Source organism: Cydia fagiglandana, chromosome 11, assembly GCF_963556715.1.
Source record: "Cydia fagiglandana chromosome 11, ilCydFagi1.1, whole genome shotgun sequence".
Lineage (NCBI taxonomy): Eukaryota > Metazoa > Arthropoda > Insecta > Lepidoptera > Tortricidae > Cydia > Cydia fagiglandana.
The window spans coordinates 20,244,412-20,316,500 of record NC_085942.1 but is presented as its reverse complement, the minus strand read 5'-3'; the positions used below and the strand labels follow the sequence as shown (position 1 = coordinate 20,316,500).

General features: G+C 37.9%; 3 protein-coding genes across 6 annotated transcripts; 1 reads left to right on the top strand and 2 right to left on the bottom strand.

Annotated features, from left to right (window-relative positions):
• Positions 1-5,814: 5,814 nt before the first annotated feature.
• LOC134669160 (membrane protein BRI3) lies at positions 5,815-14,054 on the bottom strand. Its single transcript, XM_063526709.1, has 4 exons — positions 13,879-14,054; positions 10,219-10,226; positions 9,719-9,895; positions 5,815-9,071 (listed from the first exon to the last, which is right to left on the bottom strand). Exons 1-4 carry the CDS (start codon positions 13,937-13,939, stop codon positions 8,907-8,909), a joined length of 411 nt encoding a protein of 136 aa, XP_063382779.1. The 5' UTR covers positions 13,940-14,054; the 3' UTR covers positions 5,815-8,906.
• Positions 14,055-21,706: 7,652 nt separating this feature from the next.
• LOC134669157 (protein N-terminal asparagine amidohydrolase) lies at positions 21,707-70,936 on the bottom strand. Of its 4 annotated transcripts, XM_063526705.1 has the most exons (9): positions 70,881-70,936; positions 53,341-53,388; positions 30,243-30,436; positions 29,367-29,432; positions 28,816-28,998; positions 27,110-27,267; positions 26,694-26,753; positions 25,316-25,477; positions 21,707-24,440 (listed from the first exon to the last, which is right to left on the bottom strand). In XM_063526705.1, exons 3-9 carry the CDS (start codon positions 30,427-30,429, stop codon positions 24,315-24,317), a joined length of 942 nt encoding a protein of 313 aa, XP_063382775.1. In that variant the 5' UTR covers positions 30,430-30,436; positions 53,341-53,388; positions 70,881-70,936; the 3' UTR covers positions 21,707-24,314. The 4 variants fall into 4 exon arrangements, with proteins under 4 accessions (XP_063382775.1, XP_063382776.1, XP_063382777.1 ...); XM_063526706.1 differs by lacking the exons at positions 53,341-53,388; positions 70,881-70,936 and adding an exon at positions 39,419-39,564; XM_063526707.1 differs by lacking the exons at positions 53,341-53,388; positions 70,881-70,936 and adding an exon at positions 39,412-39,557 and having other exon boundaries at positions 30,243-30,430.
• Positions 35,929-37,116, top strand: LOC134668695 (uncharacterized). The gene has a single exon (XM_063526136.1). It carries the CDS (start codon positions 35,929-35,931, stop codon positions 37,114-37,116), a length of 1,188 nt encoding a protein of 395 aa, XP_063382206.1.
• Positions 70,937-72,089: the final 1,153 nt, after the last annotated feature.

Here is a 72,089-nt window from a genome sequence, read left to right as displayed (position 1 = left end):
CACGGTAACATTAGATAACTTACCTTGACATACTGTTTAGAAAAAGGATAGTCGATTTCGCTATCTTTTATTTCGTCGGGTAGCTACAGAAATCTCTGTTTTGACATTTTGCTGTGACATCAGTTATCCGCAACCACGGCCAGTGAAACCCGCGCCGAAACGTGATATAAAGGTAAACAAATTAAATTCGTAATAGACCCCTATTCATGTTTTGATATGTACCTGTTATAGCGGCGCTTCTGTGCTAAGCCTGAAAAAAAAGAAGATATCGTCGTACAAAATTATAGCCTATTACGAGTATATTTGTAATATATTCGCGGCTCATAACGTCCGTATGCATACATGATGGCCACGGGACCATTAACTTCCGTTTAGGGGTTTAACTAGGGATGTGCCAACAATATCATCGCTTGATCACATGCACGAGATACTCGCTGTACCTAGATTTAGTTTGCCCTCCATAGGTTGAAAGATCAGATCGAGTTCAATATTTACATCAAATTTATTATGTACTTTAATTAGTACTTTATTACTTTGTCACTCGTAAAGGATTACTCACGCTAGACCGGGCCGTGCCCGGGCCGGGGTGTCCGACATGTCATATTCTATGATGGCTGATTGATGATCACGTGGTGCTTTCCATAAAAAAACGGTGTGCCTGAAGCTCCGGCCCAGCCCCGGCCCGGTCTAGCGTGAGTCATCCTTAAAATCCTTTCGGGCACATCTGGGGAATATCCCTGTAACGTACTGGGAACACCCAGTTAAAGCCCATCCCTAGGTTTAACGAGGCATCCAAACCGTGATCTTTATCTGCCCCGCCCGTGACTTTGCCCGCGTCAGATTAACTCGAGCCCTAGCTCTGGTCGCTCACCACTTAAGCCGTGATACTTAAGCCTTGCTAAGCGAGCACTTGCTTTTGTGATGGATGAAAAGAAATGTTTTAAAATAACGAGTTCTTTTTACAATAAAAATAACGATGCCATTATACTTTTTGAATATCAGTTAGAGACAGAGAAAAATAAATTATTTCTCTCTAAACTCTTTCTTGTCTTGCTAAAAATCGTAATTTGACCTAGTGACCTAGTATTCATGACGCTGAAATATTTTTTATTCAAGACTTTGTAAATTCAAATGCCATTCAGAGTTACCTTAGTCCGACTCTAAGTAGGTACTTACCTCAAAGGAACTTTGATTTATATAAAGTTTAGGATTTTTAATATACCTACCATCATGCAGCGATTTCATGTGCACGCGCTCAAAAACGGCAGTTAACTCTATCCAATTTATATTTAGTTTATATTTAAGTTTAGTTTTTAACTAGTATTATGTCTCTTTACATTCTCAGTGACACTTTGAAGTACATTAAAACATGTAAACACATTGAACTAAACCAAAGCAAAAAAGAGAACATTTCTGCTTTGCTGCGAAAATCTTTTGAAACAGGTACTTACCTACTTCCATATTATATTTGTTTACTTAACTAGGTACACACAGTTTAGAGATTCTCAAACGAATAGCATAAAATTATGCAAATTTGATGGCGAAGTATGCTTTTGCTAAGCAGCCCATGCCGTGTACACTTGTACAGTCACCTGCAATAATTAATGTTACTTTTCGAAGGCCCCAAAAATATGTGACACACAGAATGTACCTACATATATTATACTTAGGTACCTACTCATTTTTTTATGTTAGTAAAATGGCACTAACTTTTACAGTTTTACGGGTAGTGGGATCCGCTACCTTTGACGCGTAAAAATAAATAAATAAAATAAAAAGCCTTTATTAATTTTCTACGATATTACAGACTATTACAGTGTGTTGTAAATATTTAAAAAAATCCTTAAGTTTTGTTCGTAAAAACCCCTCTTTGGGTGAAGGCCTCCTCCAGTTTTCGTCAAGTTTTTCTATCCTTGATGCCAGCTGTAGCCAATATTTCATCGGTCCACCTTTCTTTGGGCTTTCCCGTTTTCCTGGTCCCGGTGGGACCACGCCATAGCGTGGTTATTTTGCCCATGTTTCCTTGTGTGAGCGTGCTACGTGACGCGTAATGAACATCTAAATATTTACTGTCACTGTACTATCGGTTTTTTCTGATGTAAAGTTCTTTTTTCATAAAATAATGTAATTCGCATACCTTCGAGTATTATTGTGCATTTCGTGCAAGAGTTTATTGCAGCAACGGGGCTTAATTAACATTTCACAATTTAATGAATAAATTAACTATCTCGAGCTTTTCCTCGCGGGTTGCAGGTATTCCTGAAACTTATAGAATTACCCAGGGACTCGTAAACTCGATTAACGGGGTAAAGTGCAGGAACTCTGAACAAAAACTGTGCATTCTAAGGTTCCGTAGACAAAATACTAAAAACGGAACCAGGAGTTATGTCATGTGCCATATATGTCCAATTGTCCATATGTGTGTATGTCACAGTCGATTTTTCGTAAACTATAAGATGGACTCATTTATTTTTGGTTTATCTACTATAAAAGTATAGGTAGGTACTATAAAAGTTGTAATATTACTTTGCAGCTTAATAAATACTTTCCACAAAACATTTCATGAGGTACATGACCGCCCGGGCTGGCCCTAGGATTACTAGATGACCAGCATGTGGAGGTCACATGTCCCTTGCCCTTGTAAGAATAAATGAGATCATATTGCTATCACGTTTTACATTTCTGAATAAGCCTCCAGTTGACTGTAATAAGTCACAGGATAAGTTCACACGAGTTTTGACGTGAAGTACGTAAAGTTCAAAAGGTAACACGGGCCGCCTACGCCCTGTCTGTCTCACTAAAAATATGCGTCATTTGTCCTGACTCGCCTGAATCTCGTAAAGTGTTTGGATTATTTATTGCCCACCGTTATAATTCAGGCAATATGGACTCGGCGACCTCGGCGTGAGCTAGCAAGGTGGAAACTAGTTTTTTATGACGTTTTAGTAGACAAAAATGAGCATACGAATCGCCCAACGAATGAACGGTAAGAAATTTCACTCTCGCCCAATGGACAGATTGGACAGGGACACTGCAACACCAGAGGAGTTGCAAGTGCGTTGCCGGTCTTTAACATGGGACAGCGCCGGAACTACTTACCGCAAGCGACAGCTCATTCCACAGTTAAGCTACCTATTTCAAAAGTTCAGTTTACGAGTATGTGGTGTAACTCAGTCTCGAAATTGAACTTAAAATGCTTGCAACTTTCAAAACAAGGTTTAGGCAAGGTACTTATATCATATTTCAATGACAACTATTTTTAAGTATTTAGATTGACTCTCTTCGCACTTCGTCTTAAGTTTGCAGCGACTTTGCAGTTGGCAGTAACTATGCATGCATCCATCCGTCCCATAGAAGCGCCATACTTTACCCGATGTACGAGTACCCAGTACTTAGCATGGAAACTTGTATTAACAATGGACAAAATTTAAAAAGGACAAGACGTGAGTAGTTGACATCTTGCATCGAGTAGCTGAATGCGGTAGGGGGTCGAAACACCCTATACAAAGTATTATTAGAGTTATACTAATTGCCGCAGCGAAGGTGTTAGGTATTAGTTACTGCCTACTGCTACTTGACGATAGATGTTGCGACGACCGAAAAGTCTAATGCTCAACAACTTTTAACTAATTTAAATATTATAACCGGATTAACCGGAACTTTATTTTCAACTCCTGCTTCTATTTTCGTGAGCCTCTAACGTTCTTTCGTGAAAATCTAGTATCAAGTAGCGGCGGTACTGATAAACCGCTTCTGAGTGCTAGATGTCGACTACGAAAGTAATAGTCGTTTTGGTACCAAAACTGATGTATGGAGTGAGCCCTCTATACGCTATTCGCTACAAGGAATAACGAATAAAAATTGTTTCCGATAGAAATGATGACCGGCTAAATGACGATTGATTACTCTAATCTGTCAATTCATAATAGGATTTGTTCACATTACATAGAGAAAAATGTACACGTCTCACGTTTTTCTCTACACCTTCTATACGAATCAGACGAAGGCTAATGAAGCCTAACTACTCGGAGTAATTAACAATGGAGCCGCCATTAACAGGCGTTCCCCTCTGTCGAAAATAGGCGGCCAATGGTCAACCACATGTCAACCATATGTATGGACTGACGTTTATCTGACAAGACGTACCTATACATTTGATGTGCCCCTCCCCCGCAAAAAACGGCAGACTATTTTGTACCGAAAATTTTAGACATGGCGTCTACTAGCTACGAGTATCGATTTGACAAGGCCGTATGTTTAGCGATCTTCGAGCAACATCGGCTTCCGACACGAATTAGCGATAGTTAAATATTTGACCTTTGCAATTTGTCAATGTCGTTTTATAGTTAGCAATAACAAGACAAAACAGAATCGGCCTCCAAGTAGGTACCTAGGGTACCTACATAACAACACCATTTTAACACTCGAGAACTTCCCTGAAATTGCGCTACTAAAGTTGTGACGAATTTCCACTTACCTTTGTAAGCGGTTGTAGCCTCAGGAGCAGCGTGCGAGCCTCTACAATCTGATCTTGAATTGATATTGATTTAATACTGTTAATTGCATTGCAGTGCATCTCCGTCGTACCTACTTAATGGTGAGAGCGAGATGTCACTGCTCGTAGTTTCAAATCATGATTAGAATTATAAAGGTTGAATTGTAGTAAATTTAATTTAGACCAGTTACCTACCTTACATCAAAACTGTAACGAACAGGTTAATAATTAATTTAGTTAACGAAACTAGAATATTTCTGTAATATTAGTTAATACCTAGGATATCAAATTATGATCTAGGTACCTATGAGTTAGATTTCAGCCAAATGTTGATACACTGAACTGTACAAATTTTAGGTCTGTTTTAGGTACCTATGTTAGATTTTACATATATTTGTATGTATTGTATGTTCATGCGTGATTGCCCTTAATTGATTAGGAACCTATCACTAATGACATTCACGCATTCTCATGGACCATGAAAATGATGAAATCTTTAATTTTCTGCGTGATTTGCTTCTCTGACACAGACTACTTGTTCAAGCTATGAAACGTAGACCCAGACGTAGATATGAAATATTGTGGTTAAATGGGCAAGGGGTAGTAAAGTGGACTTCACATTGATTATATTAAAAACTCACGTATTTTAAGTCGAAAAACGCTCGCCATGTTTCACTCCGTACCGAGGAGTGTCATCAGGAGCTTGCGTTTCCGGTGACGGTCCGGCGCAGACTGTTTAGTATGTATGTTTGTTTGTTGTTGACTATTTAATATGTCTGTGTCTCATGGAAGTTTTGTTATTAACATTGGACCTCACATTTTAAACAATAAGGGTTGTATTATAACAGAGTTTATCTACACACATATTATATCATAAGTTTGGGAACGAATCAAATTATTTTTACCAAATATTTTGATTTGTTATTGTTGTGTAATCAATAATGAATGTAATAATATCGACATGGACGATCTCTGAAAAACAAAGGAGTTTGATTTGATCTCATTTCTATTATCAGTTGAGATGACGTCACATTGAAGAATAAATGACAATTTCAAACAAATGCCGCGATGGAGGTCGTAAGTTAGTTACGTTACGACTCGTAACATGCGGTTCTTGAACACATCATAGAAAACTTATAATAAATAGTAAATAGTAAATAGAGCAGGGTATACATATAACTGTCCTTAGGCATTCAATTAAAACTCTCATGTGATGTTCGCTTTCAGCTCGTTCCAAAACCCTCACTCGTGGAACGCAAATTGTGTAGCAATCACAAACTACTATGTATTATTACTTCTAACCAATTAAACAAGTATAATAATATTGCATTTCAACTTTTATTGTATAAATCTTTACAAATTCAATAGTCTTATACTATATGTTTCATATAATAGATACCAGTACATACTTAAACTAGTGCCTACTTACTTATGTTCCTACCTAGGGCTTTCATATACTACTTCTAAAATAAAAATGATACAAACAGACGTAGACTAAATTTAAAAAAAGCAATAAATCATATTTTAAGGAAATTGTATAGTAATGGATCAAGTTAACAGAAAGAATTACTAAAATCAATCGTTTCTAAAACCTCAGACACCTGTACGGATATGATGGTCGTTTTTGTCTACGTGACAGCGTGATAAAACAGTGTCCGTCACTTTGTATCCTACGGTGTTAAAAAGTGACAGTTATTTTATCACGTGGATAAAGATGGATAAAACCATCCATAATACGCCGGCTGCCATTACAAAAACTGCAGAACTTACAAATTGCCTTTAAGGTATCAGGATTGACTCTTGACTCCCTGTCGCCAGCGAATATTGGCAGTTTTCATGACAGCGTCGCCGCCCTGGCGGCTATAGGACACACTAGTTATTGGACAGTAGACATTTTATCAAACAGCATGAAAACATAAGTTTTTCCATAATAAGTTTAATTAGTTACCTACCTCACCATACATTTCGCGCAAAGCGAATTGGGGAGTTTAAACTTTAAGCTGTCAAAAGAAGATGCCATTATATAAAAAAATTATGTTATAGAATTTCAAAAATGTCACATTAATACCAACAAATAATTGACGTTGAAGGGCTTAAAATACATACGAGTATATGGCAATACCGTTTGGTGGATAATGTAGAAGGCATACGTCCTTATGGCAAATTAAGTGCAATATAATACAAAACTCCACGAATCCTAACAAACCCCTTAAAACCATAAACTTACTCTATTTTTAACGCAACGCAGAGACAGAGGACTGCAGGTAATCCCTAAATACGAAGTCAATGTGCCTTTAGTGAGGTACTTACAGTCTCATATTGTTGTTTGTTGAACGTTTGGCCAAGTCTGTAGGGGTCACACTGCCTTTACCACGGCACATGGACATTACCAGTGCCCTGTTTATCAAAAGCTTGTAACTTGTAATACGAGCGGAAGTCCCTTTTTGACTGTTTTGTTAGAAAGGGACTTCCATTTGTATTACAAGTTACAAGCTTTTGATAAACAGGGCACAGTTCTTACTCTTTTCCTGTCTCTATAAAATGGCAAAATGTTTACAGGTGATACTGGCCATTTAATTCTCATACAATTTTATGATTTTTTTCTAATTATAAATCAAATTCTGGTAAAACTCGAATCAAATATACTTTTGAACATTAAAGCAATAATAATTCAGGAAATTTAGATAGTAGCAAACCAATATTAATACTTACTAGTAGAAAATATTGCTCAAAATTTTAAAATCTAAATAATCGACAGTATTATTCAATTACTTATAACTAAACAAAATACGTTGAAATATTTATATAAACAGGCTAAGCTGAACCTTTAAGATTAATGTCCTAGCTTTACATGCTACCAGACCTCCCTACTGTTATCTCTATTAACCCTTTGAACGGCGCCTGTCGTGTGCAGCGCGTCATCGTGAACCTTGTGGGAGTGCACGAAGGTTGATATTGGTCTGCAGCCGCGCGTGTCTAATGACGTCTTTAGCGGTCAAATGGTTAAAAATGACTCAAAGATGACCTGTGCTGGTACAGTATCGAGCACTCAGACATTTATCTTAAAGTTTAATTTAGATTTAGGACTTTGTTTTCTAAAAAGAAAAGATCAAAAGTTTTAAAACACAAACCCTGTTAAAGCGGTTTTTAGTCATGGCTAAATTTAGCCAACTGCAGCAGCTGCAGAAAGCAGCTAAGTTTACGTTTGTCTAAATGTCGCTTTAACTTTAACTTCAATCTCCCTAAACCATCGGTATCACAATATCAATTGCTTAGTTATTCATGTTTTTCATGTTCATTCATGAGTTCATGAAGTTCATGATCAGCTGTTTCAAGGTCACAGACTTGTTGACAGTTCTAGGTTTTTTTATTCTATGCAAGTGGGTTGTACCTATTTACTCACTTATAGTTATAATTAGTCTTTCATTTATAATTTGCAGAAATCTTAACTGAAATCTTTATGTATTTTAGATTGCATAATGTTGGAAAAATATTTATTTTTATGTCAATATATTTTTGCAAAACTATTTACTTAAGTGGAATGCAACATGTCTAGGTTACCTTTTATGCAAAGAAACTAATTTCAAATATAAAAAATGTAAAATCAATTAAGTTTCCACAGTTAGTTAAACAAAAAAATTGGAAAATAACTTTTTAACCCGAGGGTCACTGGACGGATCATGTTTGGTGATCTAGACACGCGGCAGCATGTCAAGCCAAGTTCAAGCAAAGGAACTGGCTAGCCAGCGCCGAGTTATACATTTCAGGACTAATTACTTATTTTTACATCACCCATGATCGATCGATCTCTTTGAACTCTTTCAATACGCTTTATTTCGTATTTATTTAACTTAAAAAAATTCAAATATAATATCGGGTATGAAAGAGTTTCTCTTTTCGTACATCACAAACGATTCAAACTCAATGTTTAAACACGCAAAGCTCAACAGAGATGGCGCTGCAGTGCAGTATAATGGGTCCAAGTGAGAGTTAAGGTAAACTTCATAAATTCAATAAACTGAGCCCAATTTCTTTAAGAATCTTCAAGTTGACCGTAAACCTAGTACACGCAATTATTTGTTCCTTTTTGAGTATATATTTTATCATTATTGAAATTCGTAAGATACTTTTATAAAATAAAAAATAAAGATAAACCACAGACTACAGGACATTTTGTCACTTTTAACCCACAGCGCCATCTATGGCGAGCATTAAGCAGTTTTTATCCTCATTCGCCAATAATCTATTCTCAAACCAGGAAGCCTAGTGACAATCGGTTATACAAAACGCCAATCGCTTAAACAATGTATGAGAATTATCATGTGACTTTCCGACCGTTATCATTCCTATACTGTTTTACTTTTCGATTGACGTCAATAAACCATTGTCACATTGTCTAGGTATTACAGAATTATCCGAACATAGCCCCGCAGTTGGAGCACCGTCGGTTCTTGAGAGCGAGACAGCAGAGTATCCCTAGGGGGAAGAAGAAGATGGCGCACAGGATGCCGAGGCACGTGAAGTCGTCCTCCAGGATGCCCACGCGGCAGGCCGGGCACGCGTTCACGGCGATTATCTGGAATATATTACATTACTCATTCAAAACGTGTTTTACGAATATTTTACAATAACAGATAAAAGGCTCATTGATTGTATCAGTTGTGTAAAGAGGATAAAATCTTGCCCCTGAGTCTGGCAGCCGAAGAAAATAGTAACGCATGACTTCATGTTTTATGGATTATTAAATGACGACTTATGAGTGATCGCTTAGAGCAGCGGTCGGCAACCGGCGGCCCGCGAACATCTCACTTGCGGCCCGCGAGCCTCTCTGGCTATTTTGTATGTATAGTATTGACAAATGACACTCTGATAAAGTCATAAATATTAACAAAGTGCGGTCCGCGACCACTTCGTCGACTGCTATGTGGCCCTTGGCTGCTAAAAGGTTGCCGACCGCTGGCTTAGAGTGACCGTTATTTACATCATTCATAAGTTCATAACTTGAACATAGAAATTTAAAACATGCTATTCAAAATGAAAATATTTTGTCCTGCAAGTGTTAGTTTCGTGGAACTTATGTACAAACTATTACCAATTTGATATTTAGCAATCGCGCAGTGCTCAGTGAAAGGACACATCATGAGTTAAACGGGCTAATTTCTTGTGCTAAGTCCTCGATGAAGCGGTAAGCGGAGAAGGAATGTATAAAAGTGAAGTATATACCTGTGGCGGGATGATGACAGTGGTGGCGCCGTAGTTGGGCAGGTAGGCGGTGTTGGGCGGCGCGGGCCCGTACGGCGTGTAGCCGGGCGGCGGCGGGGGAGGGGGGTATGGCGCGCCGGCAGGGGGGGCACCTGAAGGAGTAACCAGTATTCGTTTATAAAAGCTACAGGGATATAGCTAAATAATGCCTGTGATAGTCAGATTAATCTGACAGATGCCCACAGACACATGTACCGTCTTATTCCCATCATACATCGACAGATTTGCCCGCCAGACAGATATGACAGATATCTGTACGTATTCCTAAGTAATGATTTGGTAAATTAGACAATCACTATTAATGCCTCATGTGTTAAATGCAAAGGAAATAAACATACACACTATTAATAGAATAAAATAATTCAACATATTACACAACAACAATATAATAATTTTAACAACAAAAATTTATTACATTAAAACAATCATAAGTACAGTCAGCAGCAGAAGTCGCTATACACTCCAGGTGCTCAAAGAGAGGTAAACGTTTAAACTGTCAAAAAGTTGTTGACTGTCATGGTAGCATTGACCTGTGAGCGCTCGATATGTCACAAATATCTTAACAGTCGCTATTCATTAATTTCTACACTTACAACAAATCATTGATACCTTAGCTGTCAAAAAACCACTGGTATCTAAGCGGTCAACGTGTCAAATATATCTGAACAATATGGAAAAATAGCCGTTTAAAGCATACATGTATGGTCGTATATTGAATGAATAATAGCTATGCTAATTTCAGGTAAAGCGTTTTGACAATCATCGAAAGCAGTACAGTCTTGTCATTACATACATCTATCTCACGTTTTGCCCTTCAACCATTGACAGGGGCCTGTCAGTCAATTTACTGCAAACTATTTCTTTTATTGAATAGAATCATCAAAACGAATGAGTGACACATAGCGAAAGCTAACTGAAGCCGAATTTAGAGCCAATTGTCAAGGCACGTTGTGGTCTTGTTACTAAGGCGTTTGCTTTTCAAAGCAGAGACCGCGGGTTTAAATCTTAGTCGGACGCACCTAGAGATTACACCTTTTTTTTTTGGTTTCATTTCTATTATTAATTTGTAGTTTTATATTAATTTCGCATAAGTTTATATGTTTTTTGAAGATATGTCACATCACCAACCCCGAAAACGCGGAAAAATAATTGGAAGTTTCATACATTTTGCTGGTCTGATGTTGAAATTTTCTATGGGAGAGTAAAATTTTTTCCGGGGTTTCGGGGTTGGTCCCATAGTAAAAGTTGCTCAGTATGACCTAAACATTAATGGGTCTCTTTCTTGGCCTTTCGTTCTGATACATACTGTATATAATCTCTGATACCGTATACTCTATCCTCTCTGCTATGGTGTAAAAACAAAATTCGTCATTCCTATGGTCAACAGTTAGCATATTACGTAGGTATATGTATGGCAGTGATGGTTTTATCGCATAGGTACATCTATAGAAGAGGAGGCATGCACCGTTCTTGCGGATCATGAGTCCAACCAACAAAATAAAGAGAGGAGTCATAGTTGGATATGCTTAACACCTTTACTGCCCGTGCTCCTCACGTGGGGCCACGGCTAGCCTCTATTACAAAGCCATAAGGTTTACATGTCAGATTGGGACAGTGAACGTGTTAAGTTTCAATTTTATTATTTTCTCCTTCGTTCTTTGATCGATTCGGAGCATCGTATTTTACTACTATATAGGATATTTTAGTACAATAAGCGGGCTAAATAAATATATTAACATATAATATGCTCTCGGTTTGGAAGAACGGCCGCCTATGACAGTTAAAATAAAAAACCGATCATTCTCGTAGAACCTATACTTATTTATTGTCTAAGTTTGACACTTGACGATAAAATACTTCTTTAAGAAAGGAGGTGTCAATTCGTAGTTGCTACAGTATTTTTTAAAAGATTAACAGATAAAATGTTGATGCTTAGTTACCATTGAAATAACAATTAACTGCTTAGCAACTGGTGGCACCCTGGCTGCTGACGTACGTGATTGGCAGTGCGTGTAGGTATTAATGACAGCAGCTTGAATTTGAGTGCTTAGTTACCACTGACTTTGTAACCGTTATTGTCATTGTAATTAAATAAGGGTGTATGTGTTAAAGAAAAACTCAGAAGTTAAGATATATGTGACGAACTGAAAGCCTACGCTAAAATGGCAACTTAGATGTCCTTATTTTTGTGACGATTGAAGTGTATATGTTTTCTTGGACACCTTGCCCGCTCAGGTATATCTGCTGCTGACTGTACATAGGCAAAGGGTTAGGTAATACATATGTGGGTAGGGTAGAAAAGTGGTTTCAATCGATGTGTGGAAGGGCGGCACCGTCGTCGAACCCAAGCCACCTAGCGGTCGACTTAAAACGGTGGCGTGTGCCTCGGATACACATGCTGGTGGCGCGTATAACGATATAATAATTTGATTAAGAACATTGTTAATGTCAGGTTTTGAATTTATAAGTGTCATAACATTGTTAGTTGTTGAATCAACAAGCAATTAGAATGTATACTCATCAGCAGTATTGATAAGGTTGATTTCTAATTGCATTGTTATATAATTACTTCTTATTGACATAAACAACCCTTGGACCAACATGATGTGCCAAATCTTTTCAGTTTTGTACATTTTCTGAAGTGGAATCCTACGAAATGTTACATGTAATAACCTTCCCTACCCTTACCCCTACCCTTGTCATTATAATAATTATATGTTACTATATTAACATGTACATTCTGGAATTGTCTCAAGGTTTGAATAGCAATTGCCACATCAATCAATACCTGGCATAACTAATGTATCACACAACAAATGACTCATGGAGATAAAGACAATATGTGACAGAAAATAATTGATAAAAATAAATACTGAAATGTCATTATTAAAGATAGCTGTGAAGTGGATTCACAATTTTAAAGAGTGAGTCATGGATTCATGATCATAATTAAATAATCTATCGCATAAAATTTATGTCAATGTATATAACAGCTTTTCAGTCAATGATTACTTAATAATCATTGACATAAAAGCTGTTATTATTTCATAGTCTTCATCAGAAACTGCGCATTGTGAGGCCCTTGTTTCAAAATTACTATTCATTTATATTGACACTAAGTACAGTTGTTATTTATTGACCGGGAACTGTACAGAAAATTGTCAGTGTCAGGTGACAATTGTCAGCATGGTTAAATAGGCGCCTGATGTTGTCTAAGGGGGTCCGCTAGCTGGCACGGTAGCATGGAACAAATGCATGAAATACTATAAAAATATCTAAATTGCTATGGTACTTAGATGTTCCAACAATATTTAAAGAGTTCCTTTCTTCAAATAGGTGCAGATATCTTCAAAATACATAAACAGAGGCACAGAAATATTAAGAAAAAACTCCTTTTTATGTCAGTTAAAAAGTAAATAATAATGAATAGTTAAATAAGTGTACTTACCATGAACTAAGTTTTGTGCAGTACACTAAAAAGGATTGACATTCCTTCAACAACTGGTTTTACCAGTAATTACTTTTGTGGTATAAGAATATTACTTGGAGACACTTTAACAGTTACAACTAATTAGAATACTAATAACACAGATTCATTTGAAATGATTACAGTGGTTTATTTGATTTATTTGCCCCCTTGCCTATATTATATTTTATATTATATAAATTTTAATGGTATGTATGATCTAGTAAATTTATCAGATTTTACTAAAGAAACACAATAAAGATGATATTTTTGTTCATCAACAAATTTTAAATGACAAGATTCCATTCCAATGTTAATAGTTTCCTCATTCAGTAAGGAAACAAAACCACAATTATTATTGTTCTATATTAAATTGTTAATTGACACCGGTTTCGATAAGAGCGTCCATCACGCTGGCAAATACATCGATATACTAATTGTGTATACCTACAAACATTTACGGCAATCTCATTTATAATTAATGTTTTTGCTAAGGATTTTACCATATAAAGACATCAAAGAGGTCAAAAGAATTTAGGCTACGTATATATAAACCTAATTTCTCAATCATTGCGCAGTTTGGGGACATATAAAGGCTTATCTCATATGAATCACTAATCGAAAAATTATAGGGCTTCATAAACTTTACGCTTACCTGGCACCGCAGCAGAGTACGGTGGAGGCTGGTCAGTCACAGTAACTGTCGGCTTTTCCATTATTCCTTCTGCTTAGAAACTGAAACACTTGCACGTAAAGTTTTGCAATAACTTTCTTTGTAGAACTCTACAAGAGACGAGACCCGCTCGCAAGACAATCAGCTGTCAAGTGGCTGTCAAACAGCAACAACAAAAAAGTTATTTTGTGTTGCCAGATAAAAAATCGGTTGGGATTATTTGAGACACGGCCACAGAATAAATATCTATAATAACGTACAGCTTGGCAAAAAAAAGAGTAGAAATTAAAAAGTGGCAACACTGTAGTGTCGTCCCTTTCAAACCAATTTATATAAGAAAACGGGACGACACTACAGTGTTGCCACTTTTTAATTTCTCTTTCTCTTTTTTGCCAAGCTGTACAGAAAGGAAACTTCCTACAAAATTCTTATCTGTGGTCGTGCACGCAAAGGGACTTCAAGTTGTGTCAACCCTAATAATTTCTCGGAGCAATGCTGGGCCGAACGGAGCCGAGTTTGCCCGAAGGAAAGAGTTTCGCATCCCTGATACGGCTAGTAAGTCACATTCATAGAAGTAGCATCCTATAGAAGTGGTATACGCGTGCCTCCGTGAGGGACAAAACATACGCAAATGCGACACTGTGATTTGTCGAATTCATTTGTTGCCCACCATTATCAATACCAAAAAAAGGTGGGGAACAAATAAAATGTGAGACTGTGACAAGGACAAACAATAATAGCGCTTTCGCTGCTACTCCTACTGAAAGATACATAAGACTATCCCGTTCTGTCAGTTATCCCCACCACTCATGCCCAATCCAGTTTAATACTAGATTCATGGTCACATTACATATTGGTTTGAAAGGGACGACACTACAGTGTTGCCACTTTTTAATATACTTGGTCAAGCAGATCTGGTCAGTAGAAAAAGGCGGCAAATTTAAAAATGTAGGCGCGAAGGGATAGCGTCTCATAGAAAATTTGAATTTCGCGCCTTTTTCTACTGACAAGTTTTGCTTGACCATCTATATCTACTCTTTTTTGCCAAGCTGTACGTACTAAACGTCGTTTAGTACTAAGCTAAGCACCCAAAAGCCAAAAGAAAGGGATGAATACTGTTCCTTATTATTTACTTATTACAAATTTAATTTGTTTTTACCCGACTACGGCAACGCAAAAGGAGGGTTATGATTTTTTACCCGACTACGGCAACGCAAAAGGAGGGTTATGATTTTGACCGGTATGTATGTGGGTATGGGTCGTTCTACCGTTTCGTGCCGATTTGCCACTTTTTTGGAGATTTTTTTTATTTTGAAGTTACAGTGTAGATTTTGATATTGTGGATGTGTATACGTATTGTGTATATTATTTTAAGAAAGGCACCTATATACTAGTTATACTTTTGGAAAACAAATAAGGAAAGAAAACTAAGGGAAGGTAATGAAACACGAATAGAAGTAAATGAAATTATATTAAATATAAATTAACTTTATTAGTCAAAATCAAAGTGATAATATTTTAAACGATGGAACCATAAATAGCTTGGCTTTTAAAAAGTATATCTACCCTGTTGACCTGTTTCATATAATAACCTACTTTTTAACAATAGTTTTTACGATGTTTCAGTATTTCTTTTCGGTCTCATTATTTGTCAGAACTAGAAACATATAATAATGAGATTTGTAATGTAAAAAACTGCTTACATAAATGAAATTAAAAAAGCTTAAATTATCTAGAAATTGCTATAAAAAACAATCGTTAGTTTTGATATTATTCGGGAGAGAACTGCAGCATAATTTTAAACTTTCTAGTAGGTAAAGTGACTTAGCCGTCTTTGTAAAGAGCAGATGTTGTTTTTTTAAATAATGAAGTGGGCCAGATATTAGATTTAGGACACTACCATGATAAGCCGTTTCAAAGGGAACGGCGGGCCAAAGTAAAGCTGCAGGACAGCAGAGCTTGGAGACGAACAAATAGTTGTGTATTAAAAAGCAAACTAGCGGACCGCAAACACGATGTTGAGCTCTAAAGCCGTTAGATGTCGAAGAGCGTACTCTACGAAACATCAAAACCCTGTGTGGATAGAGGCCAAGGGCCGAGTACGCCCGAATAATCAAAATACTTATTATAAATAACAAACTCCATAGGGTTGTAGACTCAACAAGTCGCACTTTCGAGGAAAAATGCAAAGGTCAAGCCGCAGGAGGGTCCGAGATCACATTGGTTAAATTTCAAGCTCTCTTAGTTCTCAAGTTAGGTCTTCTATGGAAGCGCAACGTGATCAGACGGACTGGGCTTTCAGCGTTTATGCGGATCTCGGCCTTTGGCCTCACTTAGCAAAGTTCTGCACTCTTACAGATTGATGTTTGGCCTTGTACGGAAATGTGCCCCTATCTGAAGCTCCCCCGGGCCGTCGGCCTTGCTTTTTAATACATTCGACTATTGGTTCTTGTTTGAGGTCAGCTCCACTGAAGCTCAGTCTTTGACCTCGCACGATTGTGCCCGCTGCCAATAGTTAAAAGAAATTTTGAACACCTCATGCGGAGCTCGCCTTTCGGCATCGCTTGCATTTCGGTATTGAAACAATTTAAGGTCTACTCTCCTGCGAAAGCTCGGCTTTCAGCCTTGCAGGAAGGCGCGCCACAATCGGACGCTCCGAGCTGCCTGCTAACTGCTCTTTCTTTGTGGAACTCGCAGAAAGGGGTGAGAATGGGACGCTCCTCTCCAGTTCTAGATGGTGTTGAACCATTGTTTCATGAACTTTCTGGATTTTTCTAAAGCTTGGCCTTCAAACGGTTACAAAGTTACAAGAAATTTCCCTGATACGGCCAACCCGTATTTTTAACTTAGCACAAGAAGAGGCTCCCGGGAGCAGATCTTTGTGAGACCCTCCTCATAAATATCTGCCCTCGGAGGGCTCGCTCTTGAGCTTTATTCCAGGACTATAAAAAGTTTTCAGTATGTTAATTAGCAGATAAGTTAGGCATTAGATAAGTTCCAATAGGTTCACCTGTCCAAAATGTTCCGCATTTATAAAATGTTGGAAATATGATGTATCTATCCGATATATTTACAATATTTGCCATGAAAAAAGAGACTAATTACGCTTACTGCTTATTTAGCTAGCGCCTATCTGCTTATTTATATGCAATATCCGCAACCAACAGGATTCCCATGACATAGTGTCGGGTATAGGTAAGAAAGAACCTATACCCTGAAACTCTGTCAAACGGTCTAACGAAGTCGAAAGAATGGGACATACATACGTTTCAAAACATGAGAGTTATGATTTGAGAGCCTATGTGTGCATATAACTCTTGGGCTGTGGGCTAAAAACATAAAAAGGTATCACATCTGTCATACAAAATTATTGTTCATTTCCTTCCAAACTGGTTCATTTCCTTCACCCGAAAATATTGGGAGAAATGGAGAGGAATGAATTGGAGTGGAATGAACTTTCGACGTTTTTTTTAAATTTCTTTATCGTCTTTAAGGCTAGAATGTCATCAAGTAAAAGTAATGAAGATATGCCAAAATGCTAACAGATTATTAACAAGGTGATTTTTTTTTACAATATATAGCACCAAATTACATACTTAATGGATGGAAATGACTAGTAACCGTGACAAAGTGCCTTTCCGGTGAGGAGAACCAAAATTACTCGTAAATCAAGAGCGCGAAACCTCCTTCGTTGACGTATTGCGGTAGACTAAGGTAGTAAAAACACGTAGCAATCACAGGTATTCGTGAATAAAGGCGCGTTTAGATTTGGCATGAGTGACTATTTTTTAGAGTGAAAATGAAGTCTTTCGCGTGACAAAATTAATAAGTGCGTTCTCTCTATGATAATTTAACTTTAAAAATACGTACCATGTACCATTATAATACTGATTATTTGCTTATTTATAAACAATAATGAAAAGTAGGGTTGATCTGCAAATAATAGTGTTTTTAAATTTTTGAACCCAATGGTACGCCATTTTATGTCGAGGGAAATGAATTTTTCGCATGTTTTTAATTTTTATTTAATAGATCATTAGGTTTAGCTAAATTCCAAAACTGGCGCATTTTCCGTGCCACATAAACATACCTTTTAAAAATAACCACATGTAAAAAATTATAATTTTAAGGCTTGATGTGGGCTCGGACACCAAATCGGCACGAAACGGTAGAACGACCCGTATGTATGTATGTATGTATGTATGTATGTATGTATGTTCATCTGTTTCCTCATAACTTCTAAAGTACTTATTATAATTTAACAAACGATGTGTCATTCGAATCGTCTTAATCGTCCGCTGGTTATAGGCTATATGGCGTCACAAAAAAATGAACACTGCGCCCTCTAGAGGTCATAAAGTCACGAACCAAAAAACTAAAATTAAGTAATGATGATGTGTTATACATCATTGGAAAGAGCTCAAATAGCACATTTCAAATATATAAATATTGTTAGCTTTTGCACCCGGCTTTGCTTGCATGCGCCAGATAAAACATTAATTTATCGCTTAGGTGATTCGAACTATGAATCTACAAGCGCTCTGGATTCTATCCGCGTGTTACGCGACCACGGCGATACAAGAAGGTTTTTGCAAAAGAAATTTGTTTGGCCGCTATACATGGTGTTTTTTTAATGTCCTGCAACATTTTATAACGTGAATAGGTATAGAAGTCCTGATCAGCCAAAATGTATGAAACAGTCAACTTTTTTACAAGATACGTACGCATTCCGAACCGAAGCCGGGCGACTTCGGCGCCATCGTACTAAAATTGTCGGGCGTAGCACGACGTACGCGTTCCAGAGCCGGGCGCCTTCGGCGCCCTCATACTAAAAGAGTCGGGCGGAGCCCGACGTACGCATTCTAAAGCCGGGCGCCTTCGGCGCCCTCACACCAAAAGAGTCGGGCGTAGCCCGACATACGCATTCCAAAGCCGGGCGCCTTCGGCGCCCTCATACTAAAAGAGTCGGGCGGAGCCCGACGTACGCGTACCAAAGCCGGGCGCCCCCATACTAAAAGTGTCGGGCGTAGCCCGACGTACGCGTTCCAAAGCCGGGCGCCTTAGGCGCCCTCATACTAAAAGAGTCGGACGGAGCCCGAAGTACGCGTTGCAAAGCCGGGCGCCTTCGGCGCCCTCATACTAAAAGTGTCGGGCGTAGCCCGACATACGCATTCCAAAGTCGGGCGCCTTCGGCGCCCTCACACTAAAAGTGTCGGGCGTAGCCCGACGTACACGTTCCAAAGCCGGGCGCCTTCGGCGCCCTCATACTAAAAGTGTCGGGCTACGCCCGACGTACGCATTCCAAAGCCGGGCGCCTTAGGCGCCCTCATACTAAAAGAGTCGGGCTACGCCCGACATACGCGTTCCAAAGCCGGGCGCCTTCGGCGCCCTTACACTAAAAGTGTCGGGCGTAGCCCGACGTACGCGTTCCAAAACCGGGCGCCTTCGGCGCCCCCCTACTAAAAGAGTCGGGCGTAGCCAGACATACGCGTTCCAAAGCCGGGCACCTTCGGCGCCCTCATACTAAAAGAGTCGGGCGTAGCCCGACATACGCATTCCAAAGTCGGGCGCCTTCGGCGCCCTCACACTAAAAGTGTCGGGCGTAGCCCGACGTACACGTTCCAAAGCCGGGCGCCTTCGGCGCCCTCATACTAAAAGTGTCGGGCGTAGCCCGACGTACGCGTTCCAAAGCCGGGCGCCTTCGGCGCCCTCATACTATAAGAGCCGGGCGTAGCCCGACGTACGCGTTCCAAAACCGGGCGTCTTCGGCGCCCTCATACTAAGAGTGTCGAGCGTAACCCGACGTACGCGGTCCAAAGACTGCCGCCATCGGCGCCCTCATAGGCACTAAAGGAGTCGGGCGTAGCCTATGATATTTTATATGTAGATAAGCCATACACTAACATATCAAGCGAAAAAAATGATGCCAACCAATGCTGCCAACGACACGGCAGCATTAGTTACAATTTGTTCACAACTTCATACGCAAATGCGTAAAAGAGACGGCACAATTAAAAGAAAACCTAAGTAAAAAAGAGACGGCTAGTGTTTGTCACTTGCGCGTGAATTTGGTAAATCAGTGATACCACCATAACACGACGGCAAACAGTGAATATGGCGCGAAGCGAAAAACTTATTAAGAAAAAAAAATATCAAAGACTAAGATGTTTGACAGAATGTGCAAATCATTTTAATGCAGTTTTATGTAGTAATATACTCGCTACCGAAGTAAAAAGTTTTCATATTTAGTTATGTAAATAAAAGATATTATATTATACTCTTTATTCTTTATTCATCATTTTTCTTATACTATAGAAACATTTTGACAAAAAGCAAACTCAATAACAACAAAATCCTTTATTTTACTAACAATTTTATGTTATTAATAATTGTTACTGTGTGAGAAAATGAAATGCCTGACAATAAATACTAATTTTGTAGTAATCTTTGTATAAACAGCAATATACCTATTTACTTAATTGACGCGACCCGGACAATAATATGGCCAATAATAATCTTTAATTTGCCAATTGTTGTACTTAAATACAAGAAAAAATGCGTTCAAGTAAAAAACTTCAATATTAAAGTTGAAATTTAAGTATATTTCTTTTATTTGTACGACAAGCACCAAACAATGAATGCAACTTACCATGACGCGTCTGCTATGATAATCTATGTACGCATTTGGTGCGTCCTTGTCATTCTCGCTGATGAGAACATAAACTTATCTCGTTCTGTCAGCCGGCGAAAATGGCGGCTGGGTTTATTTAATTCAAGATTAAACCGAAGAAAAACGGGTTATTTCAGCTTTTACTTACCAATGATATGTGACGCCGTCAATTTTTTTGCGCTTCCGCGGATAATTTGAGCATTTCAACATAACGCAGGTCGGCATTTTGTTGCTTAATACACGTTATTTATGGGAAAGTATTAACCGGTGTACACTTCGCGCTTGCGTCAGGCAGACTGAGACAAACTCGTACACATGACACGAGGTGAGGTGAGTGCTTCAATTTTGGAACGTGTATAACACATCTACATATAAAATATCATAGGGCGTAGCCCGATATAGGCGGCGCTCTGCGTGTATTTCTGTACTGAGGACGCCCTCGCAAAAGTAATATAAAGTGACTTCAAAAAGTTAGTAACGAAATCATGACCCCAAAATTAATTAAATAAAAAATAAGTTCAAAAACTAAAACCCGACTACTGCAAATCGCGCTCTAAAAAGTATGAAACAAGATAGAATTCTTATCTAAAATTATCAAGCAGAAAATATTATATATGTTACCATTTTTTTTTATATAAAAATACAACGTAATATAATTTACTGAATTTTTTATATATTTACAGAGATTCAGAGGATAGCCGTGGTCGTATGCCACATTACTTTTAAGTTTATAATCGTGGCATACGACCACGGCGATCCTCTGAATCTCTGTAAATATATTTAAAAAATCAGTAAATTATATTACGTTGTATTTTTATACAAAAAAAAATGGTAACATATATAATATTTTCTGCTTGATAATTTTAGATAACAATTCTATCTTGTTTCATACTTTTTAGAGCGCGATTTGCAGTAGTCGGGTTTTAGTTTTTGAACTTATTTTTTCCATATGAGCTATTCGTGAAGTAAAAATCCCGTGTCGCTCTACTCCAAATCTATTAATCACCAGTAGGTGGCAGTAGGATAGGTAGTAACCTACCTACTATAATATTATAGCCAGGCAACATTATATACAGTTTTCCGAAATCAAAATAGGAAAATAATATATGTATAATCTATATAAAAATAAAAGGCACGGCAAACTTTTGAACTTTCAATATATTCATTATAATTCACAAAACAATAACTATTAACGACATTAACTAACTTATAACTAATTGTTCACTATATTATTTACAAGATTCATCTTTCAAGTTTGTCTGAGGCTAATTTACATAATATATGTCAATTCAATAGGTATGTCATTCTATCATAGTGACGACATACAATTTCATAGCTTTGTTTCATAAAGTAAGGACGTTAACACGAAGAATTTCATACATCGACCAGCCTGTTTCTATCTCTATCGCAAGCACGTAATTGTATTGCTGTCCCGCCCATGCGAGACAGCAATATAATTATATGCGCGAGAACAGGCGAACAAGGAACAGGCGGGTCAATGTACGAAATTCTTCGTGCTTAGCGTCTTTACTTTAGAATAGGGAAATCTTACCCATTAAAAAAATATTATTACTACTACTGGCAACTAAAAGTACAACAGTGTTATAGATACACTACTAAATATTCTGACAGAAACACAACCTGCTGTCAGCTGGCTGGAGTCGGACCGAGCTAACTTTGCACAGACTTTTCTTTGTTTACTTAACAGTTTAAACAAGGAAATGTATGAAGCATGAAATTACTATAAATATGTAATTATGTATGACTTTTATAATGGTACAGTCGACGTCAAAGATATGTTTACACTTACACCTGACTCCTTTTTAATAAGGTGAAAATCTTTGACGTCGACTGTACCTCCACACTTTTGTCATGTCAAAGTCGGTGAAGGGTTAGCTTAGGCGGACTCTTAAATCGGGCCCTTATTGTATAGTATTTTCCACTTAGTTGGGTACGGTGACAGCTATTATTTCATTAGGCTACATGTTTGCGTTTTAAGGTTATAAATTATATGGAGGGGTCCAGCCATAATTACAAAAATGTGCACAAATATATTGCGAATGTTGCCAACCCGAATACTAATCCCACTCTGTGTTTAACTAATTAAAAGAAGCCTGCAGTCATGGTAAGCCAAAATATACAAAATAATAGTTAACTTAACAAAAATAGTAAATAAAATTAATGTCATATTATTTACAGACAAAAACGGTGTATTTCCATTCGTGCCCGCCCCACGTGCCACACATAATGCGGGGACAGATGAGAATTGTTCACATGAATGCTCCTATTCCCATCTGGTCCCCGCGGGGACAAATGGGAATACACCACTAAAACATATTACTCAATTTATAACCGCACCTATAAAACAACACTCCTTATACCAAACGATACGGTTTTACAGACAAAATGTAATAATTGATTATTATAAACATGAACATATGTGGCTTTCCCTCAGAGAAAAGTCCTTATGCTTCATGTGCAATAAGGACGTTATTGGCAGAAAATCTGTTGGAATTTCACGTGGAAACGTCCTTATTGCACATGAAGCATAAGAACCCTTCTCTGAGGGAAAGCCACATATGTATATATTGTTAACAATTGAAACCATACAGTAAATTGTAATATTGTAACATTTCGTTCCGTTGTTTAAATTATTAAAAAAAAAAACAATGAACATATGCCAATCATATGAGGTCCGTAGCGGTTTCATATTGATTGTCACTAGTCTGTGCCATAAATAATGAACCAGCATTGCATAATGTCTATTCCGTCATATGAACAACGTCACTCTATAATAATTATTACATACTAATAGTTTATTTATCACATTTAATAATGTGCAGTACCTATTCAGCACAATTGTCATAGATTCATAGATAATTCATAAGTAGGTAATAGGAAACTTCACAAATATTATGGGGCCGCATGCGGTCAAGTATTATTTATTTTGCTCATTTGTTTGTGATTTCTACTTTTTTTTTCATTTATTTTATAATGTCATATTAGCATTAAGTCCTGTTCAAAAAAGCGCAACAGCCGTGACATTGGTACATAAGTTTTAATTAGAGCTCACTGAGCTTGGAGAATACGGCAACACAATTGAAGACTGTTACGCGTTGAGGGCATCCAATTTTAACTGGGAAATCTTTATATCATTTTCAATTTTTTTTATATTATCCGCTTGGAACCCTCCTGTAGATGAATTATTATCTGTAGGGAATTTTGATGTGCCATAGGATAGATCATAATATCAACATTTACAAACAATTTGTGCGGTTTATTTTATTATGCTTTGTATATGTATGTATTTTTGCCGGCCACATTTGAACTGTTTTATTCAGTGTACTTAAACATAACATTCTGTCATTCTGACAAATGTTAGAGGCTATAAGTTTTTTCCTCGGTCCAGAGAATATTTATTAAATGTCGTATACAGGTGAGAACCGGCTAAATAGTACAATATAGCCTATCGAGACATTATCGGTTCAAATCGAACCTAGGTCTAATAGCCGCCCCGTGTATCACGGCAATATAGTGTAATCCACATAGCCCTCGAGAACCGGTTATAGTCCGGTTTAACCATTCCGAAGCCCAGCAACCATTCTATTCTTCGCGCCGGTATAGGGTGGCCGATTGTTTGGGAACGGCACCGCTCCTTAGAACCGGTTAGAACCGCCGTGATGGAGAGAGCTAGCCACCGCTTTGTCCATCACGGCGGTGGGTGGTTGCCCTCGCCGGATATAATCGCCTAGAAGCGGACCGGGGCCCAGCAGCCGCTCTGCTCGTCGCGGCGGTAGTAGTGCGGGCGGTTGTCGGCGAACACGGTCACGGCCGGGAACGGGTGCTGCTGGATGAACTTCAGCGTGGCGCGGATCTGGAACAGGGAAATACACACGTTATAAAAACGGGTAAAAAAAACCTTACAAGACTAGAGTCATCTGTGGATTTCAACGATTAAGTACTGCTTATAACGATTGAGTTTGTCACTTTAAGATTTGAGTTGACTGCCGTTAGTTTCATCATTACAAACGAAACCGGTTAACATTTGATATGACAATATGATAAAGGTGATGTTGATATGACAAAATATATTGCTGTGTCAACGCTATTTACTAAAGCCTGTGTTTCATGCATAGGGGTCATCCATTAATTACGTCACACGTTTAGGGGGAGCGAGGGGGTCAAGAAAATGTGACATATTGTGACATGGGGGAGACACAAACTTTGTGACGTCACTTTAACTTCATCAGTAACCGAAAATTGATTTAAATTATTTAGTTCGCTGTACATTTAAATAACAAGTTTTTAAAACGAAAATAGTTTTTAATCGTTTAATTTTCTTTCCTAAGCAGTTTTGGGTTATAAAATTACTAATATTTATATCGTCAAAAATATTTTGATAAAATATTAATAATACTTAGGTACTTACTTAATTCGATTTGGCGATTTCGTAGAAAAAATGTGACGTCACACTAGGGGGGGAGGGGTTTGCCAAATGTGGCCAAGTGTGACAAGGGGGGGGGGGTCAAAAAACCTAGAAATTGGTGTGACGTAATTAATGGATGACCCCATAAGAAGAAAACAATATACAAGATAGAAGGTAGGTGTTAAATTTTGAATTAGGTACGAATTCTTACATTCCCGCACAGGTCTTATGATGATGCACGAGTGATGCTGAAGTTTGAACTCTCCTGATTGGTCGAGCAGTTCAATTTACATAACAAGTTGAATTAAATGTAGTAAACTCACGTGATGTACGAAGTGTGGAGGCTCCACAGCCGGAGTAGTGCTCAGGTGCTGCAGGATGAAGTCGTCCGACTGCTCGAGCCACAGGTCCACGCCGCGCAGCGGGTCGTAGTTGAACGGCCCGATGCGGAGCATGCCCACCGCGTTGTCGTATATGTCCAACACCTACAAAAGATTACGTCAAGTTCATCATAATAACTTAACTAACGCACATAACTTAACTATACTAATTGCGCATAAAACTAAATAGTATTTATTTTCATTCATGATACCTAGCTTTTAACAGCGACTTTTCTTTGATTAGTCTAATCAATGAGTTTGCGTTATCATAATATTACGTTGTCACCGGTCCTTCATATAAATGAACTTGACCCTTAGTCTCGTTTCCCAGTGGGGTGATGACAATCGGTCACGTTCAATGCCTCCAAAACGCAGACGTGTCTATTTTCCGCAAAACGGAGTCCATTCGACCTGACTCCTTCTTTCCGGGGTGCATCTGTACCTATTGCCGACAGCCTGGAACTCCTCGGCATGGAGCTGAGTTCAGTCCTCAGCTTCGGCAGCTTCATTGAGTCTAAAGCACAAACTGCGGCCAGAAAGCTGGGCGTCCTAAATAAGGTGAAGCGATACTTCACACCTGGACAGCTTCTAACACTTTACAAAGCTCAAGTCCGGTCGTGTATGGAGTATTGCAGCCACCTGTGGGATGGCTCAGCTAAATACCAACTCGCCGCTTTGGACTCAGTGGAGCGCAGAGCCAGGAGGATGATTGGCGACAAGAAGCTAACGGCTAAGCTTCAGTCTTTGGCCCATCGGCGGAAAGTCGCCAGCCTGTCGGTATTCTACAGGTTGCACTTCGGGGAGTGTGCCCAAGAGCTACACGAGCTTTATTCCACCGTCCCCATTCTACCATCGGACTTTTAGACGCACGGCCGGTTTCCATCCTTACTTGGTAGATATTCCACCAATTCGCACGAAGCGCTTTGCTTCTACTTTCCTTATGCGCACTGCCAAGGAATGGAATTCCCTGTGCCGGCGTCTATATTTGCGTGTTCTTATAACCCGGCAACCTTCAAATCAAGAGTGAACAGGCACCTTCTGGGCTAGCTCGCTCCATCGTAGGCCACGTCTACGCCTCGGCTAGTCTGTGGCCATGAGTAAGCCCATTCATAATAAAAAAAAAAAAAAAAAAAATGGAATAAATCGAGCCTAATCGGACGTCAAAATTTCTTGATTAAGTTTAAAGATCTGGCACGTTAATAAAAACACGGCATGTATCGTATGTTATCAAAAGGATGATAACCACAAGCCTAGTGCAAATAATCAAAACACAACACAGTTTATTTCTAAACATTACAGATAAAACCCGTTTAAAAGTTACCTGAGCGGAATGTGGCCCTCCGGTGATAGTCCTGGCTCCTCGTAGCGGCTGCTCTGGTCCCTGCAACATTACAAGTCACAACTAAATTAATAAAAATAAAAACGATGATTAATCAGGGGAGTTTCCCAAATCTGAATCTACTGTCGCTTCAAGGTCGAAAGTCGTATCAGCTTAGAGGCTTCAAAGACAAAGACTTCATGAGATTAAACGGTCATGTTCATGTGTACTATTCATCTGTAAAGTTCTCCTCTGGCTCGACCAGATCTCTCCCTACGTCTGTATTTTTCTATTCGTTAAATATGTTACTGTACTTTTACTAAGTCACCTTGTAAGGAAAGGTGTCGAGTTCACATCACCAAACCCGCACGGTCGGTCTCCTCTGCAAAGTGGCAAGAGGTTCTCGTCGGAGAGCTCACCTTGTCGGGGAAGGTGGCGGGGAACAGGTCTCCCTGGCGCACGTCGACGCCGGCGCCCGTCACCAGCGGCGCGGGCGCGCCGCCGCCCAGCGCCGTGTTCAGCTCGCAGCAGCACGCCAGCGTCAGGTCGATCTCCACCGACAGCCGGTGGAATGACACTGGAATGTGATCGGTCGCTTGGGAATTTTTGGCTATTTAGTGCAAAACACATTGTTAACGATACATGTAAAAAACAATTTGGGGAATTAGATTGGTATACATGTACATTGGTGTACATGTGGTGGTTGGCGGTTTCTCTTTTGCAAAGTGAAATTATCTCTAAGCGTAGGCGTCGTTCTAGACCTGTGATTAAAATTTAAAACATAGTTCCGTCAAAGTGATGTAGCGTGACACCCGATGGATTAATTTTCTATTTGTAGTGAAAAGGTGTACAAGTCTCGCAGTCTCTGCTTATAAAATAATGCGTACTGCAAGGTTCAACCTAAATGTAAATGTTTTCCATTCCAAATAAAGCAAAAGATCAGGCAAAAACTCGTCTTCACATAAACTCCGCTTCTTTTTCGATAGTGAAAGTCATTTACAAAATTGGTACAGTAGACTTATGGTTGCCTTATACGTAATCGACAAACAAGTTTAGTGTATTCTATGTAAGGTATTAGTAACTTTAATGAATTAACAAATTGCTTTGAGCAATGGCGCTCCTTCGTTTTAGGAGTGTTCTAATGATTTACGGTTCCTTATAAGGATGCCGGCGAGTGTTTTAATACATATGTATAGGGAAACTGTGATGTTACTTATTAACAAAATTCAGTTAGTTCCTGCCAATTTAACGAAAATCAGCAAATAGGAACATTGTAATATCTGTGTGATATTGGGCCACAATTCACTTGGCAATCTCGACATGCAAGAGTCAATCTCATTTCAGCTAGTTGGTTTCCGAGTTACAATTGAACATTTATGTTTTGGAGCGCAGCATCTAGTAGCATCCATTTATTTTATACCTCAAATCGACCATCATCTAATAGTTATTTGTACAACAAGAGATCAAAGTTTGATATTTCTTCGAGTGCTTATTTTGAGTCCCGTGCAAGCGAAAGATTCTATAATATCTAATTTAGAATCTTGAGCGTAGTAAGGGATTCAAAAGCGCACGAGATGTAAATAACTTTGATCTCGTGTAGTACACAAAAATTTTCACCCTAAGCAGTGAGAACATACCTAGAGGGACAGAGATAATAGAACCCAAGTATATCGAACTTGTATTAGACCCCGCATGTTGAAATGACATTTGACTATAAAGGTCACTTGAATGTCATTTTGTCTCACTCAGTGAGCAAAATCGCATTTTGCTCACTGTTTTTAAGAAGCAAAGTACCCTTGTTCGAGCTGCTGAGGTGAAAAAACTATTTATTCATAATCTCTACTGTTTAGTTCTTCAATTTTCGCAATGAGATTTAGTTTGTCATGCTGCCAACACCAGCGCAAATATTTCCGTGCGTGGGCGGCCACCGTTTCCAATCATCGCCTAACCAAACTAATCGTTGTTTAATTTATTTTTGTCAGCAACGGAATTAGTTACGCCGAATATGAGCTTGTAGTATCCATAATAGCTGGTTTATGTAATATGGCTTTGTGTTCGATTTAAAAAGAAAGTTGCGTGTGTTTATGAATCTCTTTGAGACCATCCATTGAAACGAGGAACTTACACATGATATTCGCGAATAGCTCATCGGAGTATCTGTGCGGGTCGGTGAAGCCCCCGACCAGTTGCAGCTCGAGTCTGCCCTCAGGGTAGCCGACTGCTAGCTGCTGGACCCTGGCCACCATGGCTGCTGCGGCCTCTGCCGTGCCGGAGCCGTCGAGGTGCGCTAGGGCGACTGCTCCTGATCCTGTGGATAAAAAAAAATATTTTCAGTATATTCTAGTCAACAAAGTTTAAGTTTTTCGACTTAAAATACGTGAGTGATCCGTTCTCAATGGTATATTTAAAACGAGATTGTCATTATTGCAGATGAAAACTGTCACCATATACTGCCATTTATAATTTTAAAGGTAAAATGGGATATGTCTGACCGTAGATATATGTATGTAGTCACAAAAGATGTTTTTTGACAAATATAATTGGCAAAGAAGTCCCTGTTTTGTGATCAACTACTAGTACTATTTAAAAATGACATTCAATGGTTATTTTGAAAAGTGGAATGGTTTTAGGAAATTGTGAAAAAAAAAAACAATAAATAAACAACTGTTTCCTTACCTGAATGCCTCACAACAACTATAATACATGATGTGGCGTCATCTGAACCGATGATATTTACATTTTCTGAAAACAAATAATAATAAATTAAAGATGAAACACAAGAGTGCAATAACACTGTTGTAAGATAAGTATTAACGACGGCCCGTGTTATCTTACGAATGTTTTTGTGGTGAAGTATGCGTGATCAGAAAATACTTTAGGTATTGTATATTTCCGCGATAGTATTCTGAGATTTCTCCGTTCATGACAAATAAGCTAAATTACGCTTTAAATACCTGGTTTTGAGACCGAAATCCTAACCTATTTAATGTTCAATTCAAAGTTCCGTTACGGCAATTAAATATCTGGCTTTCTAATCCCAAGTTCTTATACAAGAATTACTGTACATTACTGTCAGCTGATTCGATTTTTCTGCTTAGAAAGGTAGATGGGATCAGCTAGTAGCTTACAGCAGCCAGATGTAACGAGAGGTAAGCTAATACCCAGGATATCTACTGTAACTAGAATCTTATATTTCTTCGGCGAATCGACCCAGCTCGGTAAATGAAAATCGTAGGAGTCGCTAATAGTCACATCTCATTTCCCGCTGCTGCAGCGCTGCACCAATTATGTAGTAAGACTTAGGTAGCTGCAGTGACAATTGGAATGTGAGCTGAAGCAGGCGTGGCTCATTACGCGATTACGTCGCTTTGCTACAGGTAGCTAAAAGTACATCCGTTCCACACCAATTTTGGCGGCTAGGCATAAGCCGCGCGTGGCGCTGTCGCCACCTAACGCCATATTTGTCCTGATCGTAACAGACGCGTTTTGTTTTAGAGTGAGTCTTCTGTAGCTAGTACTATTATTTATTCTGTGGGTTAAGTGAGCACTTACTGTCGTGTGGCACGACGGCGGCCAGTTCCCGCTGCGCGACGTAGAGGAGGCCGGGCGTGCCGACGACGCGCGGCGCGGCCGCGAGCAGCTGCGCGGCCGCGTCGCGGTAGCCGGGGTGCGCGGCCAGCAGCGCGCGCACCGACGTGGGGCACTCCTCCGCCAGCACCCCGTTCAGCACCACCACCATGCTGACACTGGAAACATACTACCTGGTAAGTATAGCTGTTGGCAACAGAGTTGAAACTACATATTTAATTACACAAACGGGTCTACCGCGATATAATTTCATAAAGAGAGTTTAAAGTATTATATAGAGTTGAAACTACGCACAAAAATAAGGCATGTAATGATAACGAGATCTTTCGTACTAATAGCAAGTTTAGCCAAGCCTGCAATGTAGTACTGAAGAGTTACTAGTCTTTGGCGTAGGTAAATATCATGAACTTACATCACATTCACTTCAGTCATATGCTCATTCACTACCTTTTTATGCAATAAGTGGCTGTGTAGGTACACCATTGTCATGATTTAAGTAGGTACTTCAACGCTCCTATCGAATAATCTAATACTAACATCCACACGTGTTTGCCTTTTCCTTAAATCTGTATCAAATCGGGTGTGCCACATCTCAGGTAGAGGTAAATTTTCTGCCGAAGCAGAATCGCGGTTGGCGTGTAATCCGCGTGTTACTTTAGCGGTAAACGATTTTTTCAAAACGATGTGTCCATATATTTTATACGACAACATGTCAAAATCTGTCAAAATAAATGTAAATCCGCATGTTAACACAGAAAGCTGGTATTATGTACATCGTAGACAATGACAGCGCCGTCGAGTGACGCTCAGTTCAGTAGGCAGGTAATGTATGCAGGGCGGCGCGGCGGGGTCGCGCGGGTGACGCGGCTACCAGCCACACTCATTTACATCGCCCACACACGATTATTTGAGATTTAACTGAATTTTTAGTGAGAATTTGTAAGCCCAATGAGGTTCAACGCGAAAAACTAAGCTTAAGCATGGCGCTTCAATCGTTTAAGGACTCGTAGTTCACGGCAAAGGGATTGACCGGTCGAAGTTTTTTACAGACGGCGACATCATAGGTTTTTACCCTCGTACGAAAAGTATCAAAATACAATTCAATTTTTTATACCTATGCTGCCGGGCTAGCACATGATTGGCGCGACAATATCTCGCGGCGAGAAAAAGACGGGTCCATAAAAAACTTTAACAGTTGTCTATCCCATTACAATTCCTTGCTTGTTATAGGTAGTTGTTGAGCTAATTTTTTTTCCTAGGGTCCTCTCTGCAGCCCTGACCAGTGACCACCGGCAGCTTGGGCCTTACCCCGCTGCCACCCTAGGTTAGGTTTTTTATAATGTGTCTATATGTATTTTTTATCGTTTGTTATGTGTTTATGTATTTTATTTACTTTTATATACATACATATTATAAATAACTTGGCCTAAGAAGAAAAATAAATAAATGAAAGACTACTTACAGACTTATTATTAGGTTCCGTTGGAACCATTATATTAGAGTTCGTCTAAGATGACTCTGCACCGAATTTTATAGAACAAAATATGGGAGTGCCATATTTTCAAATAAATCGAGATCAGAGCAATTTAATCATCATATAAGTAGCTAATACTCGTCATTGTCGTCGATCGTCGGCAGTAATATGTAAATTGCAATTGTACGACGACACGCCTAAAAAATGTGACTATCTTATTTGTAATAGCGCGTGATTCATTTTTGCGCGCATCGCGATATTAGATTAGATTAAATGTATTTATTTTTACATAAAAAAAACAGCACAAATTCACAAAAAAAGATCGTCGCGTGTACAAACACAATAAATATTATCACAAAGTCAGCTACTTGACTGTAAGTTGGTACTCAAAAGCCCGCAGACTGTTCTTTACCCTTTTAATACTTATTCCAAGCGTATGTACGAGTATACAGATTAGGACTAGCCACCCTAGCCCAATACGGATTGGCGACTACACACACCTCAGAATTCCTTAGCAGATAGATATATGCAGCTCTCCTCACAATGTTATCCTTCACCAGAAAGCAACAGATATCGAATAGTCCGGGTTCATAACTTCTTTAATCAAAGTACAGTCTCATTCGGAAAAGCATGAAGTTTAGCATGCATGTATCTTATTGTAGGAACAGGTATTAAGTTTCTGGATGGGTCCATATATTTATCGGGAAAGATGCACCAGCCTGGGATCGAACCACGACTATCAGCCCTGTTATAGATTCGCCTTCCATAACGATACGACTCGTAATATCCCAAATACAAGAACTAAATGAATGAAAACAACCTACCTCTTCACACAAACCAACACAAAAATACACAAACTCTTAACATTCATGGCAACCATCATTATCACTTTTAACTACAATCTTATTTATTAATAACTTGAGACGTAACTACAGATAATGCACCACTTAATTACGCGATAAAGAAATTAGTAAACTATAGTAATTATTATTGAAGTGATACGATTATATAGTTCCAAGTCCACTTTGTAAACATGAGTGCTGCGAGGGATTTTACGCAAATTATACGTGTTTAGCGGTCACCCGCTAGTGATGCGTGTTACTTTTATTCTACTAGTTGAGTACTGACACTGATCAAATAAGTGATTTGAGGTGATTTCGACAAATATGAGTGGGTAAATAAATTATAATGAATTATAATGCCGGTTAGATTAGATTAGATTTTTATAATTCATGATAAAAGTTTGGTCAATATCAAAATTATGTTTTCTCTTCTCACCATGAACGTCAAATATTTCATAATAAAACTAATATTCTCTTCCAATAAGGATCGTATTAAGAAAATCGTATCAATAATATAGTAGCAACTTCTATTTATAATGAATACATGAAGTATGGATATCCAAGTTATTCACCGAAATTATTGATATCGGAATTAAATTCCTTTCTCAGTAGGAAGCAATAAATATTATGTACCTACTAAACCAGAACTCCATATATATACCTATATATCAGTTAAACCACCGAACCATAACGTTCCGTATTCCATAACAGACGTAAAACTGAATCAAAGAATAATTTTATCTTCCTCAACTTCCTTCATGAGTTTCATGACAAACAGTGATTCTCTAACAGCTGTCTCCTGGCTGGCTGATAAGGAAAGAAAGGTGACGGTTATAGGCGCCGAATATTATTTACTAAATAACATAATAAATAACAAAGTTACGTAACTTTAATTACAAGGGATCTCCAAGTAAAAATATGACAAGACAAGATGCAGGAAGACAGTTACTATAACTTGACAGAAAGTTGTCATTCTAACGACACAAAAAAAAGATTAAAATAGAATGTTTGAAATTACCCTAAAGCACCTAAAAACCCATAAATAGTTATGGTAAAGCCACAAAGTAAATAACCATAAACCATTCCGTTTGTGCTGGATTGTTTAATGACCATAAATTACGAATCATCGACTATTCATAGCTCCATATTGATCGGAACAAAATTTACTGCCCGTACAAATACATCGAGGATGACGTCTTTGCTAAACAATTACTGATAACTAGGTAATTACCAATAATTGAGAAACCTTAGATTTATAGGACAATTAATCTCTTAAATAAATATTATTTTAGATCTGGCAATTGGAGAAAAAACAATGGAAATCTTAATTATAAACAGCTATACAAAAATCCACCATTTTATAAACAACAACAAAATTAAAACAACGCCAGCTTCAAGTGAGCGAGTTGAAATTGCGCACTCAAAACGCACTCTAATCGGTTCATCAGCTGGGTTGAGGAGCATTTAATAACACTGATCTCTTTCCATCATCAGGGGTCAAAAACTGTACACTGTGCAGATCTATAGAGATAACTACATTTTGAAGGTTTGTACTCCATTCTCTAATTAAAGTGCGATGTCTCCTGACACAAGTAACTTTTCACTTAATGGGAGATTCCAAAGTTTTGTGTTTCGTGCATTATGTTTTAAACCAAATGAGTCAAAATAAAATAAAAATAGTCAGAACGATGTGTATGTATAGTATCATCCCTATCAGGATGTTTATTAGCCAAGGTAACACGATAAGCGACAATGTCCAAGTGGTTTATGATTCATATTAACTACTTATCGATTTTCGCGAATACATTGCTTACCTATTAATAAACAAATTTTATGTTCTTGTTCTGTGCAATAACGTGTTTTACTGCTATTGCCTCTCGTAAGTATACCGTTTAACTTAGGCAATTGTGGTCAGCTACGGAATAGTTGAAGACGTGGCTTGCAGTTAACAGTAGTGTGGACGATGGTAATTAAGAAGGTACATGAGATTACTGTGTGATATTAGTGCTGCTGCTGCTGCTGATGTATCGCTAGATGCTTTAATGACAGAGTAGATTAAGTTTTTATGGTAACGGTAGGTAAATTGCCATAGACATGTATGTACAGTGTGTTTGTCGAATGTTTCTTGAGTTTTCGTCTCCGAAATGTTAGTTTTGGAACCACAGTTCTCTAGGACTTAATGTAAGTGCCTAGAAATAACTACATATATTTATTACCTGATTCATATATTTATTTGTAAACATCATTAATTGTATAAAGAAGGTATCTTACACTCTTCTTGGCATCAGCGATTAACGATACTTCCTTTAATCTATTCTAAAATTAAATAGGAATAATTTCTTCTGACGCGGTGGTCTTTAATGTACCCATACCTAAAGATTGCATGTTGCAAGTTTGAATAAATTGCGGTAGGTATATGCGGTACTTGTTTACATATTTATCTGTGATAAATTACTAACTTTAATTACCATTCGAGCGCAAAAAAAGTAGAGACCTCACAAGCAGATAGAAATGATGAATTCTATTGCGGTATCAATAGGTTTGATGTTTAATTTGCATTTGACGATATGGAGAATAAATTAAATACTTGTTTTAGTGGAATACTTTCACATTGCGATGAGTAAAGTACGCTTAGATAGTACGGATAGGTATTACTTAATATTCGTATTGGACTTTGCGATAATAAACTCTTGATTCTATGTTTTAAATGTAAGTAGATATGCTCAGGTTGGTGGTTTGTGGTGATTTCGATTCGATTCGCGATTTTCGAAACTTTTACTTAGGTTAGGTAATTAACCATTTAGTAGTATCACTATAGTTAGTAATAAACTACTAGAGTTTGTTACAAAGTAGCGACATAACTAAAATGTTATTCAATAAAGAGGACGACCGTTTTTCCATGCAAACGTAGTCATAGCTATGGTTAATATACAATAAATTGTATAAAAATGTTCTCCATAATATCAATATTATAATATTAATATAAGGGAAAGGAGATCACGGTAATTGTAACAACTACCGCGGCATTTCCCTTTTGAGTATAGTTGGCAAGTTATTTGGACGTGTAGTACTCGGGAGACTCCAAAAACTTGCAAATAGTGTATACCCGGAGTCACAGTGTGGTTTCCGTCCCCAGCGTTCCACTGTAGATATGGTTTTCTCACTTCGTCAGCTACAGGAAAAGTGTAGAGAACAAAACACACCTCTGTTTGTAGCCTTTGTAGATCTTAACAAGGCTTTTGACACTGTCAGCAGAGAAGGACTATATACTGCACTTGAGAATATTGGATGTCCCCCTAAACTCCTGCATCTAGTCAAATCTTTTCATGATGACATGAAAGGCACTGTGGTTTATGACGGTAAAGCATCCCAGCAATTTGAAATGCGGAGGGGTGTACGCCAAGGCTGTGTTTTAGCACCCACACTATTTGGTATTTTCTTCTCACTACTTTTAAAGGCTGCTTTTAGTAATAACCAACAGGGGGTGCATTTGCATACAAGAGACGACGGGAAGTTATACAACATCTCTCTCCTCAAATCAGCAAAACATCGCGAGGACTTCTTCGTCGACAGTCTCTTGTTTGCTGACGATGCAGCTTTTGTGACTAACTCCGCAGCCGAGTTGCAAAACATCATGGACAGGTTTTCCCGGGCATGCACTTTGTTCTCCATGTCCATCAATGCCAAAAAGACAGTCGTGTTAGTGCAGGGCAGTGCGGAAACACCCAAAATACTGGTGGATGGCACAGCTCTGGAAGTCGTCAATAAGTTTTGCTACCTTGGGTCGACCGTGTCGAACAATCTCTCGCTTGATGCAGAGATCGATATTCGTATTGGCAAAGCGGCGACCATGTTCGGGAGGCTACGTACAAGGGTGTGGTGCAACAAACATCTCACTGTTAGAACCAAGATGATGGTATACCAGACTTGCGTTCTAAGTATACTCTTGTACGGAGCAGAAACCTGGACGACGTATGCAAAACAGGAGCGACGACTCAACACTTTTCACATGCGCTGTCTACGCAACATTTTAGGCATAACTTGGCAGGACAAAGTGACTAATCAGAGGGTTCTTGAAAAAGCACAGCTGCCCAGTCTTGCCGCTCTTCTCAAACAGAGACGCTTGCGGTGGCTGGGGCATGTGCACCGGATGGAACCCGCTAGAATACCTCGACGTGTCTTGCTCGGTGCAGTTGCGTATGCTAAAAGGAACGTGGGAAGACCGATGCTGCGCTTTAAAGACTGTGTCAAGCGAGACATGTCTGCATTTGAAATCGACCACCATGCCTGGGAAGCCTTAGCTGAAGACCGTGATGGATGGCGCAAGCGTGTTGTGGAGGGGAGAAGGCTATGCGACCAAGCCTGGTTTAATGCATTAGATAGCAGAAGGTGTCGCAGAAAGCAAACCGGGACTGGAACCTCGGATGGCATGAGCTTTCTCTGCCAAAAATGTGGGAGGTCATGCCGCTCACGCATCGGCCTCCACAGTCACCAAACCCGGTGTCTGCACAGCAATGTATAAATCGTCTGCAATAGACGGAAAGGCCTGTGATGATGAATATCAATATCCAGGGAGGAAAGCTCGGACTACGTTTGTATGGAGAAGCGGTCGTCCACTATCCACTTAAAGGTTGTTAGATAAAATTTATATTTAATATGTAGGCACTAGAAAAAATAAATAATATGTGTTGTTTTACAGGTAGGTCAATATTTAGGCGCCTTTTATTGCTATGAAATGACCCCGGGATCCAGTTATCTTTCAGTTTTTTCAAATAATACTTAACAAATATCTCCGTTCACCCTTAACGCTACAGTAAGAAACATAACGACCTCCCCGCTGATAAACGATCCGCAATAAATTATAATAAAACTAAAAGTTAACGTCGTTCTCGGCAAAGCAATAAAGTTTGAGTAATACAGTAACTTCTACTGATCGTACATCATTTGAGGGTACCTAATACAGTAGAAATACACTAGCAAAAACGGCTACGGCGACTTTTTTAATAATTAAACAGCTCATGATGAACATTTTACCTATTCATCGCATTGTATCTTCGCAGTTTTTATCCCCCTTAATAATAAAATTTAGCAGAATGACGGATATGGATAAATGACAGTCAATTCTAAAAATAAACCTCGGGGATCCTAATAAACAAATTCTAGGCTATATTTTCTTAATTTTTCCCTTATTGCCATTTATGATTTAAAAATAAAATTTTATAGGAAGTTTTCCTGTAAACGACTTCATTCGTCCTCTTTAGGACCAATCATTTTTTCATGCAGTCATACTCATTAATTGCAGTAAAATAAATGCCAGAATACCTTACTGAATTGGTACAAGAGGTTGTCAAATGGCAAAGCTTTAATTGCCACAAGATTCACAATATGGAATATCGCTACTGATCAATGATCATTACCAACGCAGTAGTAATGAAAGCCAATGCCACCTGCGGCTTGCAATACAACTTTACAAGTCGCACCGTCCTTGATCCAACGAGGTATGATTAATAGATGGTGGTAAGAAATTGAGACGCACACGGCCCGTACAAAGAATCAGGTGTGTGTCGAACACGAACGGTGGAGGATTCCGTACGTAGCAACTCTGTTGTGTGTCGGACAATACGAATAAGGCACTATGAAAGATTGTTATGAAAAGATATTATAAAATAATTTGAGTTTTAACGCAAAATTGTTAGGGATTTCACGAATTGAATAATTTCTAAGTACCAATCTTTTTTTTATAATTTGTGTACTTCTTTGCTGTCTACACCAACTTGATATTAGGATCGATGAAATTATTACTTAGCACGCGTCAAGCTTCGCAGGTTATTCGTCAAGTACAACAGTTTTCGTTGTTTACTTGATTTTTTTTTATTTATTTCTTTACAGTTTTAATTTCTACTATCTCTTTTAATAATACTTTCTACAATGATAAGGACCTGAACGAAAATGGTACTACTTTCAAAAAATAATTTATCTCTTAACTTATGGGCATAAGCCCTTTAAACCAAACAGTTATCTTGTAAAATATCTGAGGTGTAACGGAATCCTAAAAACGATCATTGCGCCGTCGTGCGCTCTAAAATAACTTCGGTAAACCATTGGAGGCAACAATAGGCTAATTATATGGCTCAAAAATAAATGACCACTGGCACACAAACATATGACCATTACTAGATCCATCAATCACTGGCACAAAGTATCAGTGTCTATAAAAAGCGAGTACGAAATTTTGCTTTCAATGTTAAGGTAAAGTTTATCGTAAGCGTAGGATACTGACGACTTGATGGTGTAAGATCTGTAGTAAGGAATGTCTACACTTGTCTGATATTTGACCTTCAGGAACAATAGTCTTGTCTTTCTAGTCGCTAACCAAGTTCTTCTGTTGTTTGAAGTTTGCTCGACCTCGATGAATATTTCCATCACTTCCTTCTTTGTCTTACGCGCCTTAAGGAAATATTTTATTTATGTATCATTTCGTCACCTTGTTACAGTGACAATCATTATGAAAGCTTCTAGGAATCTCGTATTATAGTCACTGAAAACTGAAAAGGTGTGAATTGGTATAGAAACATCTCGATCGTACAAAGCGACATCTAACTAGCATAAGAGTAGGTACTGCCTTGACGGCACTGATGTCCCAAATCACTCAAACAGACCGGTGGTCCAAAACGACGTGAGATTGAATCTCGCTCGAGGCTTCACTTTTTAATGAGAAAACGTTGCTTGCTGATACAATATTGAAACAACCTAGAAAAGAGATAAGTCAGCGAAAATTAAAACATCACTCCTTTTCTCCATCAGTTAATAAAAATACAAACTACCTGAACAATGTATCTTCTTCAACGCATACACACACTTATCGACATAAAAATAGAACACTGACACTTCACACCGATCTTCAAGAGGAAAATAAAACTGTTTGCTCTCAAGAACAGCATCCGACTGAGGATCCGAGCGAGACGTTATCGCGGACAGCGCGAGTTACTAGCCTGTTATTGTTATGATAATGCTTATTATAAATGTTGGAAATAGCCCTGATAACGCAATGAGCAATTAAGAAATATACCATCGGCGCATATCGTGCCGCAAACAAAGTAGGTATCTGCATAAGTAATTAAAGCGATTATACTAATAAACTTCCTAGAAAATAATTGCGATTATCAATGGGTGTTTTGAAAACACCAATAGTACCAGTATATCACTAAATAGTACCTAATAGCGCCCGGCTTACGAACTGCTCCGAGCACAGTCAGTTAGTAGGTACTGGTACTGTAAAACCACTCAACTTACTAAACTATATTCCAGTAAACAACTATGGTGTACAAGTTTAATAAAATTATGTGTATGAACATGAACACCAATGTTATCCTCGAAGCAATACCAATATTAATCACACCTACTTACATAAACAAATTCAAGTTCAGTACTTAGTTAACTTAGTTTGCACTAAGTACTACAGTTGAGCGGGTTTACGGTATGTCAACGAATGACTAGATTTTATAATAGGTATCCAAGAAATGTAAGCAATTAACCTACCATGGGTGCATATTGTGTCGACAAACAAGTTGAAGGTACTTATGCATAATCAAGACGATTATCCTAATAATCGCACTTCCTAGAACTTATGTGATTATCAATTGTCAATGGTTGTTTAGAAACCGAGGTTAATTTGACTTGTAATTAATTTCAGCATGACATGGCAGGTAATCAGAATTCATTGTTTCGTGATACTTTTTGATTCGAACTTTCTGATGCTATTTTATTTTGCATTCTTCGAAATTGTCGGGATATCAAATTAATTTATTTTTTGTGGTGATTAATGTGGAGCAGAGAATATTATATATTTGCTAAATTACTGTATACCCTCGTAGATTACCAGATACTTTGGGTTTATTATTGACTTTCTAATTTATGGAAATAAACATAACAAAATTAGTTAATATCACAGGCTCCTGAGACTCCTCGTACAAGTTTTCGTACATATTTCACAATCCTTTATGAACTTTTATGAACAAACTTTCAAAAACAAAACAACTGCTTCTGGGTCTCATGCAGGAGGTTCCAAACAGCGATGTCAGAGCAACGCGTATATTTATTTACGATGTACTTACTTGTGTTTACGACGCGACGCTGCATTCCGCTGCATTGATAACGCCGTTACAGCAGGGATGAGTGACAAGGGTGCTACCCGTGCGGTTATCACACCGATACCGCACTCCGCTCTGATGTGTGGTCGAGATGCCGCTTTGCACGAATATAGCGACGTCCAAACAATGGGAAGACTGTCTAAAACGGTCCTGATACCGCGATACCAGAAAGATTGACAAGGGTGTTACGGTGTTAGTGATACTCTCGTCACTCTTGCGGCTTACCAAGCGCCGGCGCATACAACGTTAACAATTTAATTTAATATATTTCCAATTTGGGTAATATTGGCTTTTGGTTTCCATTATGGCAATATCGTAATTATTGGTCCGATATTCAGATATTCACTCCGGTATTCACGCCCAATTTGGTACAAATCTCAAGATAAAAGATAAGAAAGTCAGTCTCTGTCAGTTGTCAATTAACAAGTACATACAGGGTGTCCCAGAATTCGACGTCAAGCCGTAAACGGATGATAGACCAAGTCATAACAGTTATCATAAAAATACAAAAAAAAATCGAACTCATGTTCTTTAAAAATTATACATACAGTACAGATTTGGAAGATTCTATCTTATGGGTTGTCAATTGACAAGTTTAGGAGATAGGGAGAGATTAGAGAGCTCCCGGTTCGGAGCGATGCCCGGTAAGGTTTGATCTCCGTGATAACATCGAAGCTTGTTTAGATTAGGTACCGGTTAGATATGTAGATAGAGTTTACCTTCGAACATCAATAAGACAGTCTGAAAGTTGGTACACATGCATTTTTAGGTCCAAAACAAGAGTACAAGTAGAATTTGTATTTGACAATTGTATTTGAAAGATTTGTGTTAAAAAACATAAACTTTATTGACATTAAGATTAAAGTATACAATTGTATAAGTTTGCGTAGCATGCGTGGGGAATACAGAAGCCGTCGGGCGGCGCCGGATCAAAGCGTTGCTCTAATTGGATTTAATTGACGGCCGGCGCACGCGCACGCTTTTGTTACGAACGCTTGCAGCATTTTATGGCCGAGTTAAACGTTGAGCACCAGAATACGTGCGCTCTTGAATAGTGCTGTTTAACGTGTATTTTGCATTTAACTTTTGTTAAGCAACTGTGGAGCAACACAGTGCAACAGTAAGTAACTACAACTAGGTATAATCTTAGTTATCTAATGTTACCGTGTTGCGTAGGGTGGCTCTACAAAAGTTGACTGCGGTGCGGCACCTTTACACAAGTGCCCAAAAAAGGAGTCTATGTGCAGGGTTCATGGTCGAAAATTTTCTGTAGAAATAGAAAGTCGAGTATTTTTTGAGAAATAATACTTTTTTGAGTAGAGGTAGGGGCAAGGGTTATGGGGTCCGCCCCTGGTCACGTTATTTTGGTTCATCCGAAGAGCGGACTCGCTTTCGCGTGTGCACTTAATCGGAATAGAGGACTTGCTCCTGCTCACTTAACTTCCACAAACATGTTAACATGTTATTTTAAACCTTATATCCAAGGGATAAGAACGTTAGTCGTGTGGAAAGTTGTGAATAAGTTAAATGGGTTTACAGCTGTCGGGGTGCAGTGCAGCGATTTAGCAATTGAGTGTAAACGCGTTAGAGGATTAAGTAATTAACTAATAGGTCACTTGCATATGGTGCTATTGGCGAGAAATACAAACTTAGATTAGAGTAATTCAATATTAATCTGCAATTATTATATTTTAATTCATTCATATTTAAAATACATAACAGGCAAGAGGCAACCGCAACATCTGACAACAGTGACATCGCAACTTTTCGCCCTTCATGATCTTGTTGCTAAAACATATCGACCGGAGGCCCAGACATGCACGAGTATGAGGTGACTGTTATAGCCATAGGTAAGTTGAAATTGGTCTACCTAGATTCAAGATTCAATTCAATAGTAAAACATAAATGCGTCTTAATTCATGCAATAATTTAACGACTAAAATCCTCATGAATATATAATAATCTCGCAATAAATCGAAGCAAACCATAAAGACGCCCGAAATGGAGCTCGGATTACAAATATTAAATGCACTCGTCCATTGTCTGCACTAAACGCGTAATTCCGATACTCCGCCATTTGTTACCGCGTTATAGCTGCCTCCTCCAACCTCCTAATCGGTAGTGACCCTGCCTTAGAAGCAGGAGGTCCCGGGCTTGGATTCGGGTAAGGCCATTTATTTGTTTAATTATTACTATAAAAGTACTATTAAAGAGTCGAATCTTTTCAATACAAAAAGACCCATAAACGACAAGCCTTATAGCGGCTGAAAATATTTCTAAATCATGACATTTCAGAAACTCTCAAAACACTTGTCAATAACATATTTCACATAATTTCTAGCCTCAGATTGAAGTTCAAACTCAGTTCTTCTAATTCATCATTTCTTATTACTCATATACGGCTCGAGTTCCTACAACTTACCAACTGTAAATCACATAGCAGGTCCTTTAATGAACTCCCCATAGCGGCACGTCCATAACTCCTCGTGCCCATTATTTGAACAGATTCGTGACAATGGCCGGGGCCAGTTATGGCCACGGCAATACAACTGTCCGAACCTTGTAAATCTTTGGCTAAACTGATCATCAATTTCGCGCAATTATATTTTCTTTCTTAAGTTTTTTAACAACATGATTATAACTTGATATGATTTGCACTCAATATAGGTACTTTATTGATTCACCCGTGTACTTACAGCGAACACACAGCGTCGACAGTGATTTTTAGGGTTCCATTAGCCAAATGGCAAAAAACGGAACTCTTATGGATTCATCATGTCTGTCTGTCTGTCTGTCTGTCCGTCCGTAGGTCACAGCCACTTTTTTCGGAAACTATAAGAACTATACTGTAACTTGGTAAGTAGATGCATTCTGTGAACCGCATTAAGATTTTCACACAAGAATAGAAAAAATACAATAAATTTTGGGGGTTCCCCATACTTAGAACTGAAACTCAAAAAATTTTTTTCATTAAACCTGTATGGGGTATTTATGGATAGGTCTTTAAAAATGATATTGAGGTTTCTAATATCATTTTTTTCTAAACTGAATAGTTTGCGCGAGAGACACTTCCAAAGTGGTAAAATGTGTGTCCCTCCCCTTCTAAAATAAGAGAATGATAAATCCAAAAAAAATATGATGTACATTACCATGCAAACTTCCACCGAAAATTGGTTTGAACGAGATCTAGTAAGTAGTTTTTTTTTAATACGTCATAAATCGTAAGCCGCAATTTTATTACATATACTTGTTGCTACGGAACCCTTCATCGGCGAGTCCGACTCGCACTTGGCCGCTTTTTTCATGTCTCGGAGCACTTTGTTTGCGTTGCGTACGTTTTCATCGATACACGTGTGCGTTATTTGCGCGTCTTTTTTACGGTGTAGATATCGATACAAACACGAAAGCTATTAAAAAAACAAATGTGACATAGAGCATCAGGAAACCATTGTCAATCATGCAACCAATAAAAGAAGCGATTAGAATTAGCGTGTAGGTGTCAATTAATTAACTCTCAATAAAATGTTTATTATAAAACGTGTTACCTCAATAATTCCATACTGATTTTAATTTTTAACAAGCAGAAACGTCTGCTAACGATGTTACTAAGCTTAGAATAAATTTAAAAGTGGAAAATTGTATTCTAAGCTTAATTCCATACTGAGTCATCATCGTCATTAGCTATGATAACGTGACAAAATAATACTAAAAGTCGTATAAGCGTCATATCGTCACTCTCTTCAGGTCTTTTGGTGCCGACGAGACTAAATTAAGCGAATCAGAGGCAACTAATTGTAGCATGTGGGCGGGCTCTACGTGAAAATACGTCTTTAGAATGAAAGGGCGTAAACGTCAACTATACAGTGTGTAAAGATAAGTCGGGCCCTGGAGGGAAACTACCTTAAATCCTTAAGCTGGCTCATTTTACTTAAAGGAGACATTACTTTATTTTTCAAAAGAAACAAAACTGCATTCAAAGATTTTCTAAAACTCACTTGCCTCGAACCGACTAAAAATTCCATTAAATAAACACTCGCAATTTTATTCTACTAGTCGATACAGTTAATGTTAATGATAACATTTCTCCAAGAAACATTAGATCTTACACTCGTCTGTCTGTCAAATCTAATATTTAGTAGGATTTTTTTAGACAAGCCAAATTGAAGAAAATAAATGTAAAAAACCGGGCAAGTGCGAGTCGGACTCGCGCACGAAGGGTTCCGTACCATAATGCAAAAAAAATACCGAAAAAAAAGCAAAAAAAAAACGGTCACCCATCCAAGTACTGACCACTCCCGACGTTGCTTAACTTTGGTCAAAAATCACGTTTATTGTATTGGAGCCCCATTTTAATCTTTGTTTTATTCTGTTTTTAGTATTTGTTGTTATAGCGGCAACAGAAATACATCATCTGTGAAAATTTCAACTGTCTAGCTATCACGGTTCGTGAGATACAGCCTGGTGACAGACAGACGGACGGACGGACGGACGGACGAACGGACGGACAGCGAAGTCTTAGGAATAGGGTCCCGTTTTACCCTTTGGGTACGGAACCCTAAAAAGAAAAATATTTAAATGCAGTTTTGCTTCTTTTTAAAAATAAAGGAATGTCTCTTTTAAGTAAAATGAGCCAGCTTAAGGATTGAAGGTAGTTTCCCTCCAGGGCCCGACTTATCTTTCCACACTGTATAAACGATTGTTAAATCGAACACACCGTAGGAAATCGTTAAAGACAAAATTAATCAACGGTTTGTTTTAAAGAGGTTGGTAAGTTTTATGAATAAGGGGGTATAGTTAATACTGCAACTAGGTATGAACCAAAAATTCAATACATCATAACTAAGTGTCTTCATTCAGTTAATTATTAATTATTATAATTATAATAATTTATATTAGGTATAAATTATTATAATTTAGTTTTAAAGCATCAAAAGTGCAGGCACCAATACAATGGTGGTATGAAACTGTCTGAGGATATCAACAGGAAGTCATTAACATTAATGTCTGTATTTGCATCTTTGATTGCGTACCTAATTGTAATGAAAAAAGTGTGAATAGATGTCAGATGTGTAAGGTCTAATAAATATTTAATAATATACAATATAATGTTTTTATAAGACGTGTAAGATATTATTTAATATGTACAACAATGCTAATAAAATTACAATTTGTTTTCATAGCATTTATTATTTTCATAATTAGATGTTTCATTTATTACGCAATAAGGCCAATAAGCGGAACAATATAAACGAAAAACCGATGTATGTACCGACCTTTAAAGACGTCACTATAAAGAGATCTTTGAAAGGTTCCTTGTTCAGTTATCGCGGCATCTATTGCGATATAAATGCGCGCCATTATCTCAGCTATCTAATTTAGCAAATTTTCTATGAACCAACCAACTCTCCCACGGCTCATGACAAGGCAAAAGGCAGAATCCTTTAGCGGAAGCGGTGTTCGGACATTGGAAACCTTGAATTGATATGCGTTTAACACTCAAACTGCATTTCGCTCGGATTTTAGGGAGGAGAACAAATACATTCAATTTAAGAAACATAACTCTTACATCGATATGGCAATTGATCCCAGTAAAATATACGAATATATAGAGCTGAAGCCATTTTATTTCGGAAACTAACAATCATCAATATAACAATATAACTGACAATCCGTATTTACGATTTTCTGGAAAAGTACAAGCTTCTAGATGAAAATCAACATGGTTTTCGCAAAAACAGCTCAACCACCTTAGCAGTATTCAAGTTTGTACAACGCGCTCTAGATTTCATACGACACAAACATTACGCTGTAGGACTCCTACTTGATATGACGAAGGCATATGATAGGGTCTCTCACAACATTTTGCTAAAGAAACTGGAGGAAATAGGCATACGAGGTAACGCTTACGGCTGGCTAAAATCGTATCTTAGCGACAGAAAACAATACGTACAGATACGGCACTTTGACGAACAAAGTAACCAACTAACTTTAGTGCAATCTAACATGAAAGTAACAAACTGCTCTATCCCCCAGGGCAGCGTGATCGGATGTTTACTTTTTATCATTTATATTAATAATCTTCCAAAATCGACAAATAATTTCAATATATTGTATGCTGACGATGTGTCCTTCCTTTTTGATTGTCAACATTTAAGCGACGCTAATAAAATTATAGAATCTTATCAAAATACTACTTCATGGCTCTCAAATCATAATTTGGAAATTAATAACCTTAAAACAAAAATTATACAATTTCATCCATACCAAAAGGAACCCCTAGACCTGTCTACAGTAACTAGCACTTTAAATATAGAGGAAGTAAAGCATTTCAACCTTCTGGGTATCACTATCGATACTTCGTTTAACTGGCAAGAACATATTTCAATGATAAAATCAAAACTATCCCAATTCATTTTTGCCTTGAATTTATTAAAATCTAATACACACTCGGAATGCGCTAAATCTGCATATTATGCTTATGCCTACTCGTGGCTGAAATATGGCATTATTTTATGGGGACACAGCTCAGAAGCGCACAGTCTATTCGTAAGCCAAAAGAAGTGCCTTCGAATAATTGTAAACGTTCGCAAACGAGCTGCATGTAAAGAACTCTTTATTAAAGAAAATATGCTTACCCTCCCCTGTCTCTACATTCTTGAAACTGCTGCTTTTGTTAGGAAACATATTACATTGTACGACCATGTCAAAAGTGCCCGAAGAAGACAGGATAAACTATTTTTGCCAGCAAAACCAAATTTACAAATGTTTAAAAATAGCCCTCATTATAGATCTGTGATAATTTACAACCAATTACCAAAAAGCGTTACTAGTGAGCAAAAACCGCAATCTTTTATTAATAAACTTAAATCAATTCTAATACGAAAGGCATATTATACAATCGAGGAATTTTTATCAGATAATGAATTGGAGTAAATATTAGTTGATTATTTTAATTTAATTTTATTATTTATTATTGTTGGACTTTTATGATGAATTAAATATATAAAATAAGTAGTAATGCAATATGGATGATATTTAATTAAAATTTAATATTTTGTTTATTATTATAATTTATTTTGCAATTCTTAAGTTTAATAATGTAATGTATCATTTGTAAATAGTTACCATTAAGTAGTATTAAGATAATTGCAATGCCCTAACGGGGTATCATGTACCTACTTTTCACAATGTTTTATACCATCCTCTGTAATGAACATGATCGCAATAAATATATGAATATGAATATGAATATGAACTAAGTAAAACCCTCAGCTATTATAAGGGAAATATGTATATTACTATAAAACTATAAGCCTACAAAGAAAAAACATTACTAAATATTGTCATATTATTTGCCTACAAAAACGGAGCCCCAGGCCTGCAGAGAAAATGGAACATATAAAATTAAAAATAAAATTTCCAAAGTGTTTTTTAAATCGGCCTCTTGATTCTAAGAACGGACCTATCTGAATAAAACATCCTGTATATTGCGACTGTAACCTGCACCTAATATCAAATCAATATCCGGTCAAGTTAAGATTTAAAAGCTGGTACGCCTCGGGGCCATTCCGGCTCATTTGCGGCGAAAGACAAACGTTGCATCGTCGGCGAGCACAAATTTCGCCGATATAATCGCTCCGCGAGACAATGCGGGCCCGTGGAACTGGAAGGGCATATGTATGGGCTGTAATGTAAGTATTGTCGGTACCTGACGAGTTTGAGCGAGTGGCTTCAGGTTAGTCGCAAACAGGTGTTGGACATTTTATAATCTGTACCTACTTAACTGAGCTGAGCATACCTCAGTACATATTTTTGTGGGTCATTATGACATTAAATGCTTAGTACAGTCACCTGCACTAATATGTTACTCTTCGAAGGCCGCAAAAATATATGACACACTCTTAATGCTCTATAAATAAGATCGTGTCAGATATTTTTGCGGCCTTCGAAGAGTAACATATTATTGCAGGTGACTGTACATGGATCAATTGTTTATTTTGAATTGTCTCAAGGGCAGATTTCACAGTTTATTCTTTACGTCAGGTCATGTGCAGTATACTATAATAATTATAAATAGTCACGTGACTCCACCGCTCGCGCCGTCCAACAAGCCACTAGACATACGGCGTATAGCCTCCGAGCGTCGCGCCGGTTATCGGGCCGATACGCCCGATACGGCCGATACGGCTGATGGATGCGGCACGCTCGCTGATACCATCTGCCTCGTGACCGCACCAATTATTATTCAATATCGTGCTTTGATTGTCTTTAATATTGGCTATTTATGAATTAAACGGTTCACTTTGGTCCCGATTATGTCTTGCAATGCATCTGCATGCCTTTCTTTTGCATAGGTACACCTAGTTTTTGTTAGTGAATTTGTTGTTTTTACCAAATTTTCGTATATTATCGAATTTAAGTCAGTAACGATTTTTAGGACAAATCCAGTGAAAGTAAACACACGTCATTATAATGACTATATTTTATTATGTAAAGAATTAGTCCATAATAAAATAATAATATATGTACACATGCAAACACACCACGAAAATCAATAAATCTTGAAGTTTGTCAGAAAGATGCTTAAATAACTATGATTAATGATTCTCCTTTACTTATCTTAGAAACGGAAATGCCTCTAACTCACGGACTGTATGTGATGATATATCGTTAGTACCTACGTTGATGAGTCACATTCAAATGTTAATAACTATTTGTTAAAAATGACAAAAAAAAACTCTTCTCACAAAAATGCCTTACATCATTTTGGAAAAGGGCTGATACTCTTCAAACTACTGGGTCGATTTTTATCAAACATAGCTAAGAACTACCGCAAGGAAAGAGACTCTCTTTCACGTAAAGAGAGCCGAATTGAAATCGGTCCATCCGTTTGAGAGCTCCGATGCCACAGACAGACAGAGAGACATCGGCGTCAAACTTATAACACTCCAGTTTTTGCGTCGGAGGTTAATAAAGTTAAACTCTATTTGATCTAATACATACAGTCAGCAGCAGAAGTCGCTATACACTCCAGGTGCTCAAAGAGAGGTAAACGTTTAAACTGTCAAAAAGTTGTTGACTGTCATGGTAGCATTTACTTGTGAGCGCTCAACATGTCACAAATATCTTAACAGTCGCTATTCATTAATTTCTACACTTACAACAAATCATTGATACCTTAGCTGTCAAAAAACCACTGGTATCTAAGCGGTCAACGTGTCAAATATATCTGAACAATATGTAAAAATAGACGTTTAAAGCAGACATGTATGGTCGTATATTGAATGAATAATTGCCATGCTAATTTCAGGTAAAGCGTTTTAACAATCATCGAAAGCAGTACAGTCTTGTCATCACATACATCTATCTCACGTTTTGCCCTTCAACCATTGACAGGGGCCTGTCAGTCAACTTACTGCAAACTATTTCTTTTATTGAATAGAATCATCAAAACGAATGAGTGACACATAGCGAAAGCTAACTGAAGCCGAATTTAGAGCCAATTGTCAAAGCACGTTGTGGTCTTGTTACTAAGGCGTTTGCTTTTCAAAGCAGAGACCGCGGGTTCAAATCTCAGTTGGACGCACCTAGAGTTTACAGCTTTTTTTTGGGTTTTATTTCTATTATTAATTTGTGGTTTTATATTAATTTCGCATAAGTTTATATGTTTTTTGAAGATATGTCACATGTAGCGTATGTAAGACTTTCTAACAGGACGTTGTAGGTTTGAACCCGCAGTGGGCGTTCCTTAGATTACTCCTGTGCGGAATGCCATTTGATGTTTACTGCTAGGTTATACTAACAATAAGTTCAAAGATATACAGTATGTATCAGAACGAAAAGCCAAGAAAGAGACCGATTAATGTTTAGGTCATACTGAACAACTTTTACTATGGGACCAACCTCGAAAACGCGGAAAAATAATTGGAAGTTTCATACATTTTGCTGGTCTGATGTTGAAGTAGGTATTCTATGGGAGAGTAAACTTTTTTCCGGGTCCCATAGTAAACGTTGCTCAGTATGACCTAAAAATTAATGGGGTCTCTTTCTTGGCCTTTCGTTCTGATACATACTGTATATAACTCCGGATAGTACTCTATCCTCTCTGCTAAGTTGTAAAAACTCGTCATTCCTATGGTCAACAGTTAGCATATTGCGTAGGTATATGCATGGCAGTGATGGTTTTATCGCATAGGTACATATATAAAAGAGGAGGCACCGTTCTTGCGGATCATGAGAGTCATAGTTGGATATGCTTAACACCTTTACTGCCCGTGCTCCTCACGTGGGGCCACGGCTAGCCTCTATTACAAAGCCATAAGGTTTACATGTCAGATTGGGACAGTGAACGTGTTAAGTTTCAATTCTATTATTTTCTCCTTCGTTCTTTAATCGATTCGGAGCATCGTATTTTAGTACTATATAGTATATTTTAGTACAATAAGCGGGCTAAATAAATATATTAACATATAATATGCTCTACGGCTTGGAGTTTGGCGTCTTTCGAGCGTCGGCGTCTGTCGGCGTCGGTCCAGCGCTATGGAAAATGACGTCGCTGCGCAGTTGCGTCGACGCTGCGTCGACGTCGGCCATAGAATTGTAGACGCCGACGCTCGAAAGACGCCAGATGTGGGGGGGCCCTAAAATAAAAAACCGATCATTCTCGTAGAACCTAAATACTTATTTATTGTCTAAGTTTGACACTTGACGATAAAATACTTCTTTAAGAAAGGAGGTGTCAATTCGTAGTTGCTACAGTATTTTTTTAAAAGTTAAACAGATAAAATGTTGATGCTTAGTTACCATTGAAATAACAACTGCTTAGCAACTGGTGGCACCCTGGCTGCTGACATACGTGTTGGCAGTGCGTGTAGGTATTAATGACAGCAGCTTGAATTTGAGTGCTTAGTTACCACTGAATTTGTAACCGTTATTGTCATTGTGATTAAATAAGGGTGTATGTGTTAAAGAAAAACTCAGAAGTTAAGATATATGTGACGAACTGAAAGCCTACGCTAAAATGACAACTTAGATGTCCTTATTTTTGTGACGATTGAAGTGTATATGTTTTCTTGGACACCTTGCCCGCTCAGGTATATCTGCTGCTGACTGTACCTAACGTATTCAAAAGACAAAAAGCCTCTCTACTGAGTTTAAGGTTCAATATCGCTTGCAAGTTTGGGATCGTCGTCATTCTATTCAAATTAACACCTTTATTCGATTATCGATAACTTGCTGCATCGATTAAGTGGCTCCAATCGACGGCCATTGTATCGATATTCTGATGTATCAATCGTCTGATAGGTATATCGAGTTATTCAATTAGTGGTGATATGATTGTCACTTGACCGGGGCACAATCAAATGGGACCTCTGTAAATAGCACAGATTGTCTGGTGAATTGGGTGACTTGTTGCTTTATTGCTGAAGTATTCTGGCTTTGTTGAGCTCGCGAATAGCATTCGTAAACTGACCCCATTGAGATTAGTAGTTCTCCCCGAGCAGAGATCTTGCAACACATACAGGGTGATTCCGGGGTCGTGGAGCAAGCGATCAAGGCATGATACACAAGCCCATACTGAACAACTTTTACTATGGGACCAACTCCGAAATCGCGAAAAAAAAAATTGGTAGTTTCATACATTTCGGCCGATCACATGTTGTCGTGTTCTATGGGAAGGCCAGTTTTTTTTCGCGATTTCGGATTTGGTCCCATAGTAAAGCCAGCGATCAAGGCATAATACAGTGATCGGCCGAAATGTATGAAACTACCAATTTTTTTTTCGCGATTTCGGAGTTGGTCCCATAGTAAAAGTTGTTCAGTATGGGCTTGTGTATCATGCCTTGATCGCTTGCTCCACGACCCCGGAATCACCCTGTATGAGAAGCGGCCCAATTCGAACATTACGATACGTCAATTAATAGATCTAGAAACGATATGGATTAGATATGTCAGTGTCAAATGTGACGTTTCTTCAAACATACGTTTTGTTCTATCTCATCTTCCGGTGCTCCTCATGTTTGAACTAAATACTTGCATTACCAATTCAATAAAATTGCATGTATGAAATACTTACGTCTAGCTCGCGCCAATACATTAACGGACAGTATGTTTAAGATATCATTTTGAAATCACAATGTAAGTTTGATTTGGCCTCTTCGTTGGTCCCTATCTGGCCCACCGTCCATAATTCAGGTCACCGTTTATTTCACGTCCGATACCTTATCACACTTAAATTTACTGCTTGTTACAACGAATTTAACCACAAACAAGTAAACACGAACGTAGTGTCTGTCTGAATATTTTAAGTGTCAACGACCTTTTAAGACCGACTGTCGATTGTTTTTTATACTGTCTACGTACGTGCAATAGGTAAGTATGTTATTGATTGTGAGTATTTCGTTTGCATCGGTCGTTTGTAAAGCACAGTGACAATCAATATGAAGCTCGATAGCGACTTCATACTATTGTCACTTAAATTCTTTGACTGTAGGTAGGTACCTACTACCTACTGAGCATCACAATTAAAATAAGTACACTAATGTCATGTAAACCCAGTATATAATATTATGTAGGATATATTATTGTAAACTCACGTTCAAGTGGACGTCTCGATGTGAAGCTCATTCAGCTCGCTAGACCTCCTGCAACAACGATCACACACTAATCAGTAATTAGGTAATTACTCGTATTGGTCCTGCTTCAGCGTGCAAGCGCTCGAGCGGCGGCGATCAACGGGGCGTTGGGCGTAAATGAAAACAGATGCGTATGCGAGGCAGGTTTCAGAGAGGCCAGCACTAGCGTCTCCGGAGCGTCGGCGTCTAGTCAACTCTATGGCTGCTGCTCGAAACAACGTTGGCACTACTGTGCAGCGACATCATTTTCACACGTAGACTAGACGCCGACGCACAGTAGACGCTAGTGAGGGGTCTCTCTCATGTGTGTGCGCCTCACTTGAATAATGTTCGGAAACGACGGTAAATAGATTTAGGGTAATATTAATAATAATTCAGCCTATATTCTTACGTCCCACTGCTGGGCACAGGCCTCCTCTCATCATGCGCAAGAGGGCTTGGGTTATATTCCCCACGCTAGCCCAATGCGGATTGGGGACTTCACATACACCTTTGAATTTCTTCGCAGATGTATGCAGATGTATGATTTAGTTTAGGGTACAGTAAACAAAATACATACACGTATTACGTAGATACCTAACATAAATCTATGTGTGGTTTACTAGTTTTCGTTGCTAGAAATTGTAAATACAAAGTATGTCAAATTTTATATTATTCCAGAATGTCGTTTTAAAATGAGAGCGTAACTTCGATTGTACGGCTGTTAGGTTCATGTGGCTCTTAGAGTTAATCAACATAAACATATCTAATCGACCCACACCACATGAACGTTGGTCCGGCATGAACGTAATCAGCATAAACATACAGACAGACATTATGCTAAACGAGTTGACAAGAAACAAGTGTTAACATTCATCATTAAGATTAGTGTTCAGAGAACTCATTTACTATAGGTGAGTTATATCAGCATTTATAAGTGTTCTTTATGGAAGGAAACGAGATTAGATATTACGAATATAGGTGTGGATAATGGACTAAATATTGAATAGGTACAGTCAAGTTCACATATATCTTTACAAACCGACATTCCAAATATACACATAAATATAATACATATATACATTAAACATATATAAATACATTATGATAATAAATATTAGAACTTAAGACTAGGGAATAAGTCCCCCACACTACCTAGTAAATAAAATGTTAAATAAGTATTAAAGATTGTAACTAAGTTTAAGAAATTGTAATGTTATTATTTTATTGAAATAAGAGTATTTTTTTTTAATCTACTCTGCTAAAATTTATCGTAGTAGATAGCCATTGTTGCCATCGACAAATGTGTATTCGGCCAAATGCAAATGAAAAGCATGCTGTGATGAAAACAAGGAATGAACATGAACTTGAAGGGCACGATTTCTACAACGATACCTCGGTATTTACCCGACGAACAGAAGCTCTCGAATTCCGCGTAAGCTCACCACAAGAGAATCCCTATTCGGAAGCACAGACCAAAACACGTGCACGAAGCCTTGCGACAACGAAATACCTGCGGGACCACGAGGAATCTCGGCACAAGGCACAGAGTAAAAACGAGTAGTAACGATTCTCTAAAATAGCACCAACCTGTAGGTACGAAATCGAAGTTCGCAAAATGCGGACATCTGTCTCTCTGTCACTCTAGTTACGCCTTCATTGGAGTATCTAAGAGAAGATTTTCGCTGTAGGCCCTCTGAGTCTAACAACACCACGTCAGCTACAAGATTGAGCCAAGAACTCCATTAGAGTTAGAAATACATAAGTACCTAGTCTTAATTAGATTTTAAGTCTACAAAGGTTGGAAACTCGATGCGTGGACTACCGCTACTTGTATTCATTACACTGCAACTAGTACGTCAAATTTAGACGTGCTGCAAAGTGCATGCCCAGTTTATAAATGAAATTCATTGACAAAGTGGATATTTACTTTTGCAGCTGTACGCTGTACTGTGAAGCATGAATGACACAACCAGAGATACGGTTTTAATCTCCTTACCTATCTCTCACCGTAACTTCTGTCCACTATAATTTTTTTACAAATACACTACTCTTTTCCTTTAGTCCGTGACCAAGCATGTCCAAGACACACGTGCCTCAAATGACACAGCCTAAGATACGGTCCTAATCGTCTTATCGGAGCATCTCTCACGATCTGCGACTTCTGTACGCCGCGAATTTTTACAATACGCGACTGTGGCATTTGTGGGGAATAGTTGATGGTAATCTGAATGGACCGTATATGGTGAGGCTTGATAAGAATGCTTTGGATAAAAAGTTGCAACACAGGTTAAATATATCTAATGCGATAATAAAGCGCTTACAATATCTAACACTTTATTTATAGAGCTATTACTCGTGCAACTGGGTCTGAGATGTTGTAGACCTCGCGAACCCAAAAACAAAAAAAATCCAAAACCTGAATGTACAAAAAAATCCTGTTTAATTCTTGAAATCCTGCTTACAGAATTTCACGAAAATGGATTGAGAAATGCCACATGTAAAGGAGAATATTCTGACATACGAAAGCATTTTTGCCCAAGCTGAAATAGAATGACTACCTAATAGGTACCTACTAGATACCTAAGTACTCACTAGGTAGCATAGGTATCTTTATTAGCATCTTATTAAAAAGAGCAATGTACATATGTCTTTTATAAATCAGTAGTAAGTACTCAAAAACTATTCTTATGCCCCACAAATGAAACTTTTTGACAACTCTTGTTATATTTTATTATACATGTGAACAAGTTGCGTAGATGATATTATGAGCCCTAAAAAGTGATGGTGGTCTCAAAAATACACTACCCAGATAAATGACAGCCTAAATTCAAAGATAAAAAAGTATACATCGTTCAATCACGTTGAAGCTACCGATCAATCGATCAAAATATGCCATAGCAATCTCCCCAGGCATCAGATACATTTTCTGTGGCCACTGTTCTTTTTTCAATAATCGATATCTAGAACAGAGGTAATGCTAATTCAATAGCAATATCTTCGATCGGACGATAGTCTGCTTGTGTATTCCAGTTTGATGCGCGGGCGCAAGCGAGGTTGGTTCAGGCGACAAATGTAACTTGGCCGCGAGGTCTGTATAAAAGTTCGCATTGGAGAAAATGCTGGTAAAGATTTCGGTTCTTAAAATTCTCATCTGGAGTCAGTGTTTAGATTCTAATCATTTTATCAGATTAGGGACTTGACCTTAGAAAGTTGAATTGATTCACTCTAGAGAAGACCCACATTGTTTTCAACAAATTCATCAAGTAACATACTAGTCATTTGTAAAAAAACCCTAAACACTAGGAATGTGCCCGAAAAGTTCAGATGAATAAGTATTTGGACCACCCTATCCTTGGAGTTAGATTAAGAAACGTACACAAATCAACAAGAAGATACACACGAATCAACTAGCGGTTCAATTTTCTGGAAATTTTGATGAATAAAAAAAATGTATACACTCTCTGTATACATTTATTTTACTTATACTAGTCGCTTGCACTAGCACTCGCCAGTCCGGCAACAAACCGCAACATTACTCCGATATGGTCCGATCGTGATTTATTTCGGCCGAGCCATATAAGACCAACAATGGCTGCCTGGATTTACGACTCGCGATTTTGTCGCGATATGCGATTCAGTCGCGATCGGAAAACGCTCGAGCAAGGAATTACTTAACACGGCTGTAGATGGCGATGATTTTGATTAGGTACTTATGTAGCTATCACTGCTATCAGGCTTTAACAATATAATGATTTAACTTTATTTAATTTAAAATCAGCAGCACTCTCTCAGGTATATTCAACTGTCAGTAAATCCATTTCATCGTTAAGATTAAGCTAACGGTATAGAGTTACCAGTCTCGCAATGATCTAAATACTGCTCCGTAACCTATCAGCGCATATAAACAAGTCAGGAGATAACCGAACGGCGTACGCATAAATTTTAATTAGATACGAACGCAACATATCTGCAAGATGTGCCAATATAATTCCTAGCGTGGCATTTTAGCGAATACCCGTCCAGGCATCCACGTTGTTAACTGAACATGAATCTTAATGCAACGAGATAAGGTCCATCGATTGTCAGTGAGTTTCGCTGTACTAGTCGGATTCTATTAGCACATAAGATGCATAGTCGAGACATTTGGAGAAGTTCAGTGTGCAATTTGCACTGTAGTGTAAATTGCACAGTGGGTAGGTAACCGCTAAGAGACCATTTATTTAAGCTTGAATTTCGCCTAGGGCTTAGATCTCGCCTAGTCTTTCCGTCTAACCTATGTTTAAAAGTTTTCTCTTGAGAGCAACTCAATAGCTGAAAATAATTATGAAAGTTTTCAGAACGTACCTACTGGCGTACATCAGGAGTGCATTTTCTTACCCTGCAATACTGTAACACAAAAAGCCATACGAAAAAAAAACAACGGGTTGCACTCCGGGAGTGCCGACAGAAGTGAAAACTCAATGACTAGTCCAAAATGTCTGCAGCACTATGTATAATTGACCCATCCTCCTTTCTATTGAAAAACTTTAGTTCCGAAATTGCTGGCCAGTGAGCTTAAATTTGTAGAGTTAATTGTTTAAAATTCGAATAGAAATTGTAAAGTTACCTTGCAGACCTCGCATCTAAATATATTTGGTCATGATATTTTGAGTTTTATTCACCAGTACTAGAGTTCACTTTTATTAGCGATTTCATCAAGATGTAGCTTTATTGAATTATATTTGAGTGATATAAAGTTAGAATGGCAGAGGAAGACCAAAACGGAGATGGCGGGACGACCTTGATACATTTTGTAAAGAGTGGCGGGAGTATGCATCGGATAGGACCAAATGGCGGGAAAGAGGGGAGGCCTTTGCCCAGCAGTGGGACACTCCTACAAGCTAATAAAAAAGAAAGTTAGAATGTAACTGTGAGGTCTTCGTATTTCAGCCCGTACAAGATTAGAACGTAAAAGTGCTCAGCGCCGCTAAAGAAGTACTTATTCACTTCAAAAATACTAGATACCAAACACATTACGTTTGAATACTCAATTTCAAAACATTTAGGACCCACTTTCAAGCATTAAAATGCATTGAATTGACTGTATTAAGTCGATATCTGATAGCAGGTTTAAAATAAGCAGGCAATATCTCCTGCTATAGACGTCTCACCGATCGTCACACAGTGGTTCCCGACAATCCCGACCTTACTCCTACCGAGGGTCGAACTTTTAGTGCAGATGGCGTACAAATGACGTCGTTTTGCACCCAGTCTATTTAATATTGATGATCTTCGCTATTACCTATATTATAATCGCAGCAAGAGCAATGGACGTTATTGTCACGTACCTCCAACAATTTAAACAATAACCTTGTAAAGATGACATTTTACAGCGATTTCTTTTACAGTGGTAAATGTAAATCCTGCGTATAATAGTGAAAATACAACAACTAAACAATCACAACGTCAATTTATTGTAATGACAATCTCAAAGACGTTATGCACTTGCACTGCTCATTTCAAATGGCGAAGTACATAGTTAAATTTAAGAGGTATAAGTGGTAATTGCTTGCGATAAGACCATTTGAAATCAACCTGTGACTGTATGGTTTAAAGTCATCGACACCAAAAGTTAGCCCTGCTTTTAAATCCTAACCTAACACTACAGGTGGTCCTTGAAAGGAACAGTAAAACGCAATGAGGACTCCGTTTCATGGCCGCCACCATCTACGCCACGAGAATGTCAATGAAATGATTATCTTAAGTCTTTCTGCCACGTATAGTAAAGTGAATCAAGATATTGACGTTACCTACAATCCCTGGATATAGGTACTACTACCGTAAAACCACCCAACTATAGTCCAAAATTTCCCAAATATGGTTCAAAATTAATAAAATAGTCTGTCTTTATTTTAGAGGATTAGTTGTAGTACTGCAGGCGTAGTATGGATTGCTTTATCCACATGATAAAATAACCGTCACTTTTTAACACTGCGCTATTGATTGCGATGGACACTGTCTTTAATTATCACGCTGTCTCGTAGACAAGATCGACCATCATGTCCTATATAGGTACGGCACTCTTTATATTTTGCTCTAGTAGGGCAGAAGAAAGTAGCCCTGCTAATTACAAAAATAATCACATTATGTACTATCATTCTAGGCGGCGAAAAGGTTAAGAACCAGTCAATGGTAACACATCGTCAAGTTTCCATTCCCCGGAATTAAATAAATAACGGCTAATCGTGCCCGGGCGCAACACGGCAAAAACGAGTAATTGGCGACTCGGTGCTGTTGTCAACGCCTAGCATAGTGTCACGAGAGACACCTATTAGACTAGAGGGCTTGGCCAAGTGAAAACGACAAACTAAACTCAAATTATGTTTGGGGATCACGTCATTTTTGGTTGCATCTGTCATCCAGATATTCCAGATACACTTTTAGGTTACGATTGTGGTTTGTCGATATATTGTGTGTATGTGTGTGTAATTATCTATTTTGTGTGTGTATTTTTTTGTAATCTGTTTCTTTTTTCCTAAAGTAAAACAGAAAAAGCACATAATGAGACTACATACTTTATAACCGAAAAGGACGAAGCTGTATTAGTGACCGAGACCAATATAAACAGCTCTTTTCAATGATAAAACCCTTCGCTATTTGAAAAGGAAGGGCCAGTGTGTCCATACTTCTGGCATCCCACACCAGCACCCGTCATATTAACCACAGAATAATGTAGTTCGTTTGAACCGCACGGTAAACTCGGTCACACAAGCTACATAAGAAATGTAATGGAAGTAGACTATACTACTGTATGTGACGCCTTGTATGAGGTCACACTGACGCTGGTCTGCTTGAGGCGCTTGCTTAGCCTAACTATAAACGATTAGGAACAGCTAGCTCCCACGGTAGTGTCATCCCAGCCCTCAATCGAGATAACAAATAGAAAGTGAGCGCTGGAGCCAACGCCGCCTGGACCTGTACGGCCTGTACCTAGATCATATCGCACCATATATGAAGTACACGTTCATTTTTCATTAGCGAAAACTATTAGTACGCCATGTATGTCGTACTCGTACCTACACGCATTTCTATTTATATGTTCATGTTCATGAAATATTCAGTAGGATTCACCTTGACAAGCAGTTTCTACTTCATAGTGCCATGTTTCAACAAGTTTAGAGCGCACACGACCTGTGGACATTTCCATGTTTTCAAGCAATTTATCGTTAGATTATAAAACACATAAGTCATCAGTTAAGGAGGAAACAAGTACCAACAACATTTAACTAGGTAGGTATTTCTAGACCCTATTTCTGAAATAAGGTATACGAATGGTCAATTAACTTCAGAAGATAGCCGTTAGATCTTTATTAATTGCATATATCGGGAAATCTGCGTGTGAGTTATGGGATCCTGGGGTGCGAATTACATGTGCAATAAGGTATTGATGAGTTGGTGGTGGGCAAAGTGGGCTAACCGCTAGTAGCTAGCGCGCAGGAGTTCTGTCCCCGTATTAGCACAGAGCCCGCTAATTGTGGAAACTCGAAGAAAGTGCTTTGTGTCGTCTTGTTTACTCTGATTAAAAGATAACCCGGTGTTGGCGCGGCGCTATTTTCTAGGTTGCAGGGTTATATGGGAAAGTGATCATTATTATAACCTCTGAAACAGTTGAGATTAATCTGAGTGATATTTAAAACTATGTGCAAAAATTATTAAAATATGATAATAGTTTTATCATAAAGCCCGTAAAGGTGAGCCAAAATGGTTACCGAGTGGAACCCACGGAACATCATAGATCGTGCAGGCCGAGGCGCAGGCAGACCGAGTAAGAACGGCGGGACGACTTGGAAGCATTTCAACTAAAATGGTGGGACAATAGGTACCGACAGAATCGAGTGGAGAAACCGAGGGGCGGCCTTTGCCTAAATAGCTAAAGGCTAATAAAAAACTGAGTTAAAAATTGTATTTATCTGAATAACATTCTTTTCAAATTTCATGAATACTTGACAAAGAATCCTCAAGATATCGAGTAACAATCATGGAACTTACAAACATGAATGCACCCGTAGTTATAACCCTAGCACTTCGCCCGGTCGATTAATAGTGGCCACACGGACGTGATTCTTCCACCGGGACTATCTCAACAAGCCATTAGTTCCCATAGCCTTATCGGATCGATGCCGGGTGCGTGCGCTGCTGAAGTGTCCACTGTTACCACTTATCGCCGCTGTACACGCGATCATGGAAAGTGATGCAGATGCCTGCAGACATCGCAAACTTAAGAGAATAAGCTGATTTTTACGTCGCACGCTCAGGCGGGATACATTATTTCAGAACTTGAGACTTAAATAAGATAAACATGACATACTGTATATGTACCCAGGTTATTAACTTCTATTGTATTGTCCACCGAAGATACCGTTACTGAAATATGTTTGATCCAATTTCAATTCTTTCGCAGGTGTATTGTGAAGACTGTGAAGAGGATAGTAAACGACCACTTCTCATCATCATCATTTCCCACCCTAATAGTAGTAGGTAGATTAATATGATTCCAATTGATATGCTCTCCGGTTTGAATTTTAAAAGAGCTAGAAACGCACTCGAATAGAATTTTATGGTTAAACGTTAAAGTTAATTAAATGCAATATTTAAGATTTGCTCATAAACCGTCTCAGAATATTTAGATTTCTAAGTAAAAGTCTCAAGCAACCGCATTCCTTGGGGTGACCCAATAGACCGTCTATCGGCAACTGGAAATGATCAGCCGGCGAGGTAAGTACGCATACATATTAATTGAAACGCTCGGTTTGCTTAACTTTACGACTCGTTAGGAAGTTAGATGGCTATGTTACAGTATAAGAAACTTGGGCTTTACCAGTATCGACACTAAATGTGACGTTCGGATGAGTGACGTTTGCCGCCCCATTACTGCCGCGATTATGACGTACATTCCATAACTCATGGATTTCACCATGCCAGGCTTCTAGTCCTGTTTGCCGCTCCCGTATTGTCTTAAGGTCAATGTGGGAAAGACCATATGAAAGACCTACAAGGTCTTTCGTCGCTACTAACTCTTGTGTTTAGTCCACTTACAGAAGGTCGGTAGAACGAAGCTTTTCCTTTTTACTGCGTCTTAGGGCAATTATATGGTCTGTGGCGGAATAGTAAATTTGTCCCTAAAAATTAAAAATTGCCCTATAAATGTGATCGCTACCAAAAATGTTATGTGCGGTCTTATTCACATGGACCTAACACGGGTTTTTAAAAACGTTATCGTCCCACCTGACACTGATGATAAAATACACGAAGGCCAAAATGATGACAAAATACTGGTAAAGCTACATGTACTGCGGAGTGAGTAGTCTACAGATGCAAATCTGATTGGGATTAGCTTACGGCCAAACTGCCTTACAGCAGTCGGTTATAACATACTTTATCTTCTACTGTAATTAGTTGAAGCTTCGCATTACCGCGCATGCGTGTAAATTACTTGTTACAGGTTATAAATATGCTGTTTATAGCTGTTGGGTTTGCTTTTCTACCTTAGTAGAAATCAACTGAATAATATAATAAAATGCATTTTGCCATTGTATCGACGTATCATATTATCATGCACTCATTATAGATAAAGTAAAATGTAGAGTTCCAGGTATACAGTTTATCATCTGTTGTATATCCGATATCACGGTTAAAAATGTAAGTCGTATAAAGATAAAAATATATTAACCTTTTTTGAGTGGCATCATATCATTTATAGGTGTCAATTTTAAGCGAACCCGTGTCGTGTACAATAAAGTGATTACTACTACTAAATACTACCATCAAAGCACATTTCAATTTAAGTCAATTCAATACGTCCATTTCAGACAAACAGTCCATATACACACAGTACAAAAATAAGGACCTTATATTAACATTCAAAATTAAAAACGACAAGTCAAATAAATTAAATTAACAATAAAATAAAATAAGAAGCAAAAGATTCAAATGTAAATAATCAAAATTAAAAATTCTGTGTCTCAATGAGTGTCTCAAGATTGTAGAATACATTTTTAAATTAAATAATACAATAGTACATTAAATTAAATTATTGGAATTATGTAAGACCTGAGTTTGCAATTTTCTTACCCCCGGAGTTACTCACAATGTTTTTCACCAAACAAAATTTTAAGCGATATAATTCTTAAATACGGAGACATTTCAAACATTCGAACGACACCTGATCTCATACGTCATAGTTATGAACAAAGACTACATACACTTAGCATACACTTAGCATATCCTTCCTTAAATCTCGCCGTCTCCTACATGACTTCTTATTCCTACACAAACTTCTTCATCATAAAGTTGACTCGACTTTCGCCCTTCAAGTCTACAAAAATAATACATCTTTTTATAACCCAATCGTTAGAATGTGTCGTCAGTACAATGATTTAGTTTCACAAAATAGAGACCTCGATATTTTCAACTCACGGCTAGCGGTTTTCAAGAGGCAAGTCGTTAGAGTTCTTGGCCACCATACTACACAACAACCATAGTAAGCAATTTAACATGTTACGATCATTTATGTAATTTTAAAATTTAGTATATTTTTAAGATATTTTGTGCTATTTTTTTATTATTTTAGGATAGTTTTTGCTCGTTGTTACTTATTGTTCTTGCTGTGCTCACTTATTTTGGATGATATTTTTATACAAAGCCTACCACTTTTATTGTCGTCTGTATAGTGTGCCATATAACAGTTATAACTAAAATTAAAAAATTCGTCCGCCATATTATTGTCATTTTTGACAGGTTAGGCATGCATCGATGGTACAGATCTAACCGGCATTCAACCACGATTGAAAATGGTGTAAAAATATTTTAAACGGCTATAAATGAAATTAAATATTTTTAAACATAATCAAAACTATTAAATAATAAACGCCGGTACCCATCTTAAAAGTAAAACTCTCTTATACCTTGACTTTAAACAAAGTATTTTACTTATAACCTACATGGTTTGTACGAATTAGTGACATAATAAAAAAAGCCATGAATATGTAGGGAGTTATAGCTTTTTTTCACAATCCATAACTCCCGCGGGAACAATATGGGCCTGCATGAAATAAGGTATTTTCGAACAATTTTGTGATGAAAAATATTATGCATGTAATCCGGGAGTTCTGAGACCTGACATGTATCACAACTTTTTGTCACATCATAACCATAAAATGAGCGAAAACACACCTCTTACGGAAACCATTCTTACGAGTACCGTAGCCTGTACCGTCATTGTTAGTGTAGTAAATAAAGGTAGTGGACCCCGCAGTAATTCCTCAGCCAGAAAAAGCTTTACAGTATGATAAAGTATCAATAAATAAAAAGTATTGTATAAATTTCCAAAGAATAATAATAATAGTATTTAAGTAAATACCTAAAGTCTTAAATCGTTAATATCTTTTTACGAAAAATTGCTCCGTTTAAACTTTCTTCTCCGGACATGTTCATGTAACGTATTGCAACAATATATGAAATATCAAAAAAAAAAATCCCCGTAGAAATACCAATATGAACAAAATATAATTTTTTGGCGTGGCTTGGGCCGGAAAATTGCTCAGTCTAATTTTTTCACTGGAATGCCATTTTATTGCCGATTTATACATACAAATTGAAAATCTAAAAAATTTACCATGTAACTATACTTTTTTTCAGAAATTGCCTTTTTACTCGCTGTGGAAAATTTCTCTATCCATTTTATTTATTGAATTAAGTTCACAGTTTTCTTTCCATTCAACTATAAAAACATCCAAAAAAATAACGAGCGTATTCAAAACTAAACATATCGGGAGCAGTGTATAGGGAGCGGGGTGTACAAGGGATGACAGTTCTTTTGGATATTTTGGATTTAAGTATATACGTGACTACTTAGTATATATTTAAAATAAAAAGAAATCAGGCTGAGAAATTTTCCACTCTCAGTTTTTTATAGTTCTAAAATACATAAACTTGGGTATGCATTTTTTTTTTTGATTTTCTTACCCACTACGCCAAATTATATTCTAAGATCATATACGAAGGAAAAAATGGCAGAGCAATTTTCCGATGAAAATGAGCGCCAAAAAAGGAATTATCGTAAAAAAAATATTCTCATGTTTGACAAAAGTTTTAGATTTTTTTCTAGTATCACATTCTGATACAAATAACTTATTTGGTAAAATAATTTTGGACGGAGGAATTACTCGGTTCAATATATAAACAGATTTGTATTTTTACGTATAAATACCTAACTTAGGAGTGGTTTTTTTTTTGGATATTTATATGTTAGTTTCGGCTCATACTATACAATAACCAAGCAAGATTTCATCGACTGAGAAATTAATGCATGGGTCTCCATACAACAACTTGCTTCGTTTACTACACTATGTGTCAAGATATTGTATTGTCATCGCATTACAGTCGAGAACCGTCAAAACCTCACACGATAGTTTACCCCAAAACTGACCCAAACAAGAGAAACCTTGCATAATTAACATCACAGTAACATTTCCCATTATTTTACTATACGGTTATGCACATAAGAGCTTGTCGTCAGGCGTAAAAACTTCGAACAAAAATACTGGAAAGAGGTGCGTGAGTTTTAAGTAGGGATACATTGTATTGTATCATAGTTTGCTGTTTAGGATTCTGTCGGGCAGGAGAAAAGTCTCACTTGTTTCAACAAAACAAATGGCGATTGTATACCTAACCACTTTTGCAAAACTCGGCACCATTAGGATAATTATTAATTTGTGTGAGTACCAATTAGAGGTGGAAAAGATGCTCCACACGAATATACACACATATTACAATTACGGCGAGTTAAAAAAAACTTGTAAATGTGAGGATTCTTCGCAGATCGGTACCGAACAAGAACACGGCTTGAAGCCCATTGTCAGCAGAAAAACATGCATGAGACGTCCGTAACTAAACTGCCAACATTCGCACCTCCCGTACACAATCTAATGTAAATCTAACTTTATTAAAGGAGTATAAGGTTGATTTCACGCTTGAGGGAGAGTATAAGATACGAGGTTCGTATAGTAGGTAAGTGCAAGAAATACAGTTTGCAGTGAAGAGATTAATATCCGGCACTGCATGTTATGCATTTCGCTGGCATAATGCGGTGCCGGACACGACACATCGCGAACTATAGCGGGCTAGGGCGAGAACACACTGGCTCTTGCGGAGGAGTGGTAACACTGGTAACCAGTAATCTTCACTATACAGGCACTCTATCACAACTTCACAAAACTCTAATAGTTCATGACGGAACATGGTATTAGCTTAGCAGTTTGGTTAGGTTAGGTTAGGTTCGGTAGGCTGATAAAATATACGTGCGTTACTGTTACCCAAAATACATTAAAACGCACTAAACTATTTATTAGCTTAGGGCCCTTGCATTTGTATGCAGGGATGCTGAGTTGACCGTTTCGCTGACTGTAACAAATTTGGATAGTTCCCTCGATTTCTCAAAAATCTTACTGTTTATCAGATTCTGACGTGGTGACAATGTAACCAACTGTGAAGTACAGATAGCCTTTCAATTAAAAAATGAATTTTCCATCGCTTATTCGATTATCTTCCACAAATCAGAAAACAAACAAAGTTTCCAACAGCCTCCTTTATGAAATCGGTTAACGGTAATCCATTTATCCACTAAAGATATCTGTCAGCCATAACTCATCCAAGCTAATATCATGACGGCGTGTGAACAAAGCTCACAACCACATTAAATTCATTCAGCTCCGTATTAGATGCTCATTTCCATTCAATTTGCCATACGGCATACAAGACAGCATGTTAACGGTGAAACCCGGCCTTAAATTCAATTCTGAACTAGTCATAATGTTATCTATAAATTTCCCGCTTTATTGTTTGTAAGTTAAGACTGGAAAGTTTTAGGGAGATGAGATCTTTGGACCAAAAATATTAAGTAGGTACTGTTATTTACTTAAAACCGCGCATCTACTCGTATGTCTAGTTAGACGAAATGAGTAACAATTTTCAACAGGTAGTCTTCAACGCCTTTTTGGGATATTTCGCAAAACAATAGTTCTTCGTTTAGTGTAGATTGCAGAATACCCTAAGGAAAATAACCACCGCCACATAGAGGACACAATTCAAAAATAAATGTTTATTTAGACGATGTATCGGCGTCATCAATCTGAGTTATTAATAAGACATTTTAACCTACCTACCTACCACCTAACTATCTAAAGAAAATAATCACAAGCATATTGAGAAAGCTGCATATCTCACATACATAATCTGATAGAATATTACACTATAGTTTTCACTCAAACAATAGCGAGACTAAAACATAATAGCCATCTCCAGCCGACCACCCCTCTCAAATCAGTACATCGTGTATCATACAAATTACATACTAGCATAATGTTCACCTGCAAACAAACAAGTACGATTTTTCAAAAAACCGTTTGTTCATTGAAAAATAGATCTAAAAGGTGTAAATATAAGGTTTACATTAGGTAAGCTTGAGTATGGAATGAGCTTTGATAAGCTGCATGCGTGGAGACGCGTGCATAATCGCGAACGCATGCTGTGAGTATTTCATTCCCAAGATATTTTGTCTCGGTTGTTGCTCGAATCTAACTAGTATACCTAGACCTTGGTGTCGGTAAAGATAAATAGATAAATACTTGTTTTTGGAGTTTACAAATATTTGTATTTAGACTGTAGTTTCTATTTTCATACCTTGGTGCCTAGCCAAGGTGACAATCGCTTGCGCTACGACAACGAAACTCTTTGTCTCTCTATCACTCTTCCATGTTACTGAAACATTCCTTTAGTTCGCTTATAAAATCTAACACCAAGTGGTAAATCAACATGCAAATTTCTAAGTGTTGTTGTGGTCGCCATTGGAAGAGGTTTCGACTAGCATATAGAATGTAGGTAAGGTGGCGCGGGGGCGGCGCCGGCGCAGCGAGTCTAATCGATGGCGATGTTACTGATAAAACAATACTTACGAGGCGGTACATGAAACTTATGAAATGTTACAGCAATGTGCTTGGATAAAAGGTTTTAAGTATTTTTGGTCGTTCTTCAGAGTAACTCCTCATTAGAAGAACTCAATTATGTGTGAAAACCACCAGATTTTCAATGTATGATGATGTCAGTCACTTTTCAACTCTACGTAGGTAATATAACCGTAACCGTACTACGTATACCTACTCAGTAGGTGATCTTATATCTACCTACTATCGTCCAGTGTCGGCGCCTCAAAATTTAGGCAATAGGTACCTAAGACAGAGTAAATTTGGCTCCCCTTTTCATCATGAACTATGGGAAGAAAGCATACTTAACTGTCTAAAAACTAGGCAAAGTGGTGGGAATCAAAGCTCCATGGCACACCGTCACAGCTATACCTAGGTGGTACTTAACCCAATCATTGAAAAAAAAACATTATTTTAAATCGGCAAAACTCAGCTCACTCTAGTTAGATAAATGCAATTGTTTTTTGTATCTCATATTCCATGATTTCCATTCCAGGTGTATTTCTTAAATTACTTGATTCCTTCGCAACACCACAAATACATACAGTCGGATCTCGGCGCAAATCGCAAATTTCGCAACCACCTCGCATCCTCGCAAATTGCCTTCCCAGAACTAGGTACTCTCATTAACTCGCAATAATTACATTTCAAAATAAAATAACCCCGTCCCTCTCCAACCCACAACTACACAGATAAGATGAAACGTGACAATGAGATCTAGATAACAGATGAGATCGGGATCACTGAGACATTAGTATTGCGATATTTATTGCGATATTTTCTGTGCTAAACCAGTGTTTATTACTATAATGTTGGATTATTACGTAAATGATGGTAACTAGTAAGAGTACAATGTTGCAGTAACTAGAAATACGGTTAGAATTAGGACACGGTTTTTATGACATCGAGTAGGTAAAGGTAAGTATGTAACTAAACGAGTAATGGCAGGTAAATGGACCCTAAAGCTATTAAACTATTGCAACTGGAATGTAAAACGAATTAACTTGGGTATTATTGAAGTCAGCAATATATTCACATATTGGTCGGCAAGAATATTAATGTATTTTGATCAGCCAAATAAGTAGTTTGTCAGCATACTACCTTACAGCCCGACAATTTACTAGCCTGCTTGAAATCTTGTTGGGCACCCAAATAAATACCTATTTATAGAAGGATTTATGAATACATCGAGCGATTTAAATACGTGTGTGTTGTATGCATATAGGTCAAACTAAATGTCAGTTATAACATATTTTTAAATGTCGTTGATCATTCCTTGAATACATATTGCTTTAGAAGCATGTATTTAAAATTAAAAAAATATTATTGTTCTTCGCTACCTGCAACACAGAAAATCCTACTACAGGCATTTGTAAACCATTTTTCTCTAATAATAATTCTTAGTGTTTAAGAGCAACCACTGTAGGTACAATACTTTTATTCTAAAAAAATATAAGTACTTAATCATTTATTAATTATTTGTATTTTAATGTTACCACGAAAGATCCCTCTATTTTGCAGAGAGGACTCAGATAGCCAGTAATTTATTTAATTTTGGTCAGCAAAATTACAAACTTCTGCGGCAGTTTTCGGCGAAGAGCAATATGTACAGTTGTACACATCATTCTACATTGTCCTAAGGATGACATAAAATACATAATATAAACAATAATAAATTAGCCGCGAACAGCGATATAGGATACAAAGCGAGTAACGTTTACAGCCAATAAACACGGCGTCCATTAAGGTGATGACACGTTATACCGTTTTATTATACTACTTCGGAATTTTAATCGCGTAAATAATGCTATTAGGCGGTTCATACGCTGACACCGCGATCCGCCGGCCGAGCCGAGCCGACTGACCGTCAACAATATTACTTATGTCAGGTACAGACTGTCCAGTTGCCAGTAGAAGTTTTTTATGTAAAACAGGGACCAAATTACCGGTATATTTTACATACAAATTAACCGGTATCCAATTTCGGTATCACGGTTGTTTATGTTTAATTTTTGCACTAAATTTAGCTGATCTGATCAAACATTATCCTTACCTAAATACTATTCTATTATATCAAATGTGAATGTTATGAGATATTTTGATTTTTAGCTACACCGGTAACGGTTCCTGATGTAAAACTTCTATTTGCTCTAATTCCTTTGTATTAGGTACAATTTTGAAGCAACTAAACTAGTACCAGTCATAGATATACGTATCTTACTTGAATGTTCATGACTTTCATGTTATTGCAGGTCTTTTTAAAATGACAGCCTTAAACAGCTAGGTTTATGAGACAAGTCGCCCATCAGTAACAAATACAGGTACTTATTTGAGCATTCGTGATGTCATTAGAAACGGTCAATCATCATCATCATCATCATATCAGCCCTTTATCGCCCACTGCTGAGCATAGGCCTCTCAACAATCAACGGTCAATCATACAGTGATCTTTGATCGTAATTTTGTAAAAGTTAACGCTTAAATTTAGTTAGTTAAACTTACATTTATATCACGAAGTCACTGGCTCATCACTCTCATCAGATCCGAAGCACCAATATCTGGAACAAAAATAAATCTTAAATATTCTGGTATCATCGTCGACGTTAATTGACAATTTATACCTTATTGCAAGGACATAAATCCACCCAACGACCAGAAGTGTTACTGACATCGTTGACACAATTACTTGATCGCAACTGAATCTTATTGCAACGAGATAAGGTCGATATAAATATGAAACGTACAGGAATTCCGAATAAGTAGGAGATCAAGAGACGCTTAAATGGTGTGTCGCGGATAAAAAGTGATTATGGACGATTATTTATGCACGTAGCCGGTGAACGGCCTACGAGGGACAAATGCCTCCACTGATCGAACATCACCTCATCGTTTCGCAACCATTTTAGTTAAAATGAGAAAGTCGAGTGCTCTAAACTTCAGCATGTTGTGTCCAACTTAATTATAAGATTTGACTTTTGGCTAAAAGGATTCGGAGGTCAATTAAACGCAGAAATAGAATGCAGTATTGGGCATTTTTGTGGTATAATTGTAAGTGGGTACTTATTTATTTTACTGGCAGAGAATACTCTTTGACGACTGACGTTGAGAGTAAAAAATGGCGAAAAAAATTCACAAATGTGCTAGGTAATTTATTTCAAATGCAATAAAATATTTACATCAAAAAGGGGGAATGATTTGCATATGATTCCATTAAGGAATATTTAGAAATTGGTCGTTGACATGGCCGGTACTAAAATTTTATTTTACTATGACGTAGGTACGCACTTTATGCTGCTTGTAGCGACGCTATATTATAAGATTTAAAAGGGCCAGATATATTCGTGTAAAGATTTACTTATTAATATTCATATTCTTATGTTATTATATATTCATTTTTAAAAGGGATTGTAAAGTAGGTGCATGATAGGTACTCTGTTTGGGCATAGTAATAATCTGAATCCAAGTAATAAACTAACTAATGGTATCATAACACAAGAATCTATTAACCGTAAATACCTCATACTCTCATACTATTGGCAGTTTGCCAATACAATCCCACTACAAACACTTTAGAAGAACAAATTCCGATATCGGAACCAAATCATAACAAGCAAAGAGATCCTGCACATCTAAACGGCGATGTTACTATCATCCACACTATTAACGGACTATTCGTAGCCGTTGTTCCAACGGGTTAAGGTCCACCTACAA

Coding starts and splice junctions, on each gene's coding strand:
- LOC134668695 (XM_063526136.1), top strand. CDS start 35,929: ATGAAAGGCACTGTGGTTTATGACGGTAAAGCATCCCAGCAATTTGAA.
- LOC134669160 (XM_063526709.1), bottom strand. CDS start 13,939: ATGGAAAAGCCGACAGTTACTGTGACTGACCAGCCTCCACCGTACTCT. Junction 9,072..9,718: donor CTGTCATCATCCCGCCACAG/GTATATACTTCA, acceptor AATATATTCCAG/ATAATCGCCGTGAACGCGTG.
- LOC134669157 (XM_063526703.1), bottom strand. CDS start 32,635: ATGATGGTTGCCATGAATGTTAAGAGTTTGTGTATTTTTGTGTTGGTT. Junction 27,268..28,815: donor GCTATTCGCGAATATCATGT/GTAAGTTCCTCG, acceptor ATCACATTCCAG/TGTCATTCCACCGGCTGTCG. Junction 26,754..27,109: donor CCGCCACCTTCCCCGACAAG/GTGAGCTCTCCG, acceptor GTAATGTTGCAG/GGACCAGAGCAGCCGCTACG.